General features: G+C 46.0%; 1 long non-coding RNA gene across 1 annotated transcript; it reads right to left on the bottom strand.

Annotated features, from left to right (window-relative positions):
- Nucleotides 1-36,485: 36,485 nt before the first annotated feature.
- On the bottom strand, nt 36,486-56,256 carry LOC116657079. The gene is made up of 3 exons (XR_004312013.1): nt 56,101-56,256; nt 44,224-44,235; nt 36,486-36,497 (listed from the first exon to the last, which is right to left on the bottom strand). It is a non-coding gene; the product is annotated as an uncharacterized LOC116657079 (long non-coding RNA).
- Between the last annotated feature and the right edge of the window lie 15,833 nt (nt 56,257-72,089).

Raw genomic sequence — 72,089 nt, 5'->3', positions numbered from 1 at the left:
TATCTGGTACAGTAATCTAAAGTCTGCAGGGCAGGTTGTTGAGAGGGAAAGATGGATACAAAGTAGGAGAAGCAGGGATAAACTGAAATCTGTGAGGTCAATGTCTTGGCAGAGGCCAGACACAGAGGTGATGGCAGATTATGCTCAAGGTCACCTGACTTCCTACTGAGAATCTATCCCATTACGCTATTGTTACCTTTTATAGAAGCCTAGAATTTATTCTCTTCCAAAAGAAACCCTGAAGGCTTCAACAGACCTGTAGGAACTAAAAACATATCAACTCAATGATCTCTAGTTAAGAAGCAATTGTTTTACAGAAAGAAATACAGCCAAATGTGTTTAAGCAGCTATTTTAGAGTCTGGGGAATTGAACTAGTTAAAAAAAATTTTCCTATTCTGCTCTGTCTACCAAATTTTCTATAATTATTAATTAAAATGAAACATAAAACAACTATTCTTCAGAAGGAAAAGAGAAACATCTCAATGCGCATCTGAACCAGGTACCCTTGTCCAGTAGGACCAATGGGAATTCGCTGCCTGGCTGGTCTGGGCTGGCGTTCATAAGAAGGATAAAGCCAGTGGTTTTAGATTTTGAGGGAACTCTGAACCCATGTTCTGCAATTACATGTCTGACTTTCGGCCCCAATTCAGTCTCCACTTCCTTCACCTTCACTATTCAACCTCAGCCTTGCATAAGAATAAGGCCAAGTTGAGGACTAAAGAATTCCTAGCCTAAGAAGCACAGCAGTCCTTAGATCCAAAATTAGGTTGGTTTAGCATTAGCATAAACACACTGCTGTTTTTTGAGTCAATCACACGTTGGTGCTGGTAACCACATCCCTAAGTCTATGGTCTCCTGCCTTTCCACATCCTTTCCTGACTTAATCTACCCAATCCAATCCTCTAAAACTTGTATTCTCCCTGGTTCAGTCATTCACTGAATCAATACTTTTGAGTTCCTACTCTGAGTAGACACTGTGATTGGCATTGGGATGCAAAGACTAAAAAGGCATGATCCTGGTCATTGAGGAAGTCATAGATTCACCATCAATTATTGTGTGACACAGTCTGTGCTTTACAGGACAGCGAAGCACAGTGGCTAAGAGTCTAGGCTCAGGAGTCGGACTGTCTGAATTCAAATCTTGGCTTTATTTTTTCCTGGTCATGTGACTTTGGGCAGTCTGATGAATTTTTCTAGACTTCATCTGCAAATGATGGACAATGACAACGACAGCCAAAACTAGCGAACATCTATTGTGCCCTTACTAGGTGCTGGGCCCCCGGCTCTTCCACCAGGATGATCTCCTTGGACCCTTACCAAGTCCCTGAGAAGCGGTTTCCTTCCTTATCCCCATTTGACACAGAAGGATCTCAGGTCTAGAAGGTTACATTATTTACTGGGAAAGGGGAGGGCTGGTGGTGAGCGACTGTGGGGGACTCCTACATGCTGCACGTGAGTAGTCCTGGGCCCACCTGACCATGCCCACCAGGGTCGCACCCATGTGATCCTCTGAGCTCCAGAAGGCAAGCTGAGCGTCCACGCGAACTCTGAAACCTGCTGGCCAGCGTGTATAAATGAAACCCGTGCCTCCTGCCTGGGGGATGACAAGCTCCCTGTGATTACTGCACTGTGAAAAATGTTAGCCTTCAAAAGGTCTCCTCCCTTCCCATTCTGTGAGCTCTCACACAGAGGTCTATTAGTGATGCTCCCCGCCTGCCGGGGATCCTGGCAAACCATGAAAAGAACCCACTCCCCAATACGTGCTGGCCGTGGGATTAGTTCCAGGAGGCTGGCACATGCCACCTGCCCAGGTACCCAGTCACAGGGATTTATTGTGCTCTGGTGCATTGACTCCCAGGCTTGCCCTGGGATCTCACACTAACAGATGTGTGTTTTGCGGAGGGAGGCGGGGTGTGATATAGGCCACTACGTATACAATGGGAAAGCAGAGAGAGAGCAGAGAGAAGAGGGAGGGGAGGAGGGGGGCAGGCGATGGGAGGGGAGGGAAGGGGAGGGGAGGAAGCGCAGATCAGAAAGCAAAGGCTGTAAAAGGTTCTGTCTCATCCCTTCCCTGAGTCTTTAAATGCAGGGACCACTGAGCTGACCTAGAGTTCACAGCTCAGACTTTTGGAGTGGCTAGCTCCTCCGAGGTCAAAGGAGAGCAGTGAGCTTGCAGACACAGCTCACTCCTCCAGCTCCAGCGGCTGTGACAGGGGCGAAAGGAAGTGTAGACGGTAAGGCAGGAAAAAGCCAGAATTCCACACGGCAAGGGTGATCCTCCCCTTCCTGCCTTTGGGGACTCCATCTCAGGAAGAGATGCTCCAAGTTCATCGGAGGAGTGCCAGGCAAGTCTGGGCTGTTGGCTGGAGAAGGTCTGAGAATTCTTGGTTACCAGTCGGTGATAAGGTAAGTACAGAACGGAGAAAACACGATTAGAAACTTTTATCATCCTCTAATGCTGCCGAGCTGTCATAGATTGAGTGTGTGTGATCGCTGACTTGCCACATTGATCGTGGCACAGATCCGTTTGGGTGTTGAACTTGAGCCTGAGCTTGTGGGAAGAGATGCCCGTGGTCTGAGCTGTGTATTACTCACGCACGCAGTCACACCACGTCCTGCGCTGCGAGTCTGCCAAGCACTGTTGAAGAGGTTGTTAATATCCCTCGACGGTCACTCGGTACCTTTAGGAGCCTCAGTTTCCCTGTTTGTAAACTGGTGGTAAGTTACCTCTGTCCTAGAGACTTTTAGAAGATTAAATGAGGTGTGTGTGTCAAGCATTTAGCATGGTGCTGACAGAGGGTGTGCACTCAATACAGTGAGCTCTTGTCACTGGGTCATGGTGAACAGACAGAGCTTTCAACTTGGCTTGGAACAAAGTGTCTCCACACCACAGATGTCTGGGGAAGTGAGCCCAGTCTCACAGACTGGACCCAGAGCAAGCCAAGGATATCTCCAAGTGCAAGACAGAGGGGTTGGTCACCGGCCAGGGGATGAAGATGGTAAAGCACATTCCTTCGACTGGGAACAGGCGAATCGATGGTGAAGGAAAGTCTCGGGTCCTCAAGTGCTCTAAAAGCCAATAATAAAATTTAAAATCAATGGCGAAGCTGACAGCAAACCAATGGTGGGGCCGGAGGCCAGGAATGAAGTGTCTCCGTGCTGGGAGCAGGCAGACAGCCGGGGCGGCAGTCCTCGGAACAGCACAGTGAGCGGCCAGGGGAAGGCATCTGGGAGCCTGTGAATTGGTGGAGATCCTGCCTCCTGGGCTGCTGTCGCCCCACGGATGCGGGAGACATGTATGTGGGAAATGATGCTGTCGAAGGAGTAAGACCCAGACCCCCACTGCCGTGCTGTTCTACTCATTCAGCCTTTGGAGGGGTACAGCCAGGACCTGGGAAATCATATTTTACGGCATTGATTTCAGCCGTATTCTTAAGGAGTGGATGTACAGTGGACGAGATGTGCCCCTCTCAAGTTCATCTGCTGAAATCCTGATCCCTAATGTGATGGTGTTAGAAGGTGGGGCCTTTGGGAAGTAACTGAGTTATGAGGTCATGAGGGTGGGAGCCCCACGTGGGGTTCGGTGTCTTATAAAAAGAGGAAGAGACTACACTCGCTCTCTCATTCTCTCTCTCTCTGTGCCATGTGAGGACACAGCACGAAGGTGGCCATCGGCAAACCATGAAAAGAGCCATTATCAGGAACTGCAGCAGCCAGCACCTTGATCTTAGACTTCTGGCCCTCCAGAACAGTGAGAAATCAATGTTTGTCATTTAAGTCACCCAGTCCGTGACATTTCATTACAGCAGCCTAAACTGACTAAGACACAGAGAGAGTCACAGTACTTCTCCAGTGAGGGGTTACATAGACTCGTCCACCTGCACAAACATTTCTTACTCCCTCTTCAATGTTCTCGGGACTATGGTGAGACAGGACATTTGAGAAAGTAAGTTCTTGTTCATAATGAGTTCACGGCTGGCTGGGGAGAGAGACAGGTTGGCAAATGCTTAGCATCCAGGTGGCCAGGTTCCATAATGGCTTTACGAGGCCAGAGGGGACTGTAGGTAACACTACCTAAGGGGGGGGGGGGGAACAGGAGGGTAGGCCGGGAGATGGTGCAGAAGAGATGCCAATCCTTGCCCGCTATACCTGTTCTAAGAGATGAGGGCTCACAGCAGAGGTCATCATGGTGTATGGTGAAGAGCCAATCAGACTATTCTAGGAATTTCAGTAGTAAATTTAAGGGCAGGAATGAAACCTGTAATGGCCATGACAGCTGAAGGAAGAGAACAGAGGAGAGGCTCAGAGAGAAAGAGAAAGAGGGAGGGGTGGGAGGAGGGGGAGAGAGGGAAGGTGGGAGAGAAGGGCCTAATTTAATTTTGAAACCTTTAGACCCAGTTCTATAGTTCTGCTCCCCTGGGGGCATGGCTAAATTTGGCTTCTGTCTTTGAAATAGTTTCTATAAGTTAGAATGGTAACGTTTACTAGAAGGAGTCTCTGTTCTTAACAACCTGAGTCCTAACTAAACTCTAGGAGTGATCTGGGAGAGCAACAGAAATTCAAGATCTGGGAGAGCTCACAGAAATTCAAGACTACAGTCTCAGCCAAACACAAAAAAAGAGAAATTAAACATTGCTGTTGATGTCATGCTTCCGTGCATGTGCCCTGGCCTGCGTGTGCCAGGACTGATGCTGCCTGTCCCTCGGTGGGTCAGTGAACTTCGCTTGGTGTGAGCACCTCACTGAGCTGAGTGTTTGGGCTGTGTTAATTACAACTTTTGGACAAGAGGAAGAGAGGGGAAATGCGAGAGTAATTAGCAAGAGAAGGAATGAGCATCTTATTTCCATCTCTATTGCCAAAGATTGTCATTTATTTCAGCTGAGGTGCCTGGTGAATTAGAGCCCCATGTAAGTTAAGTGTGTTGATTTCAGGACCTCACTTTACAGTAAAAACACTCAGAGGTAGCCTATGGTTTGAAGAACTGAAGCCAGCAATTAGCTCATAAGTTTTAAACAAACAGCTTCCTTTACAAGCTAAGTGTCAATTGAACCTTGATTCGAGAAGTCACCAATTGGTCTTCTTGGCTTCACGTCAGTCCAGAGCCATCAGATTAATAAATATGCTACATCATGTACCAACATTGCCTCTTTGTCAAAGAAAAATGGCAGGAGAGCAGATTAAAACAGAAACCTACACAGAACACCTGGACTGTTAGAGAAAAGGGAGAAAGACAGGAACAACATTCTGAGATCAGAGGGGTCTTAGGGTTTCCGAATAAATTAGTCCACTGGAATTAAAAACTTTTTCTCCAAGCTGTGTAGGGCGAGGGGACAGCCAGGTGGCCCAGTGTGTCCTTCTGTCCATTTTAAACTCACTAAATGAAAATCATGTGAACAGCTGCCTTGTGCGCCAGACCATGTCCACAATTTAACAGCTGGAAGAGGAGTGAGCTCAGCCCCAGTGCAGACGTCTTCTCCCTGATGTAACTGCTCAGGCTGGGGGCCTGCAGCTTCACCCAAACAGAAGGACACTGAAGCCCTGGTCAAGATGGAGCAGCCCATGAGAAAGGACTCTGCAAACCCCGCCCCCAGCAGAGAAAAACTCAACACTACACACACTGGTCTCAAATTTCAAGATTTAAATCAAGTCTAACCTTGAATTATTCTCACCTGTTAAACGAACGGTTAAGCAATAAATATTCATTTTCCTGCTAACAAGGTACAGAATATGCCGCCCAAAATATGCCAGTTTGTTATAAAGGTTATCTTGAGCTGAAGGCAAGTGAAAATCAACAGATGCAGGGAGAGAATTTCTTTGCACTCCCCTCATCTGCCTAAAAGAAGGACTTAAATGTTCCTTTGTGAAGGTGCCACTCCCCAGTACCAGAAACGGGAAGAACAACTGGTCAGCAGCGACGAGGAGCTGACACTGAGATGAGTTTGCAGAAACAGACTTTACCAAAATAATCCTCATCTTCCATTAGTTCTCCCACATATTTTCCAGTCACTGGCCCACAGTACATCATCCCTTGAAGCTTGAACCTTTCTCCCTTTGTTAAAATGGTATGAGTCTGATTGCTTTTTTGAGTTTCACTTCTTTTCTGTGAACTCCTGTGCATGTAAATATTAAGTGTAAAAGAACCCCTATCCACCAGAAGAAGAAAACAAGAAAATACTAAAGAATATATATCAGTATGCTTATAAGAATGACAAACTATTTTTAAAGACCAGTAATATCAAGTGATGGCACAGATGTGAGCACATACATTTGGTGAAGACTTTTTTTGGAAGGCAAATTTGGTAGGCTCTATCAAAAATGAAAATGTACAAATTTTGATCCAGAAATTTCATTTCTAGGAAGTTAGCTAAAGACATCCTTGCATATACGCACAAAGTTAGCAGGTGAGAATTTTTTTGGCAGCATTTTTTTTTTTTTTTTAACAGCAGCACACTGAAAATCACCCAATATCCAATAATGGAGAAGGAGTCAGTAGAAAGGAAGAGGTAAACTCCATATCCCAATGTGGGAATGTTTTGAGGACACTGATGGTGTTTAAATAGTAGGTCACAGAAGTAGACAAAGATTTCTTAAATAGGTCACAATGAAGCACACTCCATAAAAAAAAAAAACTGGTAAGTTGAACTTCATTAAAATTAAGAACTTCTATTCATCAAAAAAAACACCCCACACCAATATTAAAAGAAGCCACAAGACAATCAGTTGATGAGTGGATAAATAAAATGTGGTATATCCATATAAAGGAATATTATTCAGCAATAAAAAATTGAAATTCCAATGCATGCTACAACATGGATGAACCTTGAAAACATTATGCTAGGTGAAAGAAGCAAGACACGACAAACTACATATTGTATGATTCTATTTATATGAAATGCCCAGAACAGGCAAATCTATTAAGACAAAAGTAGATTGCTAGGGCCTTGAGGGAGGGAAGAAGAGGGAGGAATGGACATGGGATTTCATCTTGGGGTGATGAAAACATTCTGGAATTAAATAGTGGTGATGGTCACAAAACTCTGTGACTATGGTGAAAACCAATGAATTGTATACTTTAGACAGATAAATTTTATGGTATGTAAATTATGTCTCAATTTTTTTAAATTGCATTTTAAAAAACAACATTAAGAGAGTGAAAAGGCAAACTACAGACTGTGAGAAAATACTTATAATATGTGCTCCTGACAAAGGACTCATATCAAAAATATATAAAGAGCTCCTACAAACCAAGAAGAAAAACACAGAAAATACAATTTAAAACAATTAGCAAAAGACTTAAAAGGCACTCCCTCAATGTGTTTATGCAAATGGCCAAAGCTTATTGAAAGATGGTAAATATCTTATAGTCATCACGGAAATGTAAACTGTAACCACAGGGAGGTAACAGTGCCCATGGTCCAGAATGCCAATAATTAATAGCAAGTTCTAGTGAGGGTGTAAGGGAGTGGTACTCTCATACACTGCTGGTGGGAATGTAAACTGGCACAGTCACTTTGAAAATCTGTTTACATTATCTTCCAAGGCAAAACATACATCTGCCCTATGACCCAGCAATTTCTCTCCTAGATAAATGGCTACCACAAATGGGTAGGTATGTCCACACAATGATATGCTCAAGAATGTTTACAGCAGCTTTATAAGTCTCAGAATGGAAGCAAACCAAACGTCTTCCAATTGGAGAATGAATAAACAGTAAAATACAATAGAATATTACTTAGCAATAAAAATTTTAAAAACTAAAGAGACAAATCCAACAACATGGATAAACCTCCCACACAACTTTTAAGTGAAAGAAGTCACTTACTACAAAGTATATACTGAATTATTCCATTTATTGGAAATTTAAGAACAGGCAAATTGATTCATGGTGGTAGTTGTCAGAATAGTGGCTACTTTTATAGAGAAGTAGGGATTAGAAAGGGCATTAGGGAGCCTTCTAAGGTACTGCAAACATTCTGTATCTCAATCTTGGTGGTGGTCATAGAATGTGTGTATATGTGTATATATATATATATATTTTTTTACATATATATATATATACATATATATATATATATATATGTAAAAAAATTCACCAAGTTGTATGAAAAGAAAGTGATAAAAAAAATGCAGATCTTTATCAAAATCCTGGGGGTTTTTTTTGCAGAAAATGAGAAGCTGATCCTAACATTCATATGGGAAATGAAAGACACTCAGAATAGACAAATCACTTTTGAAAAAGAACAATAAAGTTGGAGGAAGCATCCTTACCAATTTCAAAACTTACTACAAAGTTACAGTAATCAGGACAGTATGGTACTGGCATCAGAAAGACACATGGACCAATGGAATAGAACAGAGTCCAGAAACAACCCCTTACATTTATGGTCAATTCATTTTTGACAAAGTTATCAAGATAATTAGAGGGGAAAAGAATGGTCTCAATAACAAATAGTATTGAGACTAGATAACTGCATGAAAAAGAATGGAGTTGGACCTTTTTACACCATGTACAAAAATTAAACACAAATGGATTACAGACCTAAAATCTAAGAGCCAAAGCTACAGAACTCTTAGAAGAAAATTTTCAGAGTAAACCTTCATCACCTTGCATTAGGCAAAGACTCCTCAGATATGACACCAAAGCATAGGGACAAAAGAAAAAAGATGGAGTGGACATCATCAAACTTAAAACTTTTGTGCTTCAAAGGACATCATAAAGAAAATAAAAAGATTAACTCACAAAATTGAAGAAAATGCTTGCTATCTGATAAGGGCCTTGAATCTGGAATATGTAAGGAACTCTGACAACTCAATAATAAAAAGCCAAATAACCCAGTTTAAAAATGGACAAAAGGTCCAAAGAAAATATATAAATGGCCAAAAAGCACATGAAAGGATGCTCAGTATCACTGACCATTAGGAAAATGCAAATTGAAACCATAGTGAGATATCACTTATCACTAATTAGGATGGCTATAATCAAAAAGAGAGATAACAAGTGTTGACAAGGGTATGGAATATCCTCATATGATTAAAAAAAGGATGGTCCATGAATTATATTTCAAGAGGGCTATAGAAATATATACAACTATGAATTCACATACATATACATACAACACCTCATCTATACATATGCCGATATGCAAGAATTTGGGTGTAAATACCTAGAAGAAAAATTGGGAAGTTATATCCAGAGCTCTGAAGTTGTTTCTTCTAGGAGTGAAAGGGTCTTTGGTCCATTCTGGTTTGTTTGCCTCTTTATTATTTCATTATTACTCAACAAGGATGTTATCCAATATTACTTGTGTAGTAAGTTTTGGAGTAAAAAATTTCCAGCAGATAGTGTACAAGGAATTGTCTGCAGGTGGCATGGATATTCAGAGGAGCGAGTCATCATTATGGTGTGACAAACTGAAGGCAGAAAGTTTGTGGAAAGGTTCTTTGATTTGGAGCTGGAGGTTTGGGTGTGACATGCCTAGGCAAGGAAAAGGTGTGGAAACTCAAAAGGCTGGGGCAGCATTGTGACAAGTCCAGTATCGCTTAGCTCTCATATTCATTTAGCAACATGTATTTATTTTGGATCTATTCCTATGAGAACACTATAGACAGATGTCAGTATCAGAGAAGATTTATTTTTCAAAAGGGAAGAAGGAAGGAAAAAGTGAAATAAGGAGGAAAGTTGGAAAAGGGAGGAAGTGGGGAAGGAGAGAGGGAGAGAAAAAGATCAAAGCCAAAAGATGAAACCCCAGTGCCATTTTAAGCAACTAAACCTGTTAAGAAATAATGAAAAGTGTTGCAAGTTCTAGAATCCCCTGGATATTATGCAATTCAGTTCTTTTCTCTGAAAGAAAGAACCTCTCACCAGAAATTGACACATTGTAAACTGACTATACTTCAATAAAAAAAAATATAAAGAATCCTAATAAAAAATAGGAATTTCTCTAAGCCAACACTTGAAACAATAAAAAAAAAAAGAACTTATCAGAGCAGCTGTAATAGTACAGTTAAACCTTGAACCACAACAGGGTTAGAGGTGCTGACCTCTGCACAGTTGAAACTCCAAGTGTAACCCTCCATAACCGTGGTTCCTCATCTGCGGATTTAACCAACTTTCAACCATGCAGTACTGTAGTATTTACTACCAAAAACATTTCACATATAAGTGGACCCATACAGTTCAAACACATGTTGTTCAAGGGTCAATTATATTGTTTTTTTCCTTGCTAATTCTGCTCCCTGCCTCACTGTTCAGTTAGACTTCATTATTAGGTAAAAGCATCTTTCAGAACATTATGCCCCCTGGAATTGTGGCATCCTCTACAAAGAGTTGCTGGATGAAAATGGAAGCACATGCTTGACTTGACTGCCGGGTCATTTTTAGCTTGATCTTTGGGGTGGTTCAGGCTAAAGTTTCCAGTTAGCTTGGACTTCCACAGCTCATGAAAAGTCCAGCTTTGCCTCCAAAGTGTCAGGAGGCAGGAAAAGAGCTGACCAAGCTGACTGTGCATATATGTACTTGGCCCAATGTACGAGGTATAACTCAAGTCATAAGAATTCCTGTCTGTGGCTACTGGCAATTTTTGATCACTTTTCTTGTCCTGGGGTGGGAGTGAAATGTAATTACAAATTCACACTGCGTCGGGGAATAGGATTGAGATTATCCCCTCAAGTCCTCTATTTTTAGAGCAGGGAAAAAAATTAATAAAAAGAGATTCAGGCCAGTGGAACCAAAACATTTTTAAAAAACTTGGTCTTCTTCCCAGTATGGAGTTGCTAGAGTCACAATATTATCTAAACTAATTGCCAGGGCCTCAAAGTCCGCCAAGCTAGGAATTCAGCCAACATGACTGTCCATTCCTTCCAGTTTAAAATTAAATTAAATCTTTGGTTGTTTGCTTGAATTAATCGTTCAATTAGCAAAAAAACGATCAAACCTATGTTATAAGTGATTCCAGCTGTGGGGTGTGTTTTTTTTTTTAGCAGCAGAGAAAAATTACTTAAGCATTTCATAAACAGAACTGAGAGGCACTTTGGTTTTCTTTCAGAGATGAAGGCATTTCTCAATGGTGGTTGTCCTTGAACCTGGATTATATTTCTTCTTTCTTGGAACCCAACAGCTGACATTGATGAAGACAATATAAACAGGTTGCCTTCTACTGCAAGGACATTGCTACCAACCTTGAATATATTTTAAGAGCCTTTGATCAAAGGGGAAGAAAACAAGCTAAATACTCAATGTCACCACCACTGCCTTAGCTCTTCCCCGGAGAGTGGCCACAGTGAGCCACAGTCTGTCACTCTACACATACTTTTACTGCCTTGACATCTGATGAGCTCAAATTAAGTCAACATGATTGCTAAAAAAGTTCATTTTTTTCACTTCTTGGCTGTTGTTAATTTCCCCTTCCATGTAAATTGAAACAAAGAATTCCTGCTCACATTCCTTTCAAGTTGTTAGCATAACACCTCAACTTTTATGACCGAAGGTCTTACCATCCTATCTTTATGAATAATGCTACAAGTTAAAATAAACATTGGAAGTTATTTGAGTGAGAACAGCTATCCTTCATAAATATGGCCTGAACAAGATTGTCAAACCATCAGTTAATCTTTATATTCAACGCAAATGAAAGAAAAAGACTTGCCGATAAATTATTTTCTCCATAGCCAGAAGCAAATTATGTACAATAAAGTGCATATGCCCAAATAATAAGAATAAATCTATTTCATTTTTTTCCATGTAGAGTGTGCTTATCAAACTAGGGCCTTATTTGACAAGCACTTTATTCTAATATTATAAACAGTCCAAAGATGAACACAATTTTTCCTGTTCATGATTAATATATTTGGGAAATCAACTCTGAAACATTTAGGCAAATTATTCCAGTATATTCATGGAAAGAACAAATTTTCACCCTCTGAACTGAATTATAAACAGCTTTTCACTTTCTTTACCCTAAATAACTACAGGAACTTTTACCTCAAACTTACTCCTAACAAGAGAAAATTACACAATGACATGTGTTTATCATTTTAATCCCTGAAGGCAGAAGATAGAAATTTGGGATGCTAACAGGACATAGAAAATCCATTGGTGAACCATGGAAAATGGTACAGACCTCTGGGCTCAAGACTGCCCACTGGGGTAACTGTGGATGGGCATGCATGTGTGGGTGTTACAGCTGACCAACTGATAAATAAAGCCTATACTTCCCATATGGCTGAGTTCCCATTCATAATGTGTGGGGTCAGGGCCTCTGTTTGACTTTAGATGTTTATTCACTGTGAAGGAAGTATTTGTTAAGTAAATTATCAGTATAAAAAAGAAACCAGAATATCCACCTGCATCTAAGAACAAGCCAGAGCCTGGGCCCATGGGGGCAGCAACATACACAATGCAAAGACCCCGAACTTCTAGGTCAGCGCTGTGAGCTCGAGGCTTAGCAATAGCGAATGTCTGTACAGCACTTTACAGTTGCAAAGAGCTTCCTGCTAAGGAATCTTGTTTGATTCAGCTCCCCATGTCAATCTCGGCAGACAAGATTTTTTTTTAGAAAGAGCGATATTTACTTTACAGATGAGGAAACAGCCAGTACATGATGGATTTAAGACAGGAACCCACATCGTTGAACCCCAAATCTACTCTACCAAACATCAACAGCAGGTTAGCCATCCTCTCTGAGTGTTTCTCCATTTGTAAAATGGGAATAAAAGCACCTTATTAACAAGGTTGTCATGGAGATTTGATGAGAAAAGTTGTGGGCATCAATTAAGTTGCTTTGGGCTGTAAAGTAAAAGACTATTCCAATTTACCATGGCTTTAAAATAAAGCAATATATTGGCTCTTGGACCTGAAAAGTCCACAGTGGGGGGATTTCAGGGTGGAACTCATCTAGAGGTAGATGAGGGGGACAGCACTGGGCTTCTCAGGGACCCTCTTGGCTCTGGCTTCCTCTGTGTGTTGGCCTCGTGCCCAGGCTGGCCGCCTTCACGGCAGACACGACAGGCGGCAGTTCCTGGGCTGCATGGTCTCCCCACCACACAGTGGAGAACAAGACAGGCTCCTTCTCCCAACCACCCCTGCTGAGTCTGGAGCTTCACTCTGATGGGACGACGGCCCCACTCCCAACAAATCACTGGTGTAGAACATGGCAAGGACTGTGGCGGCTACACCCTGTGAGAGCAGAGGAACAGATGCTCTGGAGGCAGCTGGAATGGCAACCAGAGTATGTGGAAAATATAGTGCAGGCGTGAAACACACCACCAAGCCCTTTGAAAGCACTCAGGGAATCTCGACATTCGAATGTTGTCTTCGTGTCATCCTTTTCTGTGTGTAAAGGGGGTTCTTTGCTCAGCACCACTTAGGAGCCTCCTTCAGTTATTAAACATTAGTAATCACTGCAGGTAACTTTTTCTGAGCACTTACTATGTGCCTGGCACTGCACTAAGCACTTTAATTATATCAATTAATCCCTGCATTTGACATTGTGGTCGGAAGCAGTCTAATTCCTATTTTGCAAATGAGGAAGCTGAGGCACAGAAAAGCCAACTAATTGCCCAACATTACACAGATAGTAAAGTGATGCTAGCTCGTGATCTTCTTACTCATTCCTAAATAAATCAAAAGCTGGTCTTTTAAAAAAATCAGTAAAAAAAAAAAAAGGCAATATATAATTTATACTTTTCACTTTTCCCTCTTGTCCAGTGCAGAGTGTTACACCATGTCATCCCCTGTCATGTCATTAGCGTCATACTTTCAAATGATCTATTCCGGGGGGACAGTAATCTTGAGAATCACATTAAATAAGAAGACGAAGGAGAAAGAGGAGAAGAAGGAGAAGAAGGTTATCTGCCTGGTGACATGAGTTTGGAAGACATAATACACCTCTGTAGCAGTTAGCTCTTGCTGTGTGGACTCTGGCTATCCAAACTCAGAGGCTGTGTAGTTACGAAGAGGAGGGCTCCTATGTCGAGGTTGGACTTGACCTTAGGCCAGTCCCCATCACTGCTCTTCCCACATCAGCTATGTTCCCTTCCTTTATTTCCTTCAGGTCTCGCTCAAAACAAGCCCTTATCAAGGAGCAAAGTCTTATCTCTCCCTATAAGACAGTACTGCCTTCCATCCCCTATACTGCATTAGTCTTCTGTTTGTGGGTTTTGTTTTTTTTAAATAGGATTTAGCACCATCTACCATATTGCCTGTCTTTGTTGACTGATTATCCACTTGTGCTCCCTCACTAGAATGCAAACATTCTGGCAGAGGAATTTAGGTCTTTTGTTCACTGCTATGTTCCCAGCAGCTAGAACAATGCCTGGCACAGACTCCATGCTTAATAATGGAGATCAAATTAATAAACAAATGTATACTGTATCTCACTTCTTAGAGATTCACAATGCCCAGATACCACAGGCTCTGACAAATCTTGTTTAAGTTGTTTAAAATCCACATTGCCCAAATCTGACCACTTAACACTTCTGGTTAAAAAACAGAACAACAACAACAACAAACAACCAAAAAAACAAAAAACAAAAACCCCACTAACATTCCAAAGAACTAAAGTTTGCTACAAATCACTTTGGGAAACACTGAACTACTATCTTCCCATTTTACAGGAAAATAAACTGAGCCTCTGAGTAGTCTAGGGATACATCCAGGTCATACAGTGAGCCAGTGGCCCTCAGGACCGAGCCTGGCCCTCCGGTCCCAGACCAGGTTACACTGGCTCCATCACCTCCTTGTACCGCACTGACAGAGGATCTTTGGGGCTAATTATACAGGACATACCAATCACTAAAGCCATCCATGAGTATTAATGGGCTATCTATCGTGCGCCCAGCCATCGGCACTTGCATTGCAACACTGTGAACGCTCCGATGACACGTTTGCTGGAGAGAGATACACATTTTCAAGAGCTGCTGATAGATTCCTTGAAGACTCCCATTCACCGGTAGATACATTTCCCAGTTTTGGCTTCATTGATCTTTGCTGTGTGTTAATCCTGTTCTTGTCATTTTATTGCTATTTTTTGTACTTCACATCCTGCTTTCACCTCCACGGTAGTCTTTTTTTTTTTTTTTTTTTTTTTTTAAGTAGTACCATGGTTGTTGACTGAACAGGACTCCAGCCTCTTTGTGGGCGAAAGATGGCCCACAGCCTCTGTGGGGGGAAAATTACACTGCTGCTTGGAGAGGGCTGGAGAGGGTTGGAGAGGGCTGGAGAGGGCTGGACAAGATGCCCGGCGACATGGCCCTCCCAGACCAGCCCCTGGGTTTTCACTGGGAAGTCGTGTCTTCCCTGATACCTCCTCCTCACCCCCTCCTCCCCTAAACTGGACTTTGTTCCCTCTCCTCTTCTGAAGCGACTCTTGTCAAGGACACAATGTCCCCCTTGCTACCCAATCACTCCTCAGGCCTCATCTCACTGGGCAGTCCAGAAGCTTCAGACACAACTGGCCACTCTCTCCTCTTGGACACATATCCTTCCCTTCACACCCCCAACACCCTGCTGCCCGGGATTCCCTCCTCCTGTGCTGACTGTCCCTCCTCAGCTTCCCATCGCTGGCCCCTGCACCTCTCCATTCTCCTGTCTAAATTTGAGAGTCCCAGGGCTTGGTCCAGACCCTTGCCACTCCTCAATCTATACCCTTTCAGCAGAGATTATCTGGACCAGTGGTTCCAAATAACATCCCTCCAGCCCCTATGCCTATATCACTACCACCACCACAAAAAGAAGGAAAGAAAAGAAAAAATGAAAGCTCCAGGATAATACAACCAAGTGACAACTGGCCTTTTATTAGCTATGCTACCTTGAACACTTAACTTTTCTGTGCTTCGCTTTCCTTAAATTGGAAAAGGAGTGGCAAGCACCAACCTCAAAGGACTGTAGTGAGGATGAAATGACTTCAGGCAGTGGGCCTGTCAGAGCCACGGGTTCTGCACTGGCAGATTCAACCAACGGTGGATGGAAAATACTCCCCCCCCCAAAATTCCAGAAAATTTCAAAAAGCAAAACTTGAATTTGCCATGCACACGAAAACTATTTACATAGTATTTACATGGTATTTGGTACTATAAGGGATTGAGATGTTTTAAAGGGAGGATTGCACAGGTTATATGCAAACACTATGCTGTTTTATATAAGGGACATGGAGCATCCATGGATTTTGGCACCCAGGGGGCTTCTGGAACCAATCCCCTGCAGACACCAAGGGATGACTGTATGTACAAAGTGTCTAAACCATAAGCACAAAGCAAGGACTACCAATTATAGCCACTCCATCTCTCCACCAGAATATTTAATAGATACACACAAAATAGAATTAAAGACTTCCCCACCCCACATCCTCCTCCAGGGTCTTTTTTCCACTATCTTAAAAACAACAAACTGGTAATCTAAAATGATTCAAAAGGTTCAGAAGCCAGCACTTGTGAATAAAGTGCTCAGGGTAGGGATGGGGAGAACACCTGTCTGTGCCCCTCCCCCTCCCCCACCCCACTGCACCCAGCAGGGGACCTGCCCCTCCCAGGGCTCCAGTGGGGGATGGGGCAGAGATCCTCACACCTCACTGACCCTGCACCCCCAGTTCCTTGACCAGAACATTCAAACTCTCCCCCCATCAAATGCTCCCCTACTTAGAGCCTGGCTCTCTGCCTCTGAGGGAGGGAGTTTTGTTTTGTTTTGTTTTGTTTTGTTTTGTTTTGTTTTGTTGTTTTGCCTTGTAACCTGGGACAAGGGAAACTCGAGGTTCCATGTCACAAAGACATGCTTGTCCTCTTCAGAGAGGGTGAGGGTAAAAAATAGTGTATTCTTTCAGGCTAGGCCCTAGAAGAGAAGAGGCAGGTTAAATTCTGTTAATTTTTAGATTTTCTTGCCAAGAAAGAAGATCCAGTGATGAAGGGCTCAGGAGGGAGGCCAGCTTGAGGAGGACTGATCAGGAAGGGCTCTCGGTGGCCCTGGACGTTTCACAGGGACAGAACTCCCTCGCCACCTCCCACAGTCCCAAAGGAAGTCCAGATGGGGTGCCCAGGACAGCACTGGGAGCCCGTTCTCCATGTGCCAGGACTCAAAGACCCCACAGCCCTTCCTAGGAGAGCAGAAGAAAAGCCTAAAAGCCTGTCAGAGCCACCAATCACATATGACACGCATCCTTCATAAGCACTCCTAGCTGGCGAGGTTCAAGTAGGTCTGAATGTACTGGATGTGGTTACAGCCAAGTTGACTCATACTCCCCAGCCTTTCACTGCCCAGGACAGTGGCCGGAGTTTGTTCTCAGCTCTGATCTCCACTCTCTCCCCAACACCTATGCACAGCCTGTTCTCCCCGACGGTGATACAGCTCTGGAAGTCCCTGACTGTAATAACCCCCCTTCCCACATGAATTCAGATGTCCCCAGGAGACCACAGTGAGGAGTCACAGTGCTGAGCATTGTGGGTCGGCACTTCTGCACACACTTCTGATGCCCTTAAGATGCTCACCAACGGGAGCACAGCTTTTCAACCCCAGCTGTACACTGGAATACCTGGAACTCAGATCATCGGTTTTAAGAAGTCCTGATGCCTGAGTTCCACTCCCAGAGAGTGATTTAACTGTTCTCAGATAAGGCCAAGGCACTGGGACTTTAAAGAGATTCCAGTTGATTGTAATGAGCAGGAAAGTGAGAACCACTGCTGCAGAGCTGGGATGGATGAGGCGTTAACAACACAAGGCCAGAGCCCTGGGAGAGAGGGCCCTCCCCTAGCCGCTCCAGGGGCACTTTGAAGGGCCCTCCCCCAGCCACGGTGAAGGGGAAGGTCAAGGTCAAGGAAGGCAACCCCTGGGCGGTTTTAAAGGATGAGTAGGAGTGGGTCAGGTAACTGGGAAGAGACAAGTGCTGGTGTGGGGTGAGGACTGCAGGCTGAGGGAAGGAGGGAAAAGGTGGGAAGGAGTTAAGGAGGGTGGAAACCACACTGGAATATTAAAGTTCAGAGGTTCTGACTGATGAGATAAGAAGCTAAGTAGAAGCAGAAGCATGTAGGACCTTGTGGGATTTTAATATGAAGACAATAAGGAAGCACTAAAAAATTATAAAGTGGGTAGAGCGGGAAGAGATAGGAATTCGGGGAGGATGGATTGACTGCTGGGGAGGGGGTCGGGCAATGGAGGATCTATTAATGTATTTATTAATAGATCCTTTGTTACCTTGATCTCCTCTGTCAATACCCAACGAGCAGAACAGACACCACTGACCCACGGCATTGCCTGGGATGTATACAGAGCTAATTGCTTTACATACACCATCTTTTAAAAAATCCTCACACCATCCCTGGGAGGTTGTTATTATAATTCCCATTTTACAGATGAACAACCCAAGTTAAATAACTCGCCTGAGAGTCTCACAGCTAGTTAAGCACGGAGCCAAGACTCCAGCCCAGCAGAGCCAGCATCCCTCACCATTAAGTGTTTGCCTCTCCCTGCTTCTGACTACATCCTTGGGGCTGCTAGCATCTCTAATCGCTCAGCTAATGTTTGCATTTTAATGGAGGCCTTCTGTTATCTTAAAGAAAAGCAATCACTTTTCCTAATCGATCCAGATGTCTGGTGCCTCAATGGCCCAATCAAAGGGTATAAAACCAACATCTTCCCCATAAATCATTTTGACTTGCCCAGCCAATTCAGAGGCTTCTAGTCACAGACCCTCATATAACTTCTAAACTCAAGGCTGCTCACCAGCAGAGGATGGAAGGACTTAAGCTGGTTTTCTGCAACTGCTGGTCACAGGAGAGAGGGACATATTACAAATGCAGATTCCCCTAGGCTCCGCCAGGCCTCCTAACTCAGGATGTCTAGCTGTGACATCTGGAATCCACACTGGATAAGCTCCCCCTACCATCAGCCTCGCGCAGGCAGCGGGCTCAGTCCCTGCCTCTGCAGGAGGGGGAACTCCTGAAGTAACTGTTGCTTCACTTCTTCTGCACATCCTCTGAAAGGTAAAGGATCCTATACGCACAGGTTTGAGGTACGAGATCTCTCTTCACTGCCTGCAAGGCTGCAGGTCTTTGCCCAGAGTCTTCCTTGTCTCCCAAGTCTGCTACTGTTCAACAGCTCAAGTAACCTGTGGCAGCCCGGGTAGAAGAGATGGACACAGCAAAGCTGCTGATCAAGAAGTGAAAGGACGGGTGAAGGTAACAGCCGTGCTGGCATTTAGCTGATAGGTGATCTTTTCTCCTCCCATCAAAATGCTCTCAACAGCTGGAGTCCTGCCCGATTTCCTTGCTCAAAGGCCTGCGTGCAGAAATCTGTATCTATGCACATCCCAGGTTGCTCTTTGGTGGGAAAGTGCATGGTGGTGCAGCTGGGTGACCAGTGAAGTCTACGAAGGTCAGTTAGGTGCTGGCAGCCTGGTCCCTGAATGGTTTGCTTTGAAAACTAGAATAATACAAATCACCGGCCTCAGTGGAAAGCGCTTTCATGTAGGAGTCAATGTGGAAATCATTGCCTGGAACCAACCCATCAAATACCCAGTCGGATGCCCCAGGTGACTATCTTAAAAAAAAAAAAAAAAAAGAAGCGCTTTGATCCCCAGCCAACTTCTGCAGCTCTCAATTTGAATGGAGTTTTCCTGGACAAGCTCTTCATTCAGGATTGTAATTTAGTACAGTCAGGATGAAACGGTTTCTTCAAACTCACTGAGACTGAAGTCCCAAGAATAAGGGCAGAGGTACAGCTTTGTCCCAGAGACAGGCAGTGACCCGTTCACACACCCAGCCTCTCAGGTGCAGAGCGGGGTCCGGACATCTCATCTTGCCAACCTCTTGCCTTTCCAACTGGCAAAAATTCTACAACTTGCCTCTTTCTAAGAGAGGCCCAAAGAGTGGCTAATGGATGTTTTTGATCTCAAACCTGAAAAAGTTAATCAAATGTTCAAAGACTAAAAATGTGTAATTAAAAGTTTGGTCTAAGGTAAGATTCAAGAAAGGAAAATGACTCCTTAAGATAAACATTGGGAGAGATTTCTTTTGAGAGACTTGGGAGAGGGAATGCTCCCATGCTTGGGTGGAATAATGATTTGTCTTCTTTGGTCCTGTGGGTGGTCATCCCACTCCTGGAGGAAAGAAGATACGTACTTAGGTAGACTGGTTCAGCATCCAACTGATCTTTTTGTTGGTCTACTGGTATATCCACACCTAGGTGCACAAACCACATCCTAAATGTTCTAAGGCAGTTTCCATGGCAACTTCATCTTGCCGACAGGACCAGGTTGTAATTTACCAGCCCACAGTCCAGGCGAGCTTTCCTGCCACCAGGTGGAGACTGACTCAAATCTATAAACTGGGATATTCTTTGCATATTCAAGAGGCAGGTTGAGTTGCAAAGACCCCCTCAAAAGTGTGCTACTCCAGTGATCTCCAAACGGAACCGATCAGAGTCACCAGTGGGGCATTTAAAGTATACAGATGCCTGCTAGTCATTGCATTTAGGGTGTTATTGTTCTGCTGAATGTGATAGTGGCGTTTGTGACGCATAGTGATTTACTCCAGGATATTCAGGCATAAGTAAAAAGAGGGGTTGGTATCTATGAGGAAGAGCCTCCACAGGAAATACTGGCACATGCAGTGAAGGTCATTGGGGAGCATCTACTGTTTCTAAGGTTGTATGCAAAGTCTAGGGACATCACTAAGGGATGAAGCAAGCACTGGTATGAAAATGACCTGACTTGAAGTGGCAAGGGACAGGAATGGTTAAAGACCTATAGCAGAGGCATGGTAGCAGAGAAGGCTGTCTGCCATGAGCTGTAACTGGAGAGGAGGAACACAGCCACTGCCAATGCGCCAAGAGGGAGCCAGGAACATGCACAGCCCAACCTGGCTCTCTTCTGACTCGTCTGTCCCTGCTGGAAGCTATTGGCAGCTGAAGGGCAAAGGAAACCCTGTGAACACAGCTGTTGAGTTCACCCTTTCTGAGGCCCAAAGAAGGGCAAAATGCACCTGGATGGAGAAGATCTTGCGTGGAAGAGAGGAAACAAACAGGACAAAATGCTGAAGGCTGTCGAAGCTGGGGGAGGTTACTGTCCTCCTTACTCTGCAGTCCATTTGGAGATTTTTATTACTAAGTTAAAACAACACAGTTTCCCAAGCGTGGCTCCAGATCTACCAAGTCAGAATCCTTAGGAAATGGGGCCAAGGGATCTATGTTTTTAAAAAAGATCCCCAGATTTTTAACCTCTCACTCGATCCACAGTCTTTATGAAATCTAGAATCAGCTTGAAAATCTGCAACTGACTGTGTCTTTCAGCTACAGTCATCTCGCAGCTTGTGAGATGAAATCTGTTATACCGGCCCCTTGGTAGAAGATAGTTTTGTTTAAGTTTGTCACCCTTCAACTAAGAATGTTATTGCTTGCTGAAATTCAGACCACAGATCCAGAAACAGAAGGACCTGGCCTGGTCCCTGTATGTAAATGTTGCCTCAATGACCTTGAATGAGTCAACTACCTCCTCTGAGCCTGGGGTCCTTGGCTGTAGACTGGGAAATGCCAATACATCCATTCACCTTGGTTGTTACAAGAATGAAAGGAGAAAGCACTTCAAAAAACACCTGATACACTCTAATGCATTTATAAATATAAATTATTATTATTAATAATAATAATGCCACTGGCCTGGAAATAGATGCTAGTTGTTACCTGTGACATTAACTTCATATAATTAATGGATGTCCTGGGTAGCCCTAAGCCTTTCTCATTAACCCCTTATTGATTTATCATCCATAAAGGTAGCAAAACTCTCTCTTAGCCTATTTATTTCATAGCTTTGGTGACTCATTGAAATATAGGTTTCAGTAAGTTTAGTGTCTGCTGCAGTCAGATTTTCCTTTCATCTGCTAAAACAATCTCTAAATGCAACCTCCTAGTTAGAGCAAATTTTCCTGCAGTATTCAGACCTTCTTGCTTCCTTACAGGGACTATAATCCCTTACCTAAAACTCCAGGAACAGAAATATTATGAAATTTAGAATTTTTTAATATTAGAAATTGTATATTGTACACCTACCATCTATTATTTAACACCTTTCATCAAAACCATTAATATTTCTGCATAGCAAAACACAGAACTATTCACACCAACTAAATAGACCATAAATAACCTCATACCAGATGAGGTCAGGGCTTTGCAACTCAGTTAAGTTTAGGTCAGGTTCAAGTCTGGCCATCAAATGGAAAAAAAAAAAAAAAAAAAGTTCAGGTTCCAGAGCTTCCTGGACTTTGGAAATTTTGGAAATTCAGATACAGGATTGCAGACTGGACTCTAAGTATTTTACAGGGAGGAGGAGGGTGGGTATCTGCCGACAATGATAAATCAGGATCCCAACAGGGAGGAGTTCAAGTGCATGAAAAGGAGCCTCCTCTTTTAGAAGCTATGCCGCTCTGCCTGCTGCATTCCTGCTGCCAGAAGTGATGCTCTGGACCTCACCTTGTCCAATACCTTTCCATGAACCAGCCCCCTACCAACATTCAGCTCCTGAGGCTGATACATAAGGCCTTCAGTGATCAAATTCCTGCCTGACCTCAGTTCTCATCTCCATCGCAGCATTTACAACTCTGCATTGTTTCCTGTAACCCCTGTGTTATGGGTTGAATTGTTTCCCCCAGTACGTATGTTCAAGTCCTAATACCTGGTACCTCTAAGTGTGACCTAATTTGGAAACAGGGTCTTTGTAGATCTTATGAAGTTAAGATGAGGTCATTCTTAAGTTAGGGTGGGTTCTTAATCCAGCACAACTGGTGTCCCTATAAGAAGAGGAGGAGACAGAGAGACACAGACAGAGATGAAGGCCATGTGAAGACACAGATGCCCAGAGGCAGGATGGCTATGGGCCCAAGGAGACAGACTGAAGTCACGCAGCTTCGAGCCAAGGGAACAAGGACTGCTGGTAACAACTGGAAGCTAGTTGAGAGGGTCTTGCTGACACCTTGATTTTAGGTCTCAGCCTCCAGATCTATGAGATTACACATTTCTGTTCTGTTCTTTTAAGCCACCCAGTGTGTGGTACTGTTAGGGCAGCCCTACGAGAGACTGAATATACAAATGGACAAAGGCCGGACTATCTATTGAAATAGAACTCTGACCCACAACCTGAAGCCAACCTTCCATCCACAGCATCTAGCCCAGAAAATTCGACTATCATCTTTAGCAACTAGTCCAGCAAGCCAAAAAATAACTCCTGTAACAGCTGGCCCCAAATGGCCAGGACCCAACTAATAACTGGCAGCTTCCGTATCTTTTCCCCCGGCTTCCAAGTTGGAAAAACCAACCAAGAGAAAACCAAATATGCATCCTAACCAATCACATAGGATGCCCTGCTTCTAGTTACCCATCCATAGCGTCCCCTGCCACTGGCCTCCAGTCTGGACGTACATGAAGTCTTCTCTTTTTTCCCCACTAGAAAGTTCTCCTTCTCTTGGGCCTGTCTTTGGGTCTCTGTTAAATGCAAGAGATGGAGGCTGGCTCCCTTGCTATACCAAACTCTGCTTGCTCCCACATAGCCTTCATTTATTTCTACACCTGGGAAATGGACACACTTAGCATCTTCAAAGGAAGGCTTCTCCCAGCAGCTCTCTGGCTCCATATTTTCTGACTCCTTAAAATACCTCATTTTCACTACACCATACCAACACCTAGCTTAATGTCTGGCATGTAGCAAGTGCTCGATGAATAACATGTTTAATGGAATTGGTGGTTCCCTCTTACCTGCCCAGTTAGACGTCACCTGGCCAGAACGTTGTACTTCACGAGGTAAGTGGCTGTTTAGAACAGGCACGGCCTCTTGGTTATTTAATACCCTAATAAAGGAGCTTTCGCACTAGATAATGTGACACAGAGGGGACGATTTAATCACAGCTGGTCAATATTTATGAGGCCAGAGACCCAGCTGTGTTGTATGACTTATTTACAAGCTGATTCTGGAGCCCATAAGCCTCCTTGTGAGGTCCACCTGTTCCGAGACACTGGCAGCCAAGGCAAGCGGGAAAGAACCTGTCCTCAGCCTAGCAACTCGAACAATTCAGACGCCCTCCTGCTGTCTTCCTGGAGCAGGCCGCATTTCCCTCCGAATAAAAAGGTCGGCTTAGCTTTTCTTCACTGCAAGCTTCAGATTTCCTTCCATCAGCCTCCTCCAGGTAATCACCCTCAAAACAGAAAAATCAGGCAGGTACCACATCCCCTAAAGCACTGGCTTTGCAGCAGAATCACTGAGGGGTGCTTGGTAAAATGACAGGTCCTGAAGCCTCACCCAACCCCACTGAGCAAATCCTTGTGAACAGGACCGGCTCTTTGGGCTTTGAACATGCTCCCTGGGTGCCTGAGCTTGGGGTGACTGGAACCAGTTTGCAAACTAGTATATTGAGATTGAGAACCTCCACTGCTACGGGGCTTGGAATCCAAAGGAAAATGCCTTGTGCGTGCGTGGACATCCTGACCACTCGTGGGGATTCGGATCTTGAAAATGAGAAGCAGCACAGGGTCGTGAAAGAGCGCAGGCTTCTGCGTCTGACAACTGCCCTGCCTGGCCTCGCAGCTTCCCAGTTTTGTCCCTTGCCATGTCTGAGCCCGTGTCTTTTTGGGAAAGATGAAGATACTTATGACAAAGGCTATTTGGAGGATTTATGAATTCAACAGAACAACCACCAAAAAACATAGCGAGCTCCTACCTGTTCTGAGCCATCTGATGGACAACAGAGATAAAGTGGGGAAGAGAAGGTCACACCCCCTGCTCCTGCAGAGCATAGGTTTAGTCAAAGGGGCCGACATCCAGTAATTCCACAAATGAACCGGCCATTCCATTTGCAATGAACTCACAAGAAAGGCAGAGAGTATCACCAGAGGGCGACACTGATGAGTGTGAGTGAGCTGGTGGGAGGGTCTGAGAAGACATGACTGTGGATATGACATTTGAGATCTGAAGATCAAGAGAGAAACTCGGCCAAAAAAGGGGTCCAGGGCTAAAAGAGGGGCCGAGGGAGCAGAACGTTCCAAAGCCCTAGGGTAGGACTGAGCTCAGAATAGTCAGGAAACTAAAAGAGGGTCTAGAAAACTCCTTGCCAAGGATGCAATACTTCACACACTCGGAACAGAAGAAGAGCCAAGTATAAATGGGAAAGACTTAAGAATTTGCTTATGGTTGTGGACAAGTCAGGATTCTGGCCAGTTCATCTACATCCACCTCCGAGAACTGGCTTCCTTCCGTCTTGGGAAAAGAGAGGGCCTGGGGCCGTAGTAGACATGCACAAGCCCAGCCCTGATGAGACCAGGAGTGAACATGGGCTGGCTTCTTGCCATTCCAGTATTTCTCCTTCTTTGAATCAAGAAACAGAGATGAGTCGGAAGTTTAGTTACTTTAATGGCAAACTTAAGACTCTAGACTTTTACTTCTGAGAGGCGCCTGCTTCCCACCTCATCATAAGCCTGGTGGTTTCGTATCTCCTTAAACTTGACCCCAGTAGCCAGTGTGAGCAGGTTATCATCATTTATAACTAATTCACCAATTTCTGGACCCCTCCGCCTCCACCCGTGGAGCCTGTCAGGGCCTTGTGAACAAGGAAATGCTTGGCATTCGTTGTACAAAATCCCCCCAAAGGCTGGGCTTTTCTCCTCCTGATCATTTCTATTGCTGACTCCCTTGCAGAATGAGTTCCTGTGAATGGTTTCACTCTCGGTGGCTCGAGGTAATTCACAGCAGATGGTGGCTGTCCTGTTTGACAAGGCGCTGTTGAGCCGCGCACTGGAATTCCTGAAGCCTCGCTTGCGGTGCCCTGACCTGCCAGAACGTGCCCCCGGGAACACCAGCGCCTGACATACCTTCCTTCCACACCTTGGCTGATTTGTGATGCAACGGGCAAAGCCAGGCTGTAAATCAGAGGCGAGACCCTGCTTCCCTCCCGGTACCCGACCTGGGACAGGATGCTCTGCTGACCTCAGGGGAGCGGTGGGGACATCCTGCGGGGTGAGGGCGATGGGATTCAATATTTACCAAGCAGCTCCTGGGCACCCGGCGCTGTACTAGGTTTACTAGGATTTTTGTCTTTGTTTTGCTTTTTCAGTTGTCTCTCACTGTCACCTTGTGAAGTAAAAATTTTTTCCCATTTTTATGGTGAGGAAACTGAGGCTCTGGGAGGTTTAGAAATGTACTCCTCTTCAAGTGGTGGAGCTCAAATTATGAACCACATGCGTTCTGCCACCTCTCAATAGCCCAGTGACTCATCGTTTAAATCAGAACTGCAGGGAGGTCACGTTAGGCCTTGGAATGACTGCAAGGACAGGCCAAGGGTCCGCCTGATAATGGACTTCCGGGGCCATGTCGGGAATGAGAAGGGGAATGTTTCTACCCAGTCCCTAGGGGGACTTAAGGACAGACTTCTGCTGTAGATTTTCAGAGAAGAGTTAAAAAAAAAACAAAAACAAAACACTGTATCTCTCTGGCCTTAGAAATCTCAACTCCCTACAGTTGAAAGGTGCACTGGTTTCTCTGTATTGGTCTTGAAGGGTAGGGGACTGTGGTGCAGTATCAAGACCCCTAGAGTGTTCTGATACTGCTGTTTCCTAGCTGTGTGACCTTGAGCAAGTTCCTTAGCCTCTCTGAGCCTTAATTTCCACCCTTGTGAAATTGTGGTAACAATGACACCCTACTTTAGGAGCTTTTTAGGAAGGTTATTACCCCCATTTTGGAAGTGAGGGATGTGAGCTCAGAGACATTTTTCCCTTCTTTCCACAAACATTTGTTGAGAATGACATGATGGGAGGGCTGAGCAGGAGAGGCATGTAAAGCAGAGTTTTACTGATTATGAATGGACACCGTGCTTTTTAAAATAGTTGAGAAAACAATGAAGCACATCCCAGCCAACAGTAGAGGGAGGCTGCCTCCCTTCCCTTATACCCATGCCTGATCCAGGAAGGAGGAGTTACTGGAATCAACAAGAGCTGCAGTGTGAAGAGAGAAGGCTGGCAGGAGCGGTAGCCTTGGACAAAGGAACAGAAACTGGCCCTGGCTAGGCACGGAGGGAGCTGAGACGAGGAAGCACCCCAACCTCTCTCTGAGACCCCCACCATTCTCCTACTGGTGCCTTGCATGGGCCAAAGCAAACAGAAGCTAGATGGTAAGGGGGAGCCCACTGTTGCAGCCCACAGAGGTCAGCCCCTCCTGAGGCACAGCACAGAGTGGACAAAGCTGGAGAAGACCCAGCACGACTACCTACAAAGAAGGGGACAGAAACCCTTCTGGAAGGAAGAAAACCTCCAGGAAGCCCTGAGCCAGCTGAGAGGGCAACGGCTCCACTGCCGGGGCGATCCAGCATTCCCTAACGAGCACACATCAAAGCGAGCCTTTGATTTGGAGTCTTTCTGCAAATTCACCTGTTCAACATTGAAAGGTCGGTTTAAGGCAAGACATTAATCAACTCCCCAAATCAATAAAGGCTCAGTGATGGGACTGCCAATTGATACTCTCAGAGGGGTCAGGCATGGAACACTCATCTCTTTGAATGTCGTGGAAGGTCACTGAGTGAACATGATGACGTGCCACCCAGGTCCCCCTTCGGGAATGAACAATTGACTCCCAGGGCTTCAGCTAGCCCAGTGTAGGAACTGCCATGTAGCCTTCCAGGAGTGGGTGAATCCAGTAACCGGTAGGGAGGTAAAGGCCTCTCCCCATTCACGCCAACTAAGGTCGACTTTGAATGGACGGCCAGCCAAGCTCCAGCATGCCCCGTGGGGTTGGCTTAAACCACCCCATCGGAGCCCAACTTCTCTCTCTGCCCAATCCTGTTTCCTTCTCTTTTCCTCAAGTGCTGACACCAAGAGCACTTCCTAATACACAGCTGGCATGTCCTGCATCTCAGTGTCCGCTTTCTGGTGCCCAACCTGCCACAGCTGTTAGAAGCTCCCTTGTTAGCAATCCTTATAAACAAAACTACAGTCGAGAGTTTACAAGCAGTCGTCGTAACAGACACCTGTGATACTTTATGCTTTACCTAACACTCATGTGTTCATCTAACCTTCTGGAAATGTCGGCAGGTACTTGGAGAACAATGGCCTTGTCTGTTTTATTATCTCACAAACATAAGATGCTCAGCATGAATGGGATCAGGAAAATCCTCTTGCAGGCGATAATTGTAAGATTTAGGATAACGATTGCTAAGCTATTTGGTGGAACGTGAGTGCTTGATCAGATGTTAAGAGGTGTTCTGTTTTTAAAAGTGGGAGTAATGTGTTGTTATATATCTTTGGAAAGTACTGGGTAAAAATTCTTGACGATGGGACATATCTGAGCCTTTAATACGCTGATACGCACTATTAATCTTCAGGAAGAGGTTTCTTGTGCTGTGTTTCCCAAACGTATTGACTTTAAAACACCTATTACCGTCTCTCCAGGCACCAGGGAGCCCGTGGAAGATGGTACAGGAAATGCTAACTCAAATGATGGACCCATTGCAGAGACACCTTCCATGGAAACTTTCCTTCCTATTCACTTCTTTCCATTTTTAAGAAAAGGGGAAAAGCACTCCTGGGGAGGCTTGGGAAGTGGCATTAGGAGGAAGTGTCGGACAGGACGGCTCCAATCCTCTGCACCTCGCTGGCAGGGAGAGATGCCGGCAGAGAGGCGGGTCTGTGAGAAGTGAGACTGGCCCTGAATTAGAGAGGGGAGCCCTGAGCTCTGCTGGGGGAAGTGGGTGGGCAGGAGGACGGGGGGCACCAGGGCTGAGGTGGGGAGAGGAGGATGCAAAGCTTGGAGCTTTCTCCTGAGCCAGGCGGATTTTGTTTCAGAGCCTCTGGCTTTCTGGTCAGCCCCACTGAAGCTGCCAAAGGCACTGGTGCTTTCAAAGAGCAAATGAGAAGGAGAAAAATGAGCCTGGGCGGTTCTGTTCCAGCTGACTGATGTGGCAACTGCTCATCGCTGCTCTCCAGGGCTTTGGGCTGCTCCAGCTCACAACCCTTTAAGACGGGAGGAATCCTTGGCTGAAACTCAGAGGAATCAGCTCTACTCTCTGGGCGAACTCCATCCCTTTGGCCCTGGAAACATGAAGCCAGAGTTAAGCACAAGCCTGCCTAGCTGGTGCTCCGGAGGAGAACAAACCAACGTTGAATAATATCCCCCTGCCTCCTACATACTTAGTGAATTCTCAATAATTTATGTGAATGGAGAGATCACAAATGTGGCTACTCCCAAATAGCACATAACTGCAAAGTCTTATTAGGTGTTAGGTCTATTTGCATTTGAAAATTAGAATCTCTGATGCTAAGGAGTTTGACTTGAGTCAGGCTCAATGGTGTCACGGTTCCGCGAGCTAGCTTGGGAGCCAGCACTGCCAGTTCCTAGCTGTCTGAGGTTGGGTCCCTCCAGAGGCTGGCCCTGAGACAAGGATCTGAATGCAAAGGAGTGAACTTGGGAGGCGACCAAGAGTACTGTTGGGGAGTGGGGAGTGTAACAGGGGAGGGAAGGTGGCAGATGATAAAGTGTGTTATCAATCAAATTGCCACTATGGGCAAATGAGGCTCTATCCCATTAGGGAATCCGGGAGACCCTGGAAAACAGGACGAAGATTGATGCTACCTAGAAGGTAAGGAAGCGAGGTGCTGAGTTTTCTAAGTCATGTGCTTCAGTAGCAGAGGGCTGCTCTGGAAGCATTAAACCCTAGCAATTCTGACCTGTTCCTTGTCAGGGTGGAGAGAAAGCTTTCAGATGGAGAGTTGCAGGTACTCGCAGAAGGACCTGGCAAGGACTGGAAGGATGAGTACTGAGGGCATATGGATGGAACATCAACCAAACTGGTATCTAGCTACATGGACTAGGCTGGCAAGAAAATTTCTATGCCTCAGTTCCCTCTCTTGTGAAATGATTGACATCTATCTGATAAGCCAATGTGATGACTAAATGAGATAATGCCATAGCACACAAATGGGGCATGTCAGTGGTCTAGTACTATGTAACAAACCATCCCAAAACTTAATGACCTGAAATGACGATAATCATTTTTTGGATCCTACAGTTCATGTGGACAATTCAGATGGAGCATAGTTGGGACAGCTCATCTCTGCTTCATGATGTCTGGGGCCTCCGCTGGAAGACTTACTCTGGGAGCTAGGATCTTTTGAAAGCCTGACCAGGGCTGAAGCATCCATTTCCAAGATGGCTCACGCACATGTGGCTGGCAAGCTGGTGCTGGCTGGAGGTGGAAGGCCTCAGTTCCTCTGCACCCTGGCCTTTCCAGAGGACCGCTTGGGTGTCCTCACAACATGGCAGCTGGTTTCCTCCGGAGCAAGCTATCCAAGGGGCCAAGGCAGAAGCTTCAATGTCCTTTCTGACCTACCCTCAGCCATTACATATCATCCCTTCAGTACTACTGTGCTGACCACATGGGTCAGCTCTGGTTCATTATGTGAAGGGACTACCCGAGGATATGGGTTACAGGAAGCAAGGCCATCAGGGACTGTCTTTGAGGCTGGCCATCAGGGACTATCTTTGAGGCTGGCCACCAAACAAAGTGATAGGTTCGAAGTAAGGGCTCAATAATGTGAGCTACTCTTTTTGTTCTAAGAACAAAAGAAAGCTTCTCATGAAAGACCTGACACTGGAGAGGCAGAGAACCAAGAGCCAATTTTTCCACCTGGTGCCTGCCCTGCTGGTCTCCTCCCAGCCACTTCTCCCTGGGGGGGAGACGCTTATTCTCTGCTTGATGAAAGGTCTCATCTTGAACATTCCCTGGAGCCAGGCAGGTGGCATTTGGCTCTGAGCAAGCATCTCAGCAGGGACAGTAAACAGAGGGTGTAGAGATATCCGTAACACTGTAATTAAGCAGAGAAAGGTGCTAACTACAAAGCCAGAGCCCCAAATGTCCTCCAAGGGCTCGTTAGGGCTGCGGAGAATCTGTTACCGGCAATAACTTGGAAAGGAGGGTGTGCCAGACAGAAGCCAGAGTCATCATAGATCACCTGCGGGCAACCATGGGCTGGCTATGCATCCAAGCTCATTTGTTTTAAGCTGAAAGCTCTGAGCCAAAGAGTCCAGCCTGGGTCTGAATTAATGATGAGCATGAAGGAGCTCTGGCATCGCTTCCCTCACGGGGAGGCCGGCATTTAATGAATTTTTTATGGCTTGCTCTTGGTGCCACTTTCTGTGCCAGATTCTCAGACCACGGAAGCTTCTAAAGCAAGTGCCCCTCACCACTGGCATATGTGCTGTGAGGGGCAAGGTGGGGAGGAGGGTGGGATGACGGCTTCATTCTCTTCTTGCTTCAGTGTCATCCATAATGGACATTTCCTGAGGGTCCGCCCCATTCACAACCATCTCCCCTTAAGGGCCGCACCCTCTGAGTCCAGTGTCATTTTGTAACACGTGGTTATGGGCGGCCCCTGCCATGGATCTCAGTGATTGGTTTGCCATGGGTGCCCATCAAAGTTCCTTCCTCGGGAATTTTGTAGTGGGACCCAGTGAAAGAGAGTCACTTTCTTGGGGTGCCTGGATCTTTCATGTGAGCTCCTGGCTGTTGTGAGTGGGGTGTCTTTCACAGAGAAGCAGGAGAGAATTCTGGAAAGGGAAGGAGAGAATGAAGCAGAAATGGAGGGCCAGAGATGAGAGATGAAAAGACCGTCCAGACTTTTAAAGGCCAGTTGGTTCTGGTTCCATCCTGAGACCCATGAGCATTTTTACCTCTGAGTTCTCAGAGTTACCCCCGGATCCTTATAAATTCACGTTTTCTGCCTAAACTGGTATGGCGTGGTTTCCGGTTACTTTCATAATAAACTAACCAGTATGAGAAGTTATTACTTGATTAAAAAACTGTAATTGTAGTAATAAAATAGTCACACACACACAGAGGTGCTTGTCTTCTCTCTCCCCAGCCCTAGCCCCACCCAAGCTTTTGGGTCCTGGACCACTGCATCAGGAAAGAATGAACAGGCCTTGCTCCAAAGGGCTGACCGGGAGCTGTTGCACCTGGTGCCATGGGGCAGGCGGGGCATGAAAGGAACGAGCCAGGAGAAAGGGCCCCTTCTGAAGGGGCGCCTGCTATTCAGCTCTGCTTGATTCTTGGCATCAGGCTATGTGGAGTCACTATAGCTGGAATTTTCTGATTTGTCAAGAGAAGAGGGAAGTTCAGATTTTCATGTAAAATGTACTGATTTTAAAATGTTGCAAATTTTAAAAATGTTAAAAACATCCGAGGCGCCAAACAGGATCAGCCATGGGCACTGTCCAGCCCGCAGACCTCCAGCTGGAGGCCAGCGTTCCAGGCCACTGGGGGGATGGAGTTGGACAGTGTGTCAGGTGGTGGGTGTCGGGTCAAGCAGGAGTAGGTGTGGCCTGACCCAGCGAGACTGATGGAGGGTGGTGGCTTCCATCAAAGCTGGGGTGGCCCTAGGCAGCAACCCGGAAGGGGCTGCTACTCTGAAAGGAGTGCCAGGGAAGCTGGACACCAAACACGATAGTCTGAATGTACTGTCAAGGGCCCCCTGTGGCCAAGGCTGTTACAAGTGGAGAAACTATTGGGAGGGGTATTTCTGTGGCCCACCGAGAAAAGTGGTCTCTGATAAGCGATGGAGAACCTGAACTTGACATCGGGGTTGGGAAGAAGAAACAGTGATGGTAACAATAGGGAACTTGGCGAATCAAGGTCCAGATCCTTGTCCATTCCCTAAAAACAGGGTGAACCTGAGAGTCTCATACATAGGATGGGGATAAGTCCCAGGGATGTCTGATAAGGGACCCCCAGCTGGCCAGGCAGGTGGGGGATCAAGCTGGTTTTAAGTTGATTAGAGAAACATAAAGAAACATGACATTTCTTACCCTGAGAATTGTGGCAAAGATTCATACTGGTTACCCTTACAACCAGAAGGTCGTAATAAAGACACTGCACTAAAACCTTCCCACTGGGGGCTGTCCTAGGTGTTTATGTCCACCCTATGTATTTATAACAGAGACAATTTAGCATGAGGACTTGATCCGCAGGAGATGGAAGAGAACAAGAAGGCAATCTGAGTTTAGTGAGGCAACCCCAGAGATGAGCCATTGCAGGAAGCCCTCTGAGCCTAGAGGGGCAACAGGAGGGGAGGTACTAATGGGGCCCAGGCAGGGGGATCGCCTAACAGAAGCTGGAATCACGGCAGATGTGCTGGTGTGGGCTGAAGCCATGGAGGGAGTGGGGACAGATGCAACGCGGCATAACCAGAGCAGAGAGTAAGGAGAAATATCCCAACTTCTCCCTTCCTTCCGCTCCCTGGTATCCCTGGGTGCCTCCAAATAACTGTCAGGTGGAAATCAGCTGAAATGGGAGCTGGGAAAACACAGTCTTGGAGTGTCAGCCTCCCCAAGATACAGAACAGAGCAGGGAAAAAAGGTAAGGAGTGGACCTGAGGCAAGGCAGGTGAAGATGGGCAGAGGTACCACGGAACAGAGAGAATACAGAACATTCCCAAAGCACGAACACACAATGCCCGACTCCTATTTCCAGAGCTGGCTTCTAATCCCTAGCTGCTCCCCAGTCTCACCTACCATTTACAGGTCATTAGCCAGGAGATGCCAGACTGCGATACTAATGAAGGGACGGTGAGAAAGGGATAGCCACTTATGGTCACTCCTTAATTGTCACTGGCATAACAGGACCGATCTCAGGAGCCGCACACTGCTTCCCTTGTTTAGAGAAAGGGTTTGTTTCTCTCTGTTTCACAGACGGGCAAATTGAGGACAACCCTGGATGACACCGAGGCGTGCAGTTTTGGGCACCAAACCACAGAAGTTACTTGCTGGGAAGATGAGCTCCTTAGTGTTGTTGGCAATATGCTTCCTTCAAGACCTAAACTGATCTCCAAATGTTCTTTACTATTGCAGTCAGGGTCCTAACCAGCGTATCTAATCTTACCACCCACATTTATATCATGAGAAATTTATATGACAAAGGACAAGGCTCTTAGTATATCAGAGGTAAAAAATATGGCCAGAGGCTGGTTGGAGTTTGTAAAACAAATGAGACCAACAAACATACGTCATGTGTCCCCTCCCTTCATTTTCCTCCCCACCACTGTTCGCTCTCCAGCAGAGCCTGAAATGCTAGATGGATAGTGGTTGCTGGTTTTAATTACAGGATGTCTTTTATGGCTATTGGTCTCTCTAAGTTCTCAGAGTTGAAGAACGCTGATGGTTGTTCATGTCATCGGTTGCGGTTAGAGTCCCTGGGGGAACTGTGATGTATTGGTTTTGTGGCCTTTGCTTCAAATTCCTCCGGTAAACAGAGGTCTGGGTTAATTGCATATGGTGGAGCTGGATGTGGCATTGGGATTAATTTCAGCCAATCTTATTTCTAACCACTCCCCCAACACACATCCTCTCTTTTATGTGGGCTGATCTTACTATTACTTCTAACCCCACCGTGTTCATCCTTCTTTCTCACTTTTGTCCAGGCCATTCCTTCAACTTGGGATACCTTTCCTGTTTTCCTCAGGAAATCTTATTCAAGGCTCAGTCGGGTTTCACATCCTCCATGTAACTTTCTCAAGTGAACCTCATGACACAGCAGCACAAAGTCAGCTAGCAATTGTACTATACAATCATCCTCACTATTAACAAGAGATCTTTACTGAGAGACTAATATATAAAAGGCTTAGTGCCAGGCATAAGGGTGTCAAAGGGACCTAAGCCATAGTCCCTGCCCGTCATGTGTTTACAGTCTATTCAAGGAAATAGAACATTTATTCATTTATTCTGTAAGCACTGAGCAGCTACTAAGTGGGGGGATAGTACCAGCAGGCACTAAGAAGAGATATTCATAAATATACACATATATAACTGATTCAATTTTCTGTACACCCGAAACTAACACATTGTGAATCAACTATACTCCAATAATAAATAAATAAAATATACACATATAGACATTAAACATTAAGCAACAGCACAAAAACACACAAATGCTAAGTGACAAGTCAGATCATCATCATCCAACAATACAGCATAGCTGAAAAATGAGGGAGAGAGCCAGGTCTGGAACCCAGCCATATCACTCAGAACTGTGTGGCCTTGAGCGAGACCCTTAACTAGGGCGGTGATGCACATCTGTGTAGGTTTTGTCCTTCACATGTGCCTGGCCTGGAGGGGGCTGGGGGGCTGAAATCAGCCCATGTCCTGCTCACTGAGCTGAGCTCTCTGGCTCTGCGGCCCCAACAACCCAGAGGAAGGAGCGCCCCTCTGTAATTCATCTGCTGAGAGAGTCCCATTTTGAAATTCATCTTCCAAGACGAGGCTCCTTTTTCTAATTCACACAAGGTACCATAAGAGCTAACAGAGCCCCCCACTTAACCTCTCTGAGCCTCAGTTTCCTTACAAAACTTACAAAATGGGACTAACAATGCCCACTTTAAAACGTATTGGGATTATTAAATGAGAGAACATAGGTGAGTTACCATGAGTCTTTAGTTACAAGGGAAAGAAACTCAAATTAAATTGCAAAAAAATGGAAGGCTTTTGGTATATGCTGTTGGGAAAGACACAGAAGAAGCCTCAGAAAGAGAAGGAAAAGCTGCAGGACCAGGGTCTTTGACTAAAAATGGGGTTTATCAGTTGAGGTTCAGGAAACGGAAGCCACTCCAGGTATTTCAGGCAGAAGAGATCCAACATAGGCATTAGGAGCTTATACTGTGGATGGAGGGGCTAGAGGAGCAGAGGTCAGGGGGCACAACTGGGCTGTAGGTTTCAAGGGCATTACTGAGACGGTGGTCTAGGGTTCAGGAAGTCTCACTAAATGCCACCCCTACTGCCCCCCATGCCCCATAAAACTGGGGACAAGATTCAGAACGTTTACTACACACAGAAATAATATAAATGAGAGCATTTTAACCGTGGAGGTTTCTACAGAGGAAAGAGATCGTTATTGCAAGGCCTCCTTTCCCAGGCAGATCTGTATGAAAGGTCTATCCTTAGGAGATTATGGGAATTCTCCAGCCCACCAGCTGCCAGAGCAGCCTTTTTCAGGGGTCCCAAGGGTAAGGCAGTGACATGGAGCCAGCACCCACATTGTGGCCTGAGTGCTGGTCCAGGAAGGGGAAGAATGCCATCTTATCTCCATCCAGCTTGACTAGTTCTCTCCACACCTGGGAGTCACCCTACAACCTGCAAGGGCACAAGAGCCAGAGCCAGGGGAGTAATGACAGGAACGCAAGGATGAAGGATGGGAGTCCCGGCTGCTGGGAGGGCAGGAGAATTCCCATAACCAGCGGTGCAGGACCACATTACGAGCTCAGGCAGGACAATCAGATTGTCTTGGCCAAGTCCCTGTCCCTGCTCTGCTGTGTTAGAGCAACTTGACCTTAAGCAACGTATTTAAAACCTCTCTGAGCCTCAGTGAACTCAGCTGTAAAGTGGGGGTGGCAGTAACAAGAGGGGCCACTAGGGCTGCTGTGAGGCAGGAATGAGATCAGGTCAGGGGCAAGCTGGCAGGAGGCGCATGGATGTGCTGGGTACTGCTGTACGATAAATGCTCGCTATATGCTGGTGACTACGAGATCCCTTGTAGACCACCTCGCCCTGCTCTAGAGCAGCGGCAAGTGCCCAGTGTACCTAGATTGCGTGGCATGGCTCCCCAACCAACCATCTACAGTGATGGCCTGGCCACAGCCGAACCTGGATGGTCTATTTGGGTGGACAACGAAGGCTAAGCTGCCTGTTACACTGCGAGAGGCAGAGAGAAATAGACAGACAGAAAGAGAGACAAATACAGAGAAACCCAGGCCATCTCCTTCCTATCAGCAGTTACTCTCCAACCTCTTAGGAGCCTCTCTCAGACGGTCTGGCTGCTAAATCACCACCATGGCGGTAATTGAAACAGAAAATCACGCTTGGCAGAACAACCTAGCAACGCCACCATTAGCATCTGCGGTTTTTCATTGCAAACGGGGGAGATAATGTGCCTCTTTATGTGTGCACGGATGCCGCCAGATATATATCTTTACCAATATTTCAACAAGGACTGGGCCCTTCCTGCTCGTTCCTTTCATCAGGTGATATGTGGAGCTGTTTGTTCAGGAAGCCCAAAAGGAACCGTAAACTTTTCCATGTTATCTGAGGCTGCCCAGCTCCATGGCTAACGCACAAGTTTCACTCGCTTCCCCTCTCCCTCCCTCCCTCCTTCCTCTGCCATCCTTGAGCTTACATTTGCACAGGGGAGACAGAAATGGAACACATCATCACACAAATCCATAACTAAACACCGCAGTGTGTGTTCCAATTGAGCAAACTGTGCCTCCCAGGGAATCGGATATGTTTGGAAGGAAAAGGAAGATGGATCTGAACAAACGCTGAGAATGAGGGGAGGGTGTAAGAAAGGAAGAGAGAGAGGTTCTAGAGAAAAATAACAGCAAGTGCAAAGGCCCTGAGCCACATGGGCGCTTAGCAGGTAAGATGAACCCAGGGGAGGCTGGTGTAAGTAGACGGCAGAGGGCCAAGGGAGGGCAGCAGAAGAGTGAGGCTGGTGGAGTGGCAGAGAGTGGCCCATGTATCCCAAAAGCAATGAAATAATGCCATTTGCAGCAAGGTGGATGAACCTAGAGATTACCTCAATAAGTAAGTCAGACAGAAAAAGACAAATATCATATGTTATCACTTACAGGTGGAATTAAACAAAATGACACAAATGAACTTATTTACAAAACAGGAACAGACTCAAAGAAATAGAAAACAAACTATGGTTACCAAAGGGGAAAGCGGCAGGGGAGGGATAAATTAGGAGTTTGGGATTAGCAGATACAAACTACTACCTATAAAATAGATAAACAACAAGGTCCTACTGTATAGCACAGGGAACTGTATTCAATATCTTGTAATAGCCTTTAATGAAAAAGAATATGAAAAAGAATATATACATATGTATAATTGAATCACTATGCTGTACACCAGAAATTAACACAACACTGTAAATCAACTATACTTCATTTTTTTGTAAAGCAAAAAAAAAAAAAAAAAAAAGCAATGGGGAGATTTTCCTGCCCACACTGTTAGAACCATCATAAAGCCAGGGTCTGATTGTGTTGCTTCCTTGCCCCATATTTTTTGTCGCTGCCCAGTACCCATCACCATGGTTCTCAAGGTTAGGAAATTATGAAAAGGTCAGGGAGGTGTGTTTGGTTGTCCTGGTAACAGAGAAGTGCTACTGGCATTTGGTGGACAAGGGGCGGGGTGACAATGTGTCAGACACCACATCATATGCGGAATGGTTCCACATAATGGATTTTTATCCCCTACTTGCACACCATTTTTGAGGGGACTTCATATAGGTGAAAAACCAGGTTTGAGTTATCCGAGCTGTAGTGGTTTTAATCTGTGTCTGCAAATGTACTGCCACCCCTCCCTTCAAAACACGGAGCCTCGTTCCCCTCCCTTTGAACGTGGGCCAGACTTAGTGACTCTCTTCTACAGAGAAGAATGTAGAAAGGATGTTATGTGTATTCTGAGAGTGGGTTATAAAGCTCTGTCTTTCCCCCCGTCTCTTGGATTGCTCAGTCGGGAGGAGGCCGGCAGCCATGCTGTGAGGACACTCATGCAGCCCTGCATGTGGAAATCAGCACAGGAAGAAACGGAGACCTCCTGCCAACACCGGCAGCAACTTGCCAGTCTCGTGGGTGAGACACCTAGGTGGGCCTTGCAGCCTCGGGCAAGCCTCCAGATGGTTCTAAACCTTGAAAGCAACTCGTTACCCCTTTCCTATTTGCCCATTTCTGTCCCCCTCTAACCTTAAAGTAACCTAATTATAGGAATGAGATCACTAAACAATTGAAACTAACTCCTGAGACCCCAGAAACCATGAGTAGAGAGAAGCTGGCCCCTCTATGCCCTGTCTGAATTCCCATCCCTCAGAAACTGTGAAAGATAATAAATGATTATTACTGTTTTCAGCCACTAAGCGTTGGGGTTAACGTCATGAAGCAGGAGATAACTAATTACCTGAGCCAATAACTTAACTCCACCTACACACCCAGCACACAAATTTTTTTGCACAGTTTTAACATATATTAAGGTTTCCAGAAATGTGACTACTACTACTACTATGTAAATTGAGGGATAGTTGTATATTGTTTTGTTGGAACCTTTATCAAAAGTTGCTCTCCACCTGACAAATAACATCACCGACAGCAAAGCCCCTCAGGATATTGCAGTGCCCACACGGACACGTGTGACAGTCTAAGTCTGCAGATCTTGCATCCACAGTGGATCCTTATAAATTAGACTATTCAGCTGAATTTTGCTTTACATCCAAACTTAGTCTATAAGTTGCAGTCATCTGACTACCTCACGATGTCTCCGAATGAATCCATGCCTGAATATGTATGTATTGAAATGTATGATATTATACACAGCATTGTTTTTCTTTTTCCTTTATGTTAGAATTAGGTCGTTATTTAAAAAAAATTATGTAAGTAGGTTGTGCTTAAAAAGTGAATTTCGTTTCAGGGTCATAAAGGGGCATTACAAAATATCTGTTAAGAAAAAGAAGGTGAGGTTTTGGGACAACTGCTAGAGAATATTTTATTGACTTAAGAAATTAAGATCATTTGCTCTCTGACCCTCAATCTCCTGGGTGACCTTCCAGCACTGTTTCTTGCTGTTTCATTACATGAGCCCTTTTCTCTACTCAAAATGACACAGGTGTCCCGAGGCACCCCTGAGCCTGCAGCCTCTCAGGGTAGAGGGTACCTGTTGCAGGAACGTGTTGATCGGAAAGGCTGAATGCCCAAGCAGAGTTAGCATCAAGCGGACTTCGTGTAGGTTAAAAGGAAAAAAAAACAAACCCTCTCTGAGTCCCACATGCTGTGGCGGTTTTGTACATTGCATACATACATGTATATGCAATATACGTTGCATACATAAGTGCAAATATGTTGCACAGAGGAGAGCGGTCTCCTTGCAGGACTCGATGGGCTGGGATGCCCGCTGTGCACGAGCCCTTCCTCCTTCCAGGCCTGAACAGCTCCCTGGTTTCGAGTGTTTGCTGTGTGTGTACCTGCCTGCTCTCTACAAACTCGACTGTGCTGGCTGTCCGACTGGGCACACCCCATTCCTTATCCCTTAAAGCTTCTTTCCTGGAGAGCCCTGGAAAACTCTAGAGCTGGATCTGCTTTCTCTCTGGCAGCTGCTGTGGGCTAAAAGCTGGTGACGGAAGAAAGAACAGAGTCCATGGGATCTGGTTGCACCTCGAGGAAACTACTTGAATAAGGACCATGGCGAGCGGAGCAGCCACTGCCCGGGTCCCAGCCCTCCCCTGCAGCCCAGCTGGTCCTGACAGCTTGACAGGGGCCTGGCCGCCCTCTGCCAGCACTGGGCTGATTTATGCCCCCTCCTCCCAGTGCTTGCTTACTCCATCTGCATCCCTCCTTTACTGACCAGACTTTGAAAATATCCACAAACATACACAACACAACCCACAGGATAAACCTTTCAAAGATGCACCCAAAAACAAGCTCCAAGTCAGAGCATCCTGGAGAAGACACTGCTGAATTTTAAAGACAAAACGGTGAGAAAGTGGATTTTCTCAAAGAAGAAACAGGCAAAGGGAAGGTCCTTGCCCTCCACGCTCTGTCCCCTCCCACGGTTCTTTCCAGAGTGGCCTGGAATTCAGAGGGGAGTCAGAGGGAATGGTGGCCTCTTGCCACTTGAGGGCACTCTGGAATCCTGAGACCAGGAGGGATCTGATTTGTTGGGCCTTTTTACCGGAAAGGGGATCCCAGTTAGCTGTCAGCAGACAATCTGGAAATCTGTCCTCGAAAATGCAGCCGTGACAAATGAGTTATTTTATAATGAGGGCTCGGGCGAGGCAGGGCAGAGGGCAGAAGCGGCAGAAGTAAACCAAAGGGCTGCGAGTTCTGCCGCAGGTGGACAACAGTGAGCTGACTTGCTGGCCACTGCTCAGAAGCAAAGGGTTTGGTTAACCCAGTGGTTGTCAACTGGGGGTAATTTTCGTCTCCGTTTGCAGGGACATTTAGCAGGGTCTGGAGACATTTGATTGTCACAACTGGGGTGGTGGTGGTGGCATTACTTGCATCTAACAAGCAGAGGCCAGGCATTCTGCTCATGACAATCATCCTATGACTCACAGAACGCTGCCCCCTCCACACACACATGCACACTCCAGGCAAAGAATTATCTAGTGCAAAATGCCCAGCTTGAGAACCCCTGAGTTAGTTAACCCAACAGCACTTTCCAGGGCTGCCTGCTCAGTGGGCAGAATGCTAATGTTCCAGTTTTGTCCACAGTGTCTATGCTGAATTGAATGTTCCCCAGGAAGTGGTCTGGTTTTGCAGATGCTGTCATGGTTCACAGGGGAAGAAAAATCAGCCCCCGATCTTCACTGCAACCCCTTTCTTCCCCTGTGCTATGCTGGGTTTCCCCAACAGCAGACTCAGAGACAAGGATGGAAGTACAAGTAGATAATCTGGAAAGGTACCCCAGGAAACACTCTTAGGGGAGTGGGGGGCAGACAGGGAAGGGAAGGTGTGCTCTCATGAAAGGGAAGGTGTGCTCTCACGGTGGGCAATGGGAACATGATCCCGTGGGGGAGTCCGGACCCAGGTGGAGAACACGCACGCAGAGTTATCCCATGGAAGTGGGGAGGGAGCCAGGCACCTCCCATGCTCTTCAGTTGCTGGCTGAGGGGATGCTGGATGAGGGAGATGCTGGGCACTCATTCTCTGGTACTGCAGCCTGCCTCGCTAGTAGAGGGGCTCCAGCTGCACAGAAAATCCTCAGGTAGAGTTGTGCACATGCTGGCCAGTGTGCTACAGGGCCAGATGGCATCTGCTACCCACATCCCCCCACCCGGCCAACCCCCGAGGCCCCGAGGACATCACAAGCCCTATGCATGGGCATTTATGCTCTATTTGAGGACCACAGCTCCTTCTTGATTGTGCTGGGATGCACCATGGTCCCTTAATGGAGGACAAGCATATATTGTCAGGGCCTCAGCCAGAACTCCAGTTTCTTGGTCCCTCAGACTTCCACTGCAGCATCAGCCAGTAGGAAGCCTGACCACAGAGTCCGGGGAGCAGAGGAGGACTTACCCAGAAGCCAATAAAACCTCAGCCTCAGGGCCCCTTGGGTTCACGGGCCCTGTGAGGTCCTACGGGTTGATGGGGCTCTACAGGGCTCTAAATCAGAGTCAGACCACCTTTAATGTGCATATGAATCAATCTGTCAGGCCCTTGTGAAAAGGCAAATTCTAATTCAGTGGGTCTAAGGGGAGCCTTGCGATTCTGCATTTCTGCCAGCTCCCAGGCAATGCCCTTGCTGCTGATGCACCAAACCCAGAGTGGAGTGGAGGTCGGGTTGCAATCAGTAAGCACTTGTATGTAAACACTGCCTCGTGAGTATTCCTGGGGAACTGTCTCATAGATCTCAGCAGAAGGGGCCTGCAGTTCCAAGGCTCCTTTTCACATTCTTCATAAACTTTCATACCTATGTTTCTAATTTTATTCTTAAAGGTCCCTCCCTCGACCACCTTCCCCAACCACCTCCCCTGGCCAACTGAGAAACAGGTCTCATGAAACTGGAATCCTCCCTGTCTGAGAGCATTTAGGAGGGCTAGGATCTAGATTGAACAGTCTGGGCCCCATGCATTTTGATTTGTACATCGGGAGTTCTGGAATTTTTAGCTTCTATTTCCTGCTCCATGATCTCAGGCGGCTTTCAAAATTAGAGGCTGAATCACGCAGAGGAGGAACGGAGATAATGGAGGAAAGGCATCTCGCAGATAAGGTAATAGGTGGTATGAAACCTGCAACTCAGGCCAATGAACCAGGTCTGGAAGGATATGAATGTTCAGACTATTTTCATTCCTTCCCTCACTCACTCATTCAGCGGATCTTTACTGAGTGTCCAGTATATGTCAGGCATTGTTCTAGGTGTTGGGAATAAGGTATTAAATAAAAGAGACAAAAATCACTGCCTTCAAGAAAATGACATTCTAGAAAAGGAAGATAGACAAGGTAGGGAAGGAAAACCTCTTTCTCTGCCCTCTTAGGTTCATGGCTGGGGCCTGCAAGTTGAATTGACAAAAGGCAGATTAACAGGCGAAAAGACATGCAAACTTCATGGCTGTTCATACTGTCAGGTGTGTGGACATTTCACAGAATAGAAGTGAAAAACCCAAAGAGGTAGTTAGAACTGGGGGCTTATATACCATTTAAACAAAGGTCACTAAATTCTGTAAAAGTGACTAGATAAAGGGGATTTGGGCTTCTGGAAGTGGTGTATATGGGAAGGTGACAAGGAAATGCACTAGCAAAATTAACAACAGATAAAAGTGTACATGCAGACGCATCTCAGCGCCATCTCTGGATAGCAGAGTTCCTCTGCTCCCGGTGCAAGAGCTGGGATGGGAGGGTATCTTTGCAAATGGACATTTCTTTTGCAAAAGGGGAATTTATGCAGTGCTTTTATGAAGACAGGGGGAGGCCAGAGAACTCTTCTTGTGTCTTGTTGTTTCTCAGCTGCCCTCAAGCTCAAAATGATCCTCATGCCAAAGAGATATATATATACATTTCAAGGGTGGTATATTCTGATCCCCTTCAACAATTAAGTCATAAGTTAGAAGATGACAAAAAATAAAGCTGAGAAGGGGGTACAAGGTGGATGGGAGTAGCGACGTTGCCTTTGAAACAGAGTGGTCAGGGAAGACCTCACGCAGAAGGGGACATCTGATTCAAGATTTGCAGAGGGTGAGAGTTTGAATATGGAATCTACGTTTAATTCATTTTGCTTCACTAAATTTTAATTAATATGGAAATTTAATTTTTTGCTTGTTTCTTTTCTTTCTCTCTGCTGCCCAGAAGGGTGGAATGCAAAGAACTTCCCTCTCCTCATAAAGTTTGAAGATTAAACTGCCCAGGAGAAAAGGGGAAGTAGTTTCTCAGTAGCTGGTGAATTTGCCATCACGGTTTATTTTCAAAAGATAAGAAGGGAGAAGAAGTGTCTCAGAGAGAAAAGAGAGTTGGGGGGCGGGATTTTCCCTAGAAATGAAGGATGTCTAAAACAAGGAGAAGGCAAGTCTGGGAGCCTTTGAGGAGGAGGGGGACAGTGAAGTTCCCCTCTGCTGGCTCCTTGCTTTAATTGTGAGGTACTGTCAACTCTGGATAATCACATGGGTGACAGGTCTACAAACTCACAGATATGCAATCATAATTGTCAAGAATGACTGGGAAAGTCTTTAATGCAGTTGGGGACAGAGAATGTGGGCTGCCATTTCAGTAAACAAAGGATGTTGTGACCATTAAGCCATCAGCACTGCAGCCACCCCCAGCGGTGCACCCTGAGGGGAACTCAGAATGGAGAAGAGCAGGATACTGGTCCTAGGTGCTTAAGGTGCATTTCAACGGAATGATTTCAGTAAGCCCAGACTCCTGCATCTTCCCTTACATACAAAAGTGCTAAATTCACTAACTTGAGATGTTTACTTTTATTTAATTAACACTAATTACAGTAATCTTACCTTATCTTATCTACCTGTTTTGTTTTGTTTTGTTTTGTTTTCAAAAACTCCTATATATCCTGGCTCCTCTCTTACTTTTTTGAAATAGTCCCTGAGAGCTACCTGGGGGGCTGCCTCCCATGCTTACATCCTCAGTAAGTCAGCTAAATAAAACGTTAATTCTCAACTTTTGAGTGCTGTATTTTTTTTTTTTTTCAGTTGACACACATGAAAAAGATCATTCTCTGTCCCCTTAAATAGAGTACAAGCTTCACCCTTCTGGGCAGGTTATCTGAGTCCCTAGGGGTCTGTCCCTTTCACTGCCTTTAATGACCTATTTCAAAACTATTACCTATTTCAAAACTATTAGTTGCAGGAAACCGATAATAATGCAAATACATTTTGTCCAGTGGCTATGCAATCTATCCCATCTACCTCTGGAGGAGGACAGTATCGCATCTATTAGTAAACCCATTTCAGCATTTCTGACTGCCTATGTATGTGTCTGCTTTTTAAATTTTCATTCTTTTTTGAAGTGGTTGAAATAATGGATGCTTTTCATTGATTAATGTATTAAATAAAATCTTGGACCTGCGTCTATTTTCTGTGTATGAGAATCATGATCTTACCATTCAAACAATATTTTCTTCTAACAGGGTCCACCTGCACGTACCCCAACCCAACTCATCCAGTCTTTCAACTGATGGAAGAGTCTCCCCTTTCGGGAATCCTGAGAATAGTGGGAGAGGCAACTGCTCCCAATTTCCTCTCCTCTTAGGAGCTGATGTTAGATTTCTAGGAGAACTGGGTCTTGGCTATGCCCTAGGACTCCCTGCTTCCCTATGTGGGAAGAGCAGTACAGCCCAGAGTCAAGGGCACAGCCTTTGGAGCTTAAATACCTGGTTTGGATTGGGTTCTAACACTTTCTGGCTGTGTGATGCTGGACCATTTACCCAACCTCTCTGAGACTTGGTTTCATTATCTGCATCTAGGCAGTATTAACAGAAACTGTACTAAAAAAGTTGTGAGGATTAAATCAGCACAAGGTGTGGTATTAAATGAGTGTCTGTTTGGTCGCTATTGAGATTGTATGTTATTGTCATGGTGCCAGATATTTTCCATTTTCTGCCCTCATTCACTCTCCACTAGTTTTCCTGCTGCTCTGTGCCCCAGGAGGCTGACTTTCTTGTCCACTGATTTCCGGTTGGCTTCTGCCAATTCAACCCCTCCTCCCCTCTCTGGAGTTGTCTTGGGTGGACAGAATCCCTCAAAGGTCACAGTTCCTGCCATGCAGCCATTGCCACCTCCAGATCCCACAACTGCCCTTCCCCCTCCCTTCAGACCTTCAGTGGGGTCCTAGCTGCGTGTTCTAGCCCTGCCTGGCTGCATATCCACTGTGGTGTCCCTACACCCTCCCGCTCCGCTGCAAATAGTTCCTTTACTAAACGGTCCACCAATTACTCACACCAAGAGCATTGTCTATGTCCTGTTGTGACCCTGACTGACACAGTGATTGCCATTTTTAATACTCACTCCTCTGTGTTCATTTCTGTTCCTAAGTGAGCGATGCTCCTCCATGCCTCACGGAAACAGAATCGGAACCATCTCATCTTAGATGCAAGCCGTCTGTAGGCAAGCCACCAACATCCTACCCCAGAAGGCAGCATTCCTGTTCACGACTGACCCAAACACTCAAAGTGTCCAGAGAATGATATAAAATGTGATTCCCTTTTCCCTTCCCCTGGGCACACTGCCTCAGGCACCTAGGAGTCCCTCCTCTGGTCTCTCGTCAGCTTCTCTCCCTCTTCAACCCACTGCCCTTGTTTTTCTGGACCCCCACCTCCCCGATGTCCCCTGCGCCATCTCAGAGCAAAGACGGTGGGTCCTGGTGGTGAGTCATCTGGGACAGCTGTAAGTCCTGCACTTCCGTCAGAAAGCAACATCTTCAAGCCAACGTTGATGTGTTATTAGGCAGATGTTCCCAGTTCACTGAAGAGTCTGGATCTGGTAAGGGTACAAATGACCACAGTATTTTCTCCAATTGCTGCCTTCAGTCTCCCTTAATGAAACAAATTCCGTAACTTTCTATTCATTTTCAGGCTTTAAAAGTCCAATCCAGGATAGTTTCAAGTTTCAAGTTTCGATCTCCTATTCAAGCTTATTCTCATCTCCCAGCCCCGAGAGCACGCCTGGCTTTGACCACGGGGGGGTCTTGCAGGGAAGGGGGAGTGGTCTCTCCTTCAGCTCTCCCCCTTCGTCTCTCAGCCTTCCTCCTCTCATGCTTTAGGGGCTGGAAGGCAGGATGGGGAAGAAGGGAGGAATGTTTCTAAACGGGTGCTGCTCTTCCTGTTTGAGGCTCTCCCGGCTTCTCTGGCAATGCCTTCTGCTGGGCTGGCGGCCAACACGGGCTTTCTCCTGGGGCAGATAACTGAGTTGTGCTGGGAGCCCTGGGAGAGGGGCCTCCTGACCCGCATTTCCCTCACCTAAGGTGTACCTTCTGGCTAGACATCTGCCAGACATCTCCAGGGTAGCTAAGGACAGCTGCAGGCTGTAGCACAGGCTAGAACTTCCACGGAGAGAAGGTCTCTCTTCTCTTCCCTTGAACCTAGGCTAGGAGGATACAACAGAAGGGACATTCTGGGACTTCTCAGGCTAGGTCTTAAGAAACCTTGCAGCTGCCACTGGGGTCTCTTGGAACACCCTCTGGGAGCCCTGAGCCACCGTATCAGAAGTCTGACTATTCTGAGATCACTGTGCTGGCACGTGCTCTGAGCAAGAGTCCCCTCTGAGCCTGGCCTTCCAGCCATCTCACCAAGTCAACAGTCCAGCCCATCCACCAGCTGCATATGACCAAGGACCTCAGGCGATGCCACATGAAGCAGAGGAATTCTCAGCACAGCCCTGCCTGAATTCTTGACCCACAAAATCATGACATATAATAAAATGGCTGTTGCTTTAAGCCGTACATTTTGGGGGTGGCTTGTAACACACCATTAGGTGACCAGAACACCCCCTCGGCTCTTGTCCTTGGTGCTGGAGTAATCCCTTGGGTGGGTTAGTGGCAAGATGGCCCAAATTGAGCCATATCCCTTAGTGTCTACATGACCCACTGCTGCTCTGTGGTTTTCTTTCTCTTCCTGCCTCTCTCTGATTTTTCCTTCCCCTTCACCCCCTTGCCCAATTCTGGGGTGATCCTTTTGGAACTCCTTTCATTGGCTTTAGAGATGAAGCACCACCCCTTCCATCCTCCATGGGGAGGGATGGGAGATACAGCAATGCTACCCCTTGGCTCCCACCAGAGAAAGACAACTCCAACCACGTCGGGCTATACACTTCAGGCGGAGGCTGGGGACCTGCTGCCAGGGGCAGACCAGTTCATCTGCTTCTTAATGAGCCCCAGAGATGAGTCAGTTTGTTACTTCTTTCAACTTTGGATCCCAGTTGCTGATTTTCAGGCTAAATAAATATAGCTTTTTCTTTCCCACTTTAGGCTGGAAACTGAGCAATGACAAAGGTGTAGGGCAAGTGGAGATTAAAATACCAGTCTTATTTCTGAAAAAACTAGAGCAGAGGATGATGTATTTAGATTTGGCCAAAGGGCTTGCTAATGCTGCATCCCAGGACCGGGTGTATTTACCTAGCCAGTCCCAGGCAGCCTTGAAAAATCCAAGGCCCTTCTCCTCAAAGGCAGAGATTTATTGCTAACATCCCCACAAGGCTGAGACCAGACCTGAATACGTACTCTGCGTAGGCAGGCAGGTCCCCAAGAGGGACAGACGAGGAAGGGGCTGGGCTACCATGCCTGGCCTGCCCCAAACTTGCCACTCAATCAATTCTTCCTCTTCTAATGAATAAATGAAGGGGCAGGAGGAAGCCAAAATTCTCCTTATCTAAAACAACAAACAAAACAGCTGTCCAAACAAAAACACGCGCATAGGGAAAGAAGTGTCTTCCCAACAACTAACTCTTAGGAAACAAGTCAGTCCCGCATAAGTGTCTGGTCGCACCATCTCTATTTCAGCACTCAGTTCTGTTGGGTATCTTTGCTTTCCGCTCCAGACCCATCTTCATCCCAGCCCACCTGCTGCATGCCTGGGGAGGCTGCCCTGGGAAGTGCACCCTGTGAACAGGGCGCCTGTGCCCTTCGGATTTTGGCTGGGTCTGGCTAATGGCAGGTGGGGCAGGAGAGCAGAAGATGGGAGGGAAATGAGATCGGGGGTGAATCACCCCTGCCTCCCCATGCCAGTTCACCGAGGCTTGGCTGTGTTCCCCTACCAAAGGCCACGGCTCCCTTCAGGCCATCATCTCTGTGAGCCACCTTCCTGGAGACCTCAGCCCACGGGCCCCCTTTCCCTGCATATCTACAGAAGGTGAGAGCTCTGACCCCCGCCTGACTCGGAATTTTCTCCCATCTCTTCCTAGCTTACTTACACCCTGCCCTCAGCTTTGTAGAGTCCTTCATTAAACAGTCCACAAATTACCCTGTTTCCATGAGTCATCTGTTTCCCGTCAGAACAATGACTGACATCTCTCTCACTGAAGACTGTCCCTGCCGGGGTCAGAAGAGCACCAGTCACCATACCAGCTGTTACGGACTGAATGTCTGTGCTCCCCCCAAGCCCAAATACTTATGTTGAAATCCTAACCCCTGGGACGATGGTACCTGGAGGTGAGGCCCTCAGGGATGACCTTTCATGAGGACAGAGCCTCATGAGTGGGATTAGCGCTGTTATAAAGGGACCCCAGTGGGCGCCCTCTCCCCTCCTGCCACGTGAGGGCAGTGATGCCACCCATCAATCAGGAGGCAGGTGCTCCCCAGATAGCGAGTCCGCCGGCACCCTGATCTTGAGCTTCCCAGCCCCTGGAATGAACTGTGAGAATGAGTGTCTGTCATTTAAGCCGCCCAGTCTCTGCTGTCTCGTTCTAGCAGCATGAATGCACTAAGGCAGGAGCCTCGTCTCCAAGCCCTCAGGGGGTCCGTACACTTTACCCTGAACCTAGTCCACACGCCCAAGACAGTGGCGGGAGGAACCTTTGGAGGAAGTTAGAATTCAGAATTCGTTCTTAGGAGGATATACTTCCGTAACAGGTACAGACATGAGTAGCCTCCAGATTCTGAAAAGTGAATGAGAGAAGGGTAACATAATGCTTATAACTTTGAGCTCTGGAGTCAGAGAGTCTGGCCTTAATTTCCAATATCCTGTGTGACCTTGGACAAGACGCTTTCCCTCTCTCAACCTCTGCTTCCTCACCTGTACAGGTGACAACAGTTACAATAAAGATGGAGTGAGGTAATACTTGAGCGCATAACAAATGCTCATTAAACATTAGCAAGGACCAACTCAGACAAATAAGCAGACCCCAGAGTGCCAAGCCAAGAGGGCGACTGCAGGTTAAAGCGTTGCCCCAGCCCTCCTCACCAAGCCCAGGGGGACCATGCACAGTCCCAGGTACCTAGAATCTCCCACTGCATTGGCTCTAAATGCCCTTTTCAAAGGCGGTCTTCGTAAGTTGGTAACAGAAGACTTACAGATAGAAAGATGACTCCTTCTATCACCCTCGGCTCTCAAAGTTCTTGTCCGAGCCCAATCATGGCCAAAGATAAGACAGAAGAAAGGCAGTGACAGAAAGAGGTACAGCTGCTCCTCAGTGCTTTTTGCATGCATGTGTTGGGATGGGAAGTGATGTTTGATCATTAAGAGTTCTAATTTAGTGGTTAGTGAGAGTCGGGCATCCCCCAGCAGCCCTGCTATAAGCATGGGATAGGTTCTGAGACCAAGACTGATGGGTGAGCAACTTTAATTACCCAAGAACTGTGTTAATGGCCCTTCGGGTATCTTATTGCTATTCTGACACTTGGGGACATGGCATTTTCCCATTAAAATGCCAATTATCCTTGAGCACTTCTGCAAATCCATCAGCTAGAGGCTGCCAGAATGTCGAGTGATGCGGTTTGATGGTTTGAAGCAAACCTATCAGATCAAGGGCATTTTATCTGGTAGTTCAAGACTGTTCAGAGTGCTGTCTCACCCCTGGCTGCCCATCCCGCCAAAGAAACACACACACACACACACACACACACAGCAGAAAGATCAGAATCTGTTTCCAAGTAGCTAGGGAAGAGGAAGTATTCAGGAGCTGGGAATAAGAAAGAAAATCAAGATCTGGAAAAGAGCCCAAAAAATGGAATTTTTCTTCACCTGTATAATTGAAAGCACAAGCCCAACAGAAAACATATATCTTTGGGGAAATCAGTTGATTTATCTCATCTGACTACTATGAGAGCGGGTCGGCTTGCAAAATACCCACTCCCTACATGGCTTCCCTGCTGGAGATTAGTTACCACTGAAGGATTTGCTCATGCTGCAACCCGGTGCTTCAATTAGATGTGCTCTTCCAGGGTACTTCCACCTTGTTTTGCATGGGCTTGGCTTATCCAGATTCTTGCTTCTGGAAGAAGCACCTATTCAGGGGTTGTGCCCAAATACATGGAGTTTCTTGGGAAGGTGTCATAGATCTGTTTGGTCGTTAACTTCTTGCCACTATGTTCAAACTCAATTCTAAATTGAAATGATTATGTCATAGAAGATCAAGTTTGTTTTGTTTTGTTTTGTTTTGTTTTGTTTGGCTCTTACTCGTGCTGTTACAGAACAGCAAGGTAGTATAGCTGAGAGCATCAATTGTAGATGCAGATGCTGAAATTAAACTCACCTCTACCACTTAGCAGCCATGCAATCTTGGACAAGTTATTTAGCCTCTTTGGGCCTCAGTTTCCTCATCTGTAAAATGGGGAGAATACTGATACTGACCTCTCATGGTTGTGAGGTTCTATCCCTTGATATCTAAAAAGTCCTTGGAAGAGTATCTGAGGCAAACTGAGACTTTGTACTCATTAAACAACATCTCCTCATTTTCCCTCCCCCAAGTCCCTAGAAACCACTGTTTCACTTTCTGTCTCTACAAATTTGACTATTCAACATAACCTCAGAGACGTGGAATCATACAGTATTTGGTTTTCTTGTGTCTTTATCCCTGTTGGGATGAACTTCCTTTTGAAGGCTGAAAAATATTCCACTGTAGGTATATACCACATTTCGTTTATCCATTCACCCATCAATGGACACTTGGTTTGCTTCCACCCTTTGGCTGTGGTGAATAATGCTGCTGTGAACATGGATGTGCAAATGGATTACTGTTTTAAGCCACGAAGTCCTGGGGAGACTTGTTACATAATAACAGATAACTCGAGCATGGCAAGGGTGTTAGACACTAACCCAGCCTGCTTGCCTCTGGGCGGGAGCATCATCTCTGGTACAGTTCATGCTCCAGAGCTCCCCGAGGGATCATGCACAGGTCACACTTCTGAAACCGCATATCCCTGCTCATTGTCCTGCCTTATCCTGCTGCCCTCAGTCCCTCCCAGGCTTCTCTTGAGAGCACTCCTTCCAAATATCACTCAAACTCCCAAACTCCCCACCTTCGGCTCTGCTTCTAGGGCACTGAACAAAGACAGCTGATGCCATGTGGCCAGGGTGCTGGGAGTCACCACCAACGGTTGCAGAAGTGTCGCCATGATCTTGAGGCTTTGCATGCAATGTGATGGTTCTTGCTCATTTAATTACTTTGGTGGGTGTATTAGTTAAGGTTCCCCAGAGACACAGAATTGGATCCCATGATTATAAAAGCTAAATCCCATGATCTGCCTTCTGCAAGCTAGAGACACGGGAAATTCAGTCTGGGTTCTGAGGCCTGAGATTCAGGATCGCTGATGGTGTAGGTCCCAGTCTGAAGACAGGAAAAGACGGATGCCTCAGCTCAAGCAGTCAGGCAGAGAGAAGAGAGAATTCTCCCTTCCTCTGCCTTTTTGTTCTATTCAGGTTGGATGGGGTTTTGTTCAGCAGGCTGGATGAGGGCCACCCACTTTGGGGAGGATGTAAACTCTGCTTTACTGAGTTTATCAATTCAAATGCTAATCTCACCCGGAAACAGCCACATAGACACACCCAGAATAACGTTTAATCAAATACAGGCACCCTTGACCCAGTCAAGTTAACACATAGAATCAACCACCACAGTGGGTATTAAGTTACTTAAGATGCTAAGAAGCAATTGTACAAATAGTTACACTGAAGCTAAAATCGTCTTCTCCTGACCCCTGGGTGCTTTTGGAATTAAAATATTTAAACTCTGGAAGTGGTGTTAACCCAGAGCAAGGCTGGCAAAAGCACCCTGATCTCATTTGCGGTGCTTTGCAATTTACAAAGGGCCTCAATGGGCGTTCTCTCCGTGTGTGATTCAGTCGTGCTGGCAGGCATGCAGGGAAGAGTCACCTTGTCCTACACATGAGGAAAGTGAGGTTCAGAAAGGTTAAGTCAAATAAATGGCAGAGCTAGGATGAGAACAAACCTAGTGCTCCAATGTCTCTTGCAGGCTCCGTGCTTCTGCTGCCGGCCCCTCCAATCCAGTCCCCACAGAGTAGACCCAGCAATACTTCAGACATGCAGATCAGACTGTATTCTCTTCTGGAGACCTCACCACGGCCTCTTACCGCACTTAGAATAAAACGCAAACTGCATCAGGATCCAAGAGGCTTAGCCTCACATTAGGTTGCTCTTCCCCAGGGCTGACCCACGAAGCTCTGGCCATGCTGACCTTCAGGGAGGCTCCTGCACACATCAAGCTCTTCAGGGTCTCTTGCTGTCACCTCTGCCTGCAGCATTTGGCTCCGGCTCTTTGAGTTGCTGCCTTTTAAAATATGTCCGCTAATTCTTCAGTACTCTTCTCTGCAATAGGTGGAGTCTAACGATCCTCCTCCTGAATGTGTTCTGGACTCAGTGACCTACTTGCAATAAACTGAATATGGCAGGTGGACTGGTACATGACTTCTAAGACTAGACCGTAAAAGACGGGCCGCTTTCTCCTCCTTCTCTCTCCGGACCGCTCACTCTGGGGGCAGCCAGCTGCCACGACATGAGGATGCTCACGCATCCCTAACGAGAGAGGGGGGCTAAGGCCTCCTGTCAGCAGCCAGTGTGGTCTTCCAACAGCCACAGGATTGGGATGGTGCGACAGCTCTGTAGCGTGTCAGCGTGACTAGCTGAATCTCACTGAACACAGAATCCCCTTTTTGGTGTATTTCCAGGTGGGAGGGTGGCCACAAGGGAAATTCTTGGAGACTTGGAAAGAAGGTGGGCAGCTGTGATTCTGTACCCCGTACGCTTTGTTGTTGCTCTGCGGGCTGACCTAGTCGACACGCAGCAGGGCTAGGCCCGCGACGTGTGGTCAGATGTGTCTCAAAGGCCCCTGCTTCTGTAGGATGCCCTCACCACCAAGGATGAAGACAAGCTTCAAGCCTGTCCTTGTGGGCTTCTAGCTCGTGCTTGTGGGTTTCAGGCTGCCTGTGCTCTTTCCATCTTGACTACTGCTCTTTGGATTTCAAACTCTAGTATCAGACATGGGGAGGGCCTTATCACCAGGACCCCGTAACACCCTGAGAGACCTCTCTCCTGCTGGCTCTGCTTGTTTGGTGCGGCTCTCTCTGATACAGTGCACCATCTTGGAAGCTGTTCTGTCAGCCCCAGTCAAGTCTTCAGATGACTGGAGCTCCAGCCAACATCTTAACTAAAACCTCTTAGGAAACTGAACCAGAACCACCCAACTAAGCCACTCCCAAACTCCTGACCCAAGCAAATCGTGGAATAATAAATAAATGTTTATTATTTTAGGTGCTAACTTTAGGGGTCATTTTAATATAATAATAGGCAAACTAAACACCTCATCAGAGATGCCCTCCTGGATTACACCCCTATGCTGTTGCTTTAGTTTTTATTTCAGCACTTTGTTTATTCCTTCAAAACATGTATCACAATCTGCATTTATTTTGTGTATTTACATGCTTGTTTGTTTCTTATCTGGCTTTCCCACCAGAATGTCAACCTCATGAAGGTGGGCACCTTCTCTTTTTCTGTCCACCTATATCCCCAGTACCTAGTCAGTCTAACTCTCCTTCTCACTAGCCATGAGGCTTTGGGAAAATTACTCAGTGCCTCAATATTTTTTCAGCTATCAAATGAGATGATGATAACCATACCTATCTTGGGTTGCTGTGAGTCTAAAAATGAATGAATACTTACAAGGTGTTTCAAACATTACCTTACACATGGTAAGTATTCAGGAAGTATAAGCTGCTAGTACTTTATAATATTACGGTAGAAACTCAATAAATATCTACTGAGGGACTAAGTGAAGGAATTTATCGATCTCTTTGTCCCATAATCTCAAGTATCCAAGACATACTGAGAAAGTCCCAGAAGCCTCTAGACAGCTAAAACGGATGTCCCAAAGGCTAGTAGCAAAGCCCATCTAATTAACTTATAGGCAAGCTCTTAGGCCATTAGTCAGAACCTAATTACTTAATAGTCTTAGCAGACATTTATTATTAGTCATCTAACATATGCAAAGCATTGTGCGAGGTGTTGGGGGATGGGAACAGAGAGACACAAAGGTGAATGAAGCTCATCACCTTCTCCCAAAAGAGCATGCTGTCTTCAGAGGGAGACAGACACAAGGAGCACTGATCACACAACGCCAGGAGGGTGAGCAGGGCTAGCGGGGGTGGAATAGAGCAGTGCTGGCTGTCAAGGTGGCCTGGCTCAATTAGTCACAATTAGAACACGTACAACAAGCTTAATTATCTGGTTTCCTAGTCCATAATGGATTAGAAACAGCACATTAGAAGAGAAAAAAGGAGGGGTTATTACTAGAGGCAGGTAACAGCAAAAAGTGATAACTAACAGGAATAAAGAATATCATTGTAAAAGCCATGGAAAGCAGAAATGAGCTCACTGAAGCACTTTAGTTTAAGTTCATTGTGCGTACGGGCAACTGCTACATAAGACAAGAGAGGCAGTATGGCGCTGCAGCTGAGATAGGGATTTCTGGATCCAGACAACTTGGGTTGGAATTGCAGCACTGTCACCTACTGTCACTTGGACAGGCTGCTTAAGCTTTCTGTGACTCACTTTCCTCATGTATTAAATGAGGGTAATAGGGTTGACCTACTTCATAAGGCTGTTGTAAGAATTAAATGAGTTAATATTTGTAAAGTACTTAAGAAGAGTTCCTGGCACATAGCAAATCTGAGAGCCTGTAGCAGTCAGGATTGGCTGGGCTTGTTGCAGTAACAAACAATTCCCCAAAGCTTTATTAAAATAATGAAGGTTCATTTTTCACCATAGTCAGGTCTATCATCAGCAGGCAGGAGACTCTACCCTGAATCATGATCATCTTCATTCTAGGACCTAAATTCATAGAGCGTACACCATCTGTTACCATGTCTATTGCCAGAGCAAAGGGAAACAAGTACCTTCGTGGATGACTCACTGACAACTAATTGTTCATCCCAGAAGTGATATGCTTTCTGGCTCACAGCTCATTGGTCAACACTGGTCACATGCTCCCAACCCTTCCATTTGCCCAGAATGGGAATAATCAGATTGTTTGTCTAACAGCATGAATCTTTACCAGAGGGCTTTTCTGCATCAAGACATCTCACACTTATGGTTAGGATCACAGAGTTTACAAACTGTAATGGGCCCCAGAGCTCATTTTGAGAAGGTGCAATCAAGATTCACAGGGATTCCCTCCCACACTGCTCGTGGGAATGGAATTTGGTGCAGCCACTATAGAAAACAGTATGGAGATTCCTTAAAAAACTAAAAACAGAGTCACCATATGATCCAGCAATCCCACTACTGGGCATATAACCAGAGAAAACTCTTAATTATAAAATATACATGCATCCCAGTTTTCATAGCAGCACTACTTACAATAGCCAAGACATAGAAGCAACCTAAATGTCCATTGACAGATGACTGGATAAAGCTGTGGTGTATTTATACGTAGGAATACTACTCCATCGCCATAAAAAAGAATGAAATAATGCCATTTGCAGCAACATACATGAACTCAGAGATACCATACTAAGTGAAGTCAGAGAAAAATATCATATGATATCACTTATATGTGGAATCTAAAAAAATGATACAAATGAACTTACTTACAAAACAGAAAGACTCACAGACATAGAAAACAAACTTATGGTTACCAAAGGGGAAAGGGGTGGGGAGCAAAAAATTGGGAGTTTGGGATTAGCAGATACACCACCGTAAATGAAACAGATAAACAATAAGGTCCTACTGTATAGCACAGGGAAATGCATTCAATATCTGTAATAACCTACAGTGAAAAAAATATGAAAAATAATATATATGTATAACTGAATCACTATGTTCTACACCAGAAACTAACACAACATTGTAAATCAAGTATACTTCAATTGAAAAAAAAAAAGATTCACAGGGATTCCGTGTTTCTCAGTAAGAGCACCACTGGAATTTGGTGCCTTGAGAGAGGGAGTGAAACCAGCTCTTCAATTGTGGGGCTCTTGTGTGCACTGGAGGATATTAAGCATCCCTGACGCCTGCTCACTAAATGGCAGCAGTGTCCCTCCTCCATGCCACTGTGACAATCAATAATGCCCTAATCTATTTCCTAGTACTGCTCTGAGATGGAGATGAGCCGTGCCCTTCCTTTCTTAAGAACTACTGACAAATGTTTAACTTAACAGTGTTGGTTAGAGCCAGAGCTGGTACCCAGCCCAGCTCCCCACCTCCTCAGTGAGTAACCAGAGCCCTGAATCATATCCATTCTAGTTTGTTATTGAGAATCAGAGATCAGTGGCTACGTGGTCCCTGAGAGTACGAGCTGGGCCGGTGACTGAGTGATGAACTGCCTGCCCCTAATGAAGCCTTGGCCATTTTTTGCCCTTAGATTCAAAGAGGCACCTGTGTACCTGTTCCATAAATTCCCCATTTTGCTTAAACTAGTCTAAGTAGGTTTTTATCACTTACTACCAAATTATTTCTGACTAGAACACATACCTCTTGGAAATATTTCTTTCAAATATGATTAAACATTTTAAATGTGTTGCTTGCAAGGATAAGCTTCATTTAGTTGAACAATTTACTTTTGGGGAGCCCTTTCTTTTTCTACTCAGTGGATCATTGAACTATTGAAGTGTGGTTATGCAAAACCAGTCCAGGGAGAGTGATATGTATGCTGATAAGGAACAGCATGGAAATAGGCCTAGGAGGGTTTCAAGAGGGGGCGGGGCCGAGGGTCAGCCATGAGATTAGTGTCTCCGTGTCCCACACCCAAATGAACACATAAAACAAACACAGGGTAGAACATCTCCCTGTGGTGTGACAGGATGACTCATTTAACGACTTCTCCTTCTGTTAATGGATAGCGTTTCTTTCAAGCTCCAGAGAAAAACTGACATGATTCATAAAACAGAAAAATAAGATGATATTAAACCTAATGTAAGCGTCCAAACCAAATTTATAAGACATTTTTAAAGTCAGAGATCTGGCTTAAGCATTATAATAATCAAGTCTAAGGATGAGGTCTCCTGCAAAGGTTTATTTTATCCCCGTGAATGATCAGCAATTATCCAAACAGCCCTCCTCTGTCCCTGCAGTGTGTCAGCTCACTCAATTTGGATTTCACAGAAAGGAGATGGGGGTCACTGCATGTTCAGTCACTCATTTCTCCAGTGCTCTGCGTATATGTGCACTGCACACTTGGGGGAAGTAGAGGCGATCAAAGCTGAAACTCGAAAGACGCTAACTGTGATTCTTTGCCAAAAAAGTGCATTACATTCAACGAGCATTATTTCAGGAAAAAAGAGAAGACTTAAAGGCATTTGATAATAATGATAATAATAACGCACAAAATTGAGTGTTTACTTGGTGTTGGGCGCTGAGAGGAACATTTTCTGTGACTTATTTTGAAATGCTGAGTCTCATAAAATCCCAGTGAATCCTCACTTACATCATACAGACGAACACACTAAGGCCACAGGGATGACCGTCCTCATCCTCAGTCACACAGCTGACACAGGATGGCACCAGCGGACACTTCTGTGTATTGTCATGGTGTTTCATGTCCAAGTGAAATAGTCAGGAAGCAGAACTAGCCCACCTGGGTTCAGAGTCAGGCTGTGTTAGTTACTAGCTGAGTGATCTTGACTCAGTTGATTAGACTTTGTGGGGTCTGGGTCTCCTTTCCTGAAATATAGCTTAAAAATGGTATCAAGTAATGACCTGTAGAGAGCACCTAGAGGAGTGTCCAGTGCTGAGTAATGCTCAAAAAATAGTTGTTTTAATTGTTACCCGGAGTTCATCCTTTCCTACAGAAACGCTGCATCAGTGTATCAGGTGCCTTGTGTGGATCTTGAACTCACGGGGGCAACCATCACTGTGAAGTCTGACCATTGATAAAGAAAAAAATTATTCTGACGCTTGTTAAAGGCGGTAAGGAAGAGTTTACTCATGGGGAACTACTACAATGGTGAGGAGAGGAGGGAGGTAGGGCTCCACTCTGAATACAACAAGAAAAAGTGAGGACTTACAGCCAAGGAGCAGGATGAAGGATGTCAGTGGATGGAAAATTACTAAGGGGGCAGGGTAATTCTTTGCGAAACTGACCTAACAGGATTCTTGCTAAAGGCAGGTCAGAGTGACCACATATCACCTGTGGAGGGTGGAAGGGCTTCAGGGATTCTACCTAAACTGACTCAGCAGGATTCTTGCTCAACTTGGGCTTTTGAGGACATAGTCAAGGACAGGGTCTATTTGAAAAAAATGCTCAGAAGAGCCTGGCTACAGTTTGGTCAAAGAGAGTCTTTGTCACCACCCTCCAGGAGCATGAGGTGAAAATCCTCGTTCATGACCACATGGCTCTCCTCTCCCTTCCCACCCCGGGGCATCCCTGTTGTGCTAAGATGTCAGATGCCCCTGCACCCCAACGTGTGCAACACGCTTGGAAGGGTGGGGTGGGGTGGGGTTAACATCCTATGCAGCAACCTTTTGATGAGTGGGAGATGGGAAATGAAAGACAAATTGTCCCGTCCTCACTGACCTGAGATGTTCATTCACACGATCTTTCTGAGGATGGTAACCGGAGGTGGAGCAACTGGTTGCTTTTCGTACCAACTTGGTTTGCACCTTTCCTATGTGCTATCATTTGTTTCCAGCCTCATTCTCCTTCCCCAACCCCTCCAGTGTCACTGGAGACTAAGATTCAGAAAATAATATGTTTGAAGACCTTCTTGCTCAGTAGAAACCTTAGGTGAAGTGGGACTAAGTTAGAATTAATAGGCAGATCATGCTTGAGGCTAACTTTGTTTAAGAAGACTTTCACATATAGCCCCTCTCTTTGACTCTTAATATGTAGAAAGTTGGGAAGGCACAGTCCTTGTCCTGAACAGTCTGACTTCCAGCTGACCAAACACACCATGAATAGCCACAGGATGAGGCAGGCTCTGTCTCCATGGTAACCACTGGTCCTCACTGATGGGCAGTCTTGATGGCCACAAGGGAGCATCTCCTCTGTGGTCTCCCCTCTCTTTCATTCTCCTTGCTCTTTTAACCCCTCTGAATACCTCCCCACCTTGTCCCAGCGGTGGACCAGGACCCAGAAAGGGAAGGGATTATTCACTACACCTCCTGTGATACTGTGAAATCATTAAAATATATATATATATTTTGGTCTTCATCCCTGGCTCCTAGCCAGACCCGCTCAAACCTTTGTAATTTCCTAAGCAATAAAGATGCAAGGAGCAGTTTTGGGTCTAACATTTGGTCTTTGACTCCAGTTCCTGACACAGAGCTCCTAAATGCCTTCAATTTCCTGGGTGCATCTTTCATTTTAATGGGGTGACTGGATATCTTCTGAATGGGGGCTGGTCACCAGAAACTCTAAGTCATGCTTAGAGGCTTGGAATTTTCAGCTCCATTCCCCATCCTCTGGGGAGGAGATAGGGGATGAAGACTGAGTTAATAATTGGTCCATGTCTATGTGATGAGGCCTCCATAAAAATCCCTAACGTACGGGGTCTGGAAGCTTCTGGGTTGGTGAATGTCCCACATGCCCAGAGGTGGGCACTACCCCAGCTCCATGTGGACAGAAGCTGCTGTGCCTGGGACCCTCCAGCCCTTGGCTTATCTACTTCTTGAGCTGGCTGTTCATCTGTACCCTTATCATATCCTTTGTTTATCATAAATTGGTAAATGTAAGAAAGTGTTTCCCTGAGCTCTCTGAGCTGTTACAGCAACTTGCTGAACATGACAAAGGGATTATGGAACCCCTGATTTGAAGCCAAGTTGAAGAGAAATGTGGGTACCCTGGGGACCTACTACTTGCAATTAACATCTCATGTGGATGACAGTCTAGTGGGACGGAGCCCTTAATCTATGGGATTTGGTGCTAACTCCAAGCAATGTCAGAACTGAATTGAACTGTAGGACACCCAGATTCTGTTGGAGAATTAGTTGGTATGAAAAAAACCCACACAACTGAAGTCAGAAGTATTCAGTATGCAGAAGAATGGCGTTTTTCTTTTCACCCCCAATCTAATGCCCACATATAGAGTTATACTCCAGGATTCATTAAATCATCAAGTATCCACATGTGCGCACAACTCATATCTTTTGCCAATGTTCTCTGGATTTCAAAGTCCATTTGGATGATACCTATGGTGTCGGTGCTGCACTTCCCTTATGCCAGGCATATACTAAAATACACTTAAGCATTTCACAGCAGTGTTTCATTTTGAATCAAAACCTTGTGAGGTAATCACTACTCTCAAATTCCAAAGGAGGAAAATGAAGTTCAGAGAGATAAGGAACTTGCCAGAATCTCAGTTAGCTGAATCCGGATTCAGATCCAGGACTTTGTAACTGCAAAGTACACAGTCACAGAATTGAGCACTGCACCCCCCTCCCCACTGCCCAGATCCTGTTGGTTCTTATGGTCTATACATGCCTGTGGCATCTTCTGTGAGCACCTGTGATTCTGCATGAGGGATTTCTCCCAGCACACACGTAGGTGATACTCCTAACAGCAGCCCACAGCTAATGGTGACTTAGAGTTGGAGGCTCAATACCCAGCTCTTCACCCCTGGGGTGGCTTAACTCAGAGGCATGTTCTACACAGTTTTCTCAAAGTCCCAGCAGGACTGAGACCCAGTTGGCAACAGCACAGGATGCGTAGCAACAGACATGATTGGCTTCCTTTCTTTCCGGTCTCATTTCCTCACTCCCCTAGTGGGATCACCTTCCAAAGAAACAACTTGTACTTAAATCCCTGTCTCAGAGTCTGGGTGTGTGTGTGTGTGTGTGTTGTGTGTGTGTTGTGTGTGTGTGTGTGTGTGTGTGTGTGTGTGTGTGTGTGTTAGCCCCCGTGGGAGAAGTGAGAAGTGATTCCTTATTCCAAATAAAGAGAACACACACTCACTCACTCACTCACACTCACAGGAAAAGAGAGAAAAAATCCAGATCCTAAAAGCAGAACTGTGTATGAAAGTGTTTTCCAGAGAGGGAAGCTTCTACTCTACCCTCTTAGGTTTAGTCCTTGGGGGCTTGCAAATTAAACTGACAAAAGCTAGGTTAGCAAGAGAAAAGACAGATTGAATCACGGACATACAGAAGTTCACAGAAAAATGTGACTCAAAGGAATGGCTAGAATTTGAGCTCACATACCATCTTAATGGGGAAGAGGAGGCAGAGCAGGGCACTTAGTGGAAAACAAATGACTTTTCACAAAGGTAAATGGGTCATTAAGAGAACAGATGGGAGATAGGAAAGTTTTATGATACTGTCTTTTCCATGATGAGTGGAGACTTCTCTCCTGGTGGTTAAGAGTCAGTCTTCTCTGGAAGCTCCTAGGGAGGGAGAGGATTTATGAAAACTGAGTTCTTCTGATTTTTTGGAGCGGGGCGGTGCTTTGTTTCTAGGCAATTAGAAAATTCAGGAACTCAATTGCCTTCTGCTCAAAATAATTTTTATGTTACAATTGTGGATTCAGAACTCCAAATGGTAGGACGGGAACTGATGGCGCAAAAACATCTCATTACGCATAAACTTTAACTGGATGATGTCAGATTCTTTCTGGCTTCTGCCACCACCCCCGCGGGTACAAACAGAACAAAATCTTTGGACAGGTCTTTGGACCTATCCTTCCCCCTCACTCAGGTTCTTTCAGGAGAATCACAGTCTCCCGGCACACAGGGCTGGCTTTGCACAAAAGCAGAGTAAACTGCAGTGTGGGAGGGCTCGTGATCCCTCACGTCTTACCACTGAGATTATCTCCAAAGTTCCAGCTTCATGTCCTGCCATCATCTTAGCTCAAGCTGAAAAGCCTTCAATCACCAGCTGCTTATACAGCTGACAGCTCAGGTCTTAAGGCAGGAAATAGCAGGCTTGGGGGAAACGATATGTCATTTTTCCATGTTAATTCCTCTGAGGTGTTTCTCACATGAGCTCCAAAAACAGCCTTCAGGACTTGCATCAAAGCCACACCTATGGTGTAGATTCAAGTGTCTGACTCATGGCACAGGTATCCTCACGTGCAGCTCAGGTTACACAACACACCCGCCCCAACTCCCAGCCCCTGCTGGGATCCTCAACACAGGGGATTGGTTCATTTCTGGCAGTGCAGTGATGGTCTCCGTGACAGATGCTTCCTGTTAAAAATCCACTGTGTATCTTCCTATTGACTGACCTACTGGAACTGCCTTGGTTTCTGACCATTTTCTAATATCTAATCCCCCAGTCCCCTATATTCTTCCAGACTCATTTTTCATTGAAAGGAACCAGAGTTAATTTCTGCTGTTTGAAATCAATAATCTAACCAATTCAGGGGAAAAACTGGCACCTGGTAAAACCCAGGTAAAGCCAACATCTCAAGTAACCCCCAGCTTGCCCTGAGCCTACTTTTGACAAATGCCTCTGCCCCAGGTAAATCCATTTTGCAACATTTTAGGAGACAATGGAGATGTTGCTGATGATCTCAAGGAAACTGGGAAATAACATTTAGAGCACAGCACAGACAGAACTTTCTGAAACTCCTGGAAATCTTCCCTGTCTTCCTCCTGGGTTTCTCTTACAGAGATGGCTATCTCATCTCCCCCGGGACCCCCCACCACTCTGGACAGTTCCGTTCTGGCCCTTAGCTCACATTCCACACTCAAAAGACAAGAGCCCTGAATCTAGCCTTTTAAAAAGTGGTTCGATGAACATATGTTGTTTCTTAACAACCTTGGATATTCAAACTGTGTGAGATCCACCTGATGGGGCTCCCCATAAGGACTCAGCTTCATGATGCTAAACTTTATTGTTTAGGCAATCTGAGCTAAAACATCTCCCAATAAAAATAGGTGTTTCCTGGATGGTTGGGCGTGTGCTGGAATGGAGAAAATATAACTTTATTCTCGTTATTCTATCAGTGAAGAGCCCACATCTACATACGAGCCATCCACCCCCACCCCTTGACTTAATCCCCACAGCAGCTCCAGTCTCCCCTGGAATAAAAGCAAAGTTTTTGCATTGCCTCCCTCACATCTGCTCTGGAGTCTGGGACTGACCTGACCCACTGAGGCTCTGGTCCCTCCCTCTACTTCCAGGCACAGGAGAAACAGCATACTTTGGGGTGTGGAATTTGACTTCCTCAGCACCTACTTGGATGGGATAACATAACCCAAAAATGCAACAAGTCAATGTCCCTCGGGGCTAAGATGGACCAGTGAGAGCCACAGAAGTGAAGAAGGCAGCTGTTAAATGCCTTGTACACTGTTCTGATGGACTACCGCGAGGACCCAAGGATTCTACATCACCTCTCTGCAGGGGCCCCACATGACCACATCTTTGCAGATAACTCACATGACCAGCCTGCTAGGCTTCACTGTGAAGTTGCCGCTGGCTCTGCCACGCAGACCTGCATTTGCTCTCTAAGGGTTGGGTTTCCTCACCTGAATAATGGAAACTGTTCTACAGTGGCATAGTGTTTCTCAAACTTTACTGTGCACATCCTGTTAGAATAGAGATTGTGATTTAGTGCTGGGGTGGTGCTTGACAGTCTGCATTTCTGACAGGCTCCCAGATCCTGCTACTGCTGTTCTGGAGGCCAGGGGTTGGCAAGCCATGGCCTTCACCCCAATTTTGTTCGGCTCCACAGGCTAAGGATGTTTTTTTCACATTTTGAGAGAATTGTCAAACAAACAAAGAAGACTATGCAACAGACACGTATGTGGCATGCAAAGCCAGGCAGTAAAATATTCACAATCTAGTCCCTCAGAGATGAGGTGTGCTGGCTCCTTCTGCTGCAGGTGTTGTTCCCGCTCCATCCCTTGTACCCTTGGCCCAATTGAGCAAAGGATCTTCCCAGCATGCTGACATCTTCCCACCTCAAGTACCTTCTTTGCCTGAAGGCTTTTGTAAATGCCTTGAGAGCTTGCTGCAAGGCCTGGTAGCCTAACTGAATGTGGAGGAAGATTAATGCCCAGTGGCAGCCACAGCCAATAGAAGGGAGTCCAATGAATGTCCCAGAGGCCCTGTGGGTGGATTCTGAGGTATGCCACACGTCACTTCCCAGAGTGCGCCCATACCCTCACAGCAGGGACCTGCTCCTGAAGGCATCCTTCACTGGCTTTATCCCTTCTTTGTCTCACGTTCGATTTGCTGGAGCTAGCTTGTGCTCATGTGTGAGAGCCAAGCGTGCACACCTCCCAACTCTGTGTTTAGTGATGTCATGACTGTTACGACGGTGACCTGAAATTGGCCCTCGTGGCATGTTTACACCATGGAGATCACCCAGTGCTACAAATCAGGTGCTGGTTGGTGTTGCTGGAGAGCTGGTTGATACACATTCACCAGTACATCACTTCCTCACAGACTTTCCTGTTATCTCTGCCCAAATAAATACCTGCACCCAAGTCCTGGCGTCAGGTCAGCTTTACGTGGAACCCAAACTAAAAGAAGCACCCACCCACCTCATCATTTTGGCATACAAGGAAAATAAGAGACCACATTTGAGAATCATAGGACTTGGTACAGGAGAGTCACTTAATAAATGTCAGTTCCTTCCTGTCTCCTCCCTTTCCCTTAGCAAAGGGGGAGACTCTCCAGTGTTTTCTAGGGGACCTGTGCTGCAAGCTTTTTGTATCAATGTCAATGTCAATGTCAGCTCCAGCTCACAGAACCACCTGGTCACCTTCCTGGAGGTTCTGGAATGACTTCCCTGGCACATGTCCACATACACACGACCACACACAATGGGCAGCAGAAGAGGGGCTGAAACTTTAATCGGCGTCAGGAAGGAAGCATATCCATTGCAACCACATGAAACTGAAAACATGTGGGCAAGGCAAGCGTGACGGCACCGGTGTGTTCTGCCAACTCCAATGAACGTGATGGAAACAACGCCCCTTTGTGTGGAGTTACGGATGCACACCGGGGCTGGGAGGCTGGCGCCTCTTTCAGGGACTGTCCCCTGAGGTTAGAACTCAGAGCAAGAGAGGAAAGAATGAGACCTAGAGAGGTGGAGAGGAGAGAAAGAAAATGTAGGGACAGAAAAGGGGTGGCTTGGAGGAAATTGCTAGGTACCACCCAATATCCATTTCCCCTTCCTGCTTAGTAACAGATCCGATTTTTAGTACAGGGGTCAGCCAGCCGAAGAGCCACATTACCCAACTTCCCCTGTAGTTGGGTGTGGCCCTCATTCTGGTCAATGAGCTAAAAGGTGTAGGTGTTGAGTGAGACTTTCAGAAGGGTCCCACGAAGGGTGCTGACTCATCTGGCCAAGAGACTGTTTTTGTCCTCCCCTGCTTTTTTCTGGAATTTGGTTGTGACCGCTGGAGCTCCAGCAGCCATCTTGGATGATGGGTTGACTGAAAGGATGGAAACCAGTGCTAGGAAGATGGAGCAGAGAGATAAAAGGTTCCTGATGATAACATTGCTATTTCTGGGTTGCTACCTCAAGATTTCTTTGCATAAGAGAGAAACCCATTTCCTTCTTGTTTAAGCCACTGATATTCTGAGTGTTTTTGTTGTATGTGATTAACCTTAATCAAACTAATCCAGAATGTGAAAATGAAAAAGGGGGGTGACATTAATGGGGAAGTAGAAAGAGAAGAGAAAGACTAAACATGTGGACTGAGCATGAGTCTCAGGCTGCAAAATCAGATCACAGGAAACATACTTTTGTTTGTTCCTGATTAACAACTTAAATTTTATCATGAGCTCCTATCCCACGTGGTGACAGACACCTAATTTCTGTCACTTCAGAGCCTGCCCCTCCCTGGTGCCGAACTGCCTCTAAGTTTCCCAGGATGAGGTCTGTGTGCAGGAGAGGTTGTCCTCTCTCCATCTCCGCCCTGGCATCTGCTGACATGCCCCGTTCTGCCCGGTCTCTGATAAAGGGTCCTGCCGGCCGCTCTACGTCCTCTCCCGTGACTGCCAGCTCCCTGTGCTCCAGCTGTGCCCCTTCCCCAAATTTCTCAGGCCTGTGACCCTCTTTGGGCCCTTGCCTTGTCCCTGGAGTCTCCCCAGAGTGAGGTACAATCATCTTCTCAAATTCCCTAAATCATTGTGAGGGTTCTGCCATCTGCTCACTGCTCGTGGGTGGGGTCAGGAATACCCACCATCCAGGCCTCCTCCTCTTCCCCTCTGGTTCTCACACATTCTCACTCTGCAGCCTAGGTAGTAAGAACTTCATAAGGGGCAGGGGGTACAAAAAAACAAGATAATCTCTCTCTTCTACTTTATATTATTCTAAATTTTTTTTTTAATGTATGGCTTTCAAAACATGAAACCCTCAGAATTTTCTGCCTTGTCCTCCATATAATCTTTTCCCCGAGACAAAAAAAGCAGATGGCCCAGTTGTCCAAAGTTGGGGAAGGGTTGGCAGTCTTAGGAAATACTACACACAGAGTGGTAGCATCAGATAATATCAAAATATCCTACCACCTGGACAAAAGGGGGAAGAGGGACCGGGAGGAGAGCTGAGGTGCAGTAGGTATGTGTGGGGAATGACTGTGGTGTGTGGTTCAGAGCCCAGGGTGGCGCTGTCAGTAACAAACCCAAAACACAGGAGCCCCACAGGTCTGCTCTAGTTTCCCTCAATGTCTAAACTCTCTAAATCAGAGACCTCATTACCCTACAAGGGAGGAGGCCCATCTCTAGCCCCTCTTCCAGCGGTGGGGAAAGGACCACACTTCCAAGGATGCCCGGAGGAGAGAAGGCGGTCTGGACACCTTGAACACAGGGATCACGGCCAGGTGATCCAGACCCTCTAACCAGGCAGAGGGACCCATCTGGGGAATGCAGCTGGCTCAGAAGAGGAGCACTCCTTCTTGTGGCTGGAGCAGCTTTTCTCTTGACACTCAAGAGTCAAGGAAGCCAGCACTTGGCCAGCATCAAAGCAATGTTTGATGACTTCAGGAATCATAAAGGGCTGCTGAAACCGTTGGGTAAAAGTCTGCTGAGGAACAGATCTCTCTGGAATTACAGTATTCACGTGGTCTCAAAGTCTCTTCCCACAGAACGTGTACTACTTATAAAGAGGAAAACGGTCACTTTAAGGTGGAGGAGCCTGGCAGCCTCCCTCTAAATCAGAGTTAGCAAACTTAATGTCACCAGTAATGGGACAAATTGACATTGCCTGCCTTTGGATAGGATGCACTGAGAAAAACACATCACTTCTATGACATTCTTGCCAAAAATGTATAACCTGAATCTAATCACCAGGAAACATCAGACAAAGCCAAACTGAGGGACTTTCTGTAAGATAACGTTAACAGGCCTGTTCTCCTGAGAAATGTCAGGTCATGAAATTGATGGGAAGACTGAGGAACTGTTCCAGCTGAAGGGGATGTGTGGCCCCAGATTTCATCCGAGACTGGAGAAGAAAGAAAACTTATAAAGGACAACACTGAGACAAGCAGCGACATGTGAAAGGGGCCTGGACTGGATGATGGCCTTTGTCTCAATGTATCATCTTTTTATAAGGAGACTGTTCATAGGAAATAAACAGTAAAATATTTAAAGACAAAGGAACATTCTTTCTCTCCTCTTCCTCCCCCTCCCCCTCTTCCTGTCCTCTCCCCTCTCTCCCTGGCCTTTCCCTTCCACGCCTTTCCCTCCCGTCCCCTTCTTCTTCTCCCCACACAGCCCCCCACCAAGCAAATGTGATAAAATGTTCATCAACAGGGAATCCAGATGCAGGATATGTAAGGCGTTGGTATTATTCCTATAAGCTTTCTATAAATCTGAAGTTATTTCAAAATAAAAAGTTACCACTCTGGCTACGACCCAAAAAAGATCTGAGGAGCAAGTAGACTGGAGGGAGGGGCCCTGAGCACCCCCTCTAGACCAATGGCCAGACCTGAAAGGGGCCATCAAGAGCATGAAGTCTGAACCCCCTCCCTTCATGTCTAAAACTCTGAGACTCCAGACACGTGCAGCCACTTAAGTCTGCTGAACCCCGAGCCCAGGCCTTAGCTCTACGCCCCCTGCCTCCCTACCTCCAATCCCAACCCTGCCACTAGGCAGCTGAGAGAACTTGGAAAAGCTGCTCTCCCTTTCTAGCCTCCATCTGGCAAATGTTCTCATCTGGCAAATGAAAGATAACCTAGGAGGGCTGCACGGGGAGGAAAGCAGATGAAGCGTGTGCACAGGACGTACACAGGACCTGCGCACTCAGGGCTCAGTCAACGTCGGCGGTTACTACTGATGTCATTCTTATTATCTGACTCACTCACTCATGTGCCTGGATTTACGAAGAAGGAAGTGGACTTATGTAGCTGCTAGAATGCTTCCAGCTTCAAGAGAAAGAAAACAAGGGAACGCATATTTTTTTAAGTAAAGAAAAGATATCATCTCCTGTCACAGGAAGCCTGGTTGTTACATGGCTTCCCGGGGGTGGGGGTTCATCAAATGACTTGATGATGTCATCAGGATACTGGTTTTTTCCCACTAGCTGGTCTGCCAGCCTCCGCTCAGCCTTGGGCTGGGTCCACTCAGCATCCCAAGATCCCTTTCACAGTTCCAGCACCATATCCATCAGCAAACAAAAAACAAGACCGAAAAAGAAAGCGGCTCTGTTTTGTCTCACTCTTCAAACGTGAGCAAGAAATTCCTAGAGTCCCATCAGATGTCCTCTTTTATCTCCGTGCAGAATAAATTCACATGCCCGATGCTGAATCAATCTTTCCAGAGGAGCATCGAATTAGCACATATATAAGAAAGAATTATACTTGGCCAAAAAGAAATGGAACATCTCATATAACCGTGGCTGGATTAGACAGAAGTTGACTTTTACACCTGGAAGTTTGGCTACTCTGCCCAGAGCTCTCTGGCATCTCCACGTTCAGGAACCCAAGCTCTTCCTCATCTTATGCTCCGCTATGCCTGGCCCCACTCCAAGCTGCTTCACAGCTCAAGATGGCTGCGCCAGCTCCAGTCCTAGTCCTCTTTCCAGCATGGAGGAAGTATAAAAGGGAGTGGAAAGGCAAAATCCCTTTTTACAAAGGACACTTTTAGAAATTGTACATATACACCACATCTGCTTAATCCCACTGGACAGAACTCAGTCACATGGCCTTACTAAGCTGTAACAGAGGCTGAGAAATGTCTTTACTTTGCAGTTATGGGCCCATGTGAAAACTGGGATTTCTATTACTGTAGAAAATGATGAGGTTGGGGGAGCAATGGATATTGGCCACTAACAGTCTCTGCTACTCCAGCACAGGGCTAAGGAGGACCCGGGCTCCCCGAAGCAGGTCACCCATCAACAGAAATGAGCAAGCTCAGCTATAAAAGACAGCAGGCATTCCTTGTGGCCTTTTCAGTGTACCACAGCTTCCTTCCACATTCTCTCTACTTTCCCCTCAGAATAAAGTCTGTAAAACATGCAGCAAGCAATATCCCTGCTCATGCGTCAGTGACCTGGCTCTTGTGTTCAGTGAGTGCTTGAATCCCTTGTGAGACTTGGAGCAGAGAACACTCCATCTCCATCAAAGCCACTTGGGCGAGGAGGCGCCATTATCCTGAAAGTCATTTGTATTGTACCAACCCACCCTCCTCTGCCAAAGTGATTCATTTTCAGTCCTCACAATCATTCTTCCAAGAATAGCACTACATGTGTGTGTGGGGGGAGTCTGTACTTCCCCCAAAGCTTGACAACTGTGGATCTGTTGACACTATTTCTAGACCTCAGAATGAACCGAATTACTGGGATAAGTGAAGCTGTGATTTCACGATGACAAGACACCCGGAGGAGAGGGATACAACTGACTCAATCATTCAGATGCTTTACCTACGTATTTAAGTATGATTTATCGTGAGGTTTCATGAAGAGTGCTCCAGAATGAAACATCTGGCTATTCCATCTTCACAGAAGACATTTATTATTTTTCTTCTGTCCATCACCCAGTTCCTCAAATTTTGGTCACAGAATCCTTATTGCCCTTGGGAAACCAGCCCTCCTATGAGCTCCGTCCCTGCTGAGACTGACACCACTCTTGTCTTCAGGATACACGTGTTACTCAGGCTGGTAACCGGAGCACAGTACTCCCTTGTCCATTGTAACTGGTTCACGATTGATGGAATGACCAAAGTCATCCAACGTGGCTCATGACCTGGGTTTTCTCAGAATAGTAACAAAGACAGAGGCTTTGTTTTCTACTTGACTTGGAGTTGGGACAATGCAAGTCTAGACTTGGTGGGCACCATAATATGAACAGAGGCTACATCAAAGCAGTGGGCGAGGTTCCTAGTCTTAGTAACTCATTGGCTTCTGGTACAACCACCATTGCCCACTTTGCCATGTTAACAAAACCTGGATTTTGTATAGAGGGAAATAGAGCCAAGAGGCATAGACAGCTCTAGTCCTCATGGCACATGATGAGACCCTGTGTCCACCACACCTGAAGAGATCCCACTGGAATTTTCTATCATGTAAGTGAATTATTTTGCTTAAGCCAGTTGTGCCTGGGTTTCTGTTACTTGCAACAACAGTAACAAAATGTGGTTAATAGTCACCTCAGTCATTTATCTCCTCCTATATTTGACATCTGGACACAGTCTGCTCTTCCTGAAATGCCTTCTTGTCTTCATGGTGAATGTCCTATTCTGAACTTAACTATGGACAATATCCAAGGCATGGGCTTTGGTCTCCTCATTTGATCGTCCTACAGTCACCTTTGAACGGCCTATTTTCACTACTTCAAATTTTACTTCTAAGCTGCTAAGTACCAAATGGCACTGGCTATAATTTTTTTCAAGTTGTGAGTAGACATCCACTCAACATGACAAATGGATGCCCAAAACCAAGAACGCCTCAAGGTATGAAATTCAACATTCCAAACAAATGAAACTTACGACAAAGTAATTTGACATGGATTGGATGAAATATAAATGCATCACAGCATTGCATGGTGTTAAAAATTTTATTGTGACACTTGTTAAAAGGGCAAGGAGGACTTTCTTCAGGACTGTCGCCACAGGTATCGAGACTATTGCAATAGGGGAGAACCAGGGGTGAGGGTGTCAGTGGATGGAAAATTACTAAGACGAGACAAGGGTAGGGGGGTTTGCTAAAATGACTTAAGAGGATTCTTGCTGAAGGCAGGACAGGGTGATCCGATGTCAAAGGTTTTTCTCACTAAACTGACTTCAGTTTTCTTGTAAAAACTGGAGTCGGCAGCCCAGACACAGGGCCCACA

This window comes from Camelus ferus, chromosome 17 (assembly GCF_009834535.1).
Source record: "Camelus ferus isolate YT-003-E chromosome 17, BCGSAC_Cfer_1.0, whole genome shotgun sequence".
NCBI lineage: Eukaryota > Metazoa > Chordata > Mammalia > Artiodactyla > Camelidae > Camelus > Camelus ferus.
This window is presented reverse-complemented; position numbering and strand designations above follow the sequence as displayed.